We start from the raw sequence: 72,089 nt of genomic DNA, 5'->3' as shown, positions 1-72,089 counted from the left end.
TTTTTTTTTTGCGACCAGCGGAAATAACTTTGCAGAAAGCTACCACAACATTGTAAATCCTCATAAGTCATGCAGCGACAAAGGGACTATACAAAGCACAGAAACAGTGTTTATCGCGCTGTCCGTGGTGCTGAAGCTGCAACATAATCACCCACATTTCTAGTTTCTTACTTGAAAAGTTCTGTTACCGAAATACATCATTTGTTTAGGAAAAAACATTCCCTATTCCTTTAACCCTTGCTCTCTTTACGTAACACATGTATGCATCGCATGCACGTGACTTATAACATATCATAAATTGGTTAAAACAAACTCCAACACCACAACAGATGTGGCAGCATAATGGATGCAGAGAACATGACAAATAAACTGGAAAAAGGGGTATTGTTTACTGGACCAAGATAAGGCCAGCTGGGATGTATTTTCTGTTTGTCGAGATGAATACCAGTCTATTATTGTGGTGTTGAAGTGCCCGAAGTCGGTATGGTTTGTTCATTGGTTGTGTGGTGCATTGGCACAGAAACCTGTTGGTGAAAAATCCATTACATATACAGTATTTGATTTAATTATAAATATGGTATCAAAATGTAGAAAATATGATTTTCCCCCTAGCTGATCATTGATAGTGTAGTGTAATGAAACAGGCAGGAAGAGTGAGCTTGTCTGTGGTCGGCGAACCCTCAACCTTCTGCCCGTAGCCCTGTATGAGATTGACTGTGGTCGGCGAACCCTCAACCTTCTGGCCCGTAGCCCTGTATGAGATTGACTGTGGTCGGCGAACCCTCAACCTTCTGGCCCGTAGCCCTGTATGAAATTGACTGTGGTCGGCGAACCCTCAACCTTCTGGCCCGTAGCCCTGTATGAGATTGACTGTGGTCGGCGAACCCTCAACCTTCTGGCCCGTAGCCCTGTATGAGATTGACTGTGGTCGGCGAACCCTCAACCTTCTGGCCCGTAGCCCTGTATGAGATTGACTGTGCCACAAAAGCATGCTGAAGTGACAAAGTCCATATCAACATTTTATAAACACAGTCACTACAGTTATTGTTATTTTTGGTGGAAATGTTGGATATTAGGTTTTTAAATTATTGCATCTGAGCTCCTAGAGTGTACGGCTCTCCAAAACATTTTCAAGTATTTTTGGTGGTAAACATTATTCTGAGTTAATTCTGAGGGGGAGGGTGGTCAATTTATTTTACAATACAAGGGGAGGGTCATGTGGAAACATTTGTAATGTTGGGGAGGGAGGGATGGGGGGTGCATTTTTTTAATGACACCTTGAGTTGAACCAGCCCCTCTCCCCTAGTTCATTTAAATCTGTCCCTTAGGTTATGAAATCCTACGGTTTTAGTTTTTTTTGGAAATAATGTTAATGACATGTTAGAGAAAGATGCCACTGAACAATTCAGAACATTAAGAATTATATTGGTCTTGGTAAAAAAATGTATTTTATAACATAAGGAAGTTACATTTCATCACCAAAGCAGCCCGTCTTTTCACCCGCTCTGGGCAGAGTGGGTGGACACCCTAGTCTCAGTTTAACACAATGACCCATCTGGATGGGGGGAAAACGGTGCATATTTTATACAGGGTTGTTGGTAACGTAGCTTGTAGTCAGTTAGATGTAATATGATTACAGAAAAACAAAAACACTTTAATCAGTTACGTTACCAGCAAAAATACAGCTACTTTAATCGAAAGTAACTGAAAGTAATCACATCACATTACTGAGTTTGGGGAATCCAAAAGTAACTAAAAGTAATCACATTACTGAGTTTGGGGAATCCAAAAGTAACTAAGTAATCACATCATGTTACTGAGGGTAATCCAAAAGTAACTGAAAGTAATCACATCATGTTACTGAGTTTGGGTAATCCAAAAGTGACTTAACTGATTGTCCCTTCTCCAGGGTGTATTACACGTCTGACAGAGGATACGCCCTACCTAACTGTGGCTTTGACAAAGGTACTGTATTGTGTTGCGAGCGAACCATGGCCTCTTCATGTGGGTGTTGTTCATACTGTGTCACATAGTTATCTAATACCACAGATATGAGACAACATAAGGCAGGGTTTGAATTATGGTTGTCTCATCCCCAGCCATTCTAGCTTTCTCCAGAATGAGAATAAGGTGTAATGTCTGGCAGGGTTAATTTAAGCTGTATAGTCACATTATATACTGTATAGAGGTCGACCGATTAATCGGAATGGCCGATTAATTAGGGCTGATTTCAAGTTTTCATAACAATCGGACATCGGTATTTTTGGACACCGATTTGGCCGATTTTTTTTTTTAACACCTTTATTTAACTAGGCAAGTCAGTTAAGAACACATTCTTATTTTCAATGATGGCCTAGGAACGGTGGGTTAACTGCCTTGTTCAGGGGCAGAACGACAGATTTTTACCTTGTCAGCTCGGGGATTCAATCTTGCAACTTTACGGTTAACTAGTCCAACGCTCTAACCACCTGCCTTACATTGCACTCCACCAGGAGCCTGCCTGTTACGCGAATGCAGTAAGAAGCCAAGGTAAGTTGCTAGCTAGCATTAAACTTATCTTATAAAAAACAATCAATCAATCAATCATAATCACTAGTTAACTACACATGGTTGATGATATTACTAGTTTATCTAGCGTGTCCTGCGTTGCATATAATCGATGCGGTGCGCATTCGCGAAAAAGGACTGTCGTTGCTCCAACGTGTACCTAACCATAAACATCAATGCCTTTCTTAAAATCAATACACAAGTATATATTTTTAAACCTGCATATTTAGTTAATATTGCCTGCTAACATGAATTTCTTTTAACTAGGGAAAATGTGTCACTTCTCTTGCAACAGAGTCAGGGTATATGCAGCAGTTTGGGCCGCCTGGCTCGTTGCGAACTGTGAAGACTATTTCTTCCTAACAAAGACAGCCGACTTCGCCAAACGGGGGATGATTTAACAAAAGCGCATTTGCGAAAAAAGCACAATCGTTGCACAACTGTAACTAACCATAAACATCAATGCCTTTCTTAAAATCAATACACAGAAGTATATATTTTCAAACCTGCATATTTAGCTAAAGGAAATCCAGGTTAGCAGGCAATATTAACCAGGTGAAATTGTGTCACTTCTCTTGCGTTCATTGCATGCAGAGTCAGGGTATATGCAACAGTTTGGGCCGCCCGGCTCGTTGCGAACTAATTTGCCAGAATTTTACGTAATTATGACATAACATTGAAGGTTGTGCAATGTAACAGGAATATTTAGACTTATGGATGCCATCTGTTAGATAAAATACGGAACGGTTCCGTATTTCACTGAAAGAATAAACGTTTTGTTTTCGAGATGATAGTTTCCGGATTCGACCATATTAATGACCTAAGGCTCGTATTTCTGTGTGTTATTATGTTATAATTAAGTCTATGATTTGATAGAGCAGTCTGACTGAGCGATGGTAGGCACCAGCAGGCTCGTAAGCATTCATTCAAACAGCACTTTCGTGCGTTTTGCCAGCAGCTCTTCGCAATGCTTCAAGCATTGCGCTGTTTATGACTTCTGGCCTATCAACTCCCGAGATTAGGCTGGTGTAACCGATGTGAAATGGCTAGCTAGGTAGCGGGGTGCGCGCTAATAGCGTTTCAAACGTCACTCACTCTGAGACTTGGAGTAGTTGTTCCCCTTGCTCTGCATGGGTAACGCTGCTTCGAGGGTGGCTGTTGTCGATGTGTTCCTGGTTCGAGCCCAGGTAGGAGCGAGGAGAGGGACGGAAGCTATATTGTTACACTGGCAATACTAAAGTGACTATAAGAACATCCAATAGTCAAAGGTATATGAAATACAAATTGTATAGAGAGAAATAGTCCTATAATTCCTATAATAACTACAACCTAAAACTTCTTACCTGGGAATATTGAAGACTCATGTTAAAAGGAACCACCAGCTTTCATATGTTCTCATGTTCTGAGCAAGGAACATAAACGTTAGCTTTCTCACATGGCACATATTGCACTTTTACTTTCTTCTCCAACACTTTGTTTTTGCATTATTTAAACCAAATTGAACATGTTTCATTATTTATTTGAGGCTAAATTGATTTTATTGATGTATTATATTAAGTTAAAATAAGTGTTCATCCAGTATTGTTGTAATTGTCATTATTACAAATAAATAAAAATAAATAAAATCAGCCGATTAATCGGCACCGGGTTTTTTGGTCCTCCAATAATCGGTATCGGTATCGGCGTTGAAAAATCATAATCAGTCGACCTCTAATACTGTATACACAATATAGCACCAAATGGCACTGTTTCTTTCATAGCAGTGGTATTCAAAGTCGGGGTCGGGGGGGAACTGCAGTTCGGTTGCCAAAATTTAAAATAAAATAATAAATGAACATTTTAGGAACAGAAAATTCAGAGTACAAATTATTGTCTGGGAAAGATAATTTTGAAAAATATAATAATAATTAATAAAACTATTGAGTAAATGCATTTATTGGTTTATTTTCATATTGATAAGAGATTAAAATGTAATGAATTGAAGGTTATTTGTTGATGTAAAAATGTAGGGATTATAAGGTTGAGTCATTAAAATGTATGCACTTACTAATGTAAATCTCTCTGGATAAGAGCGTCTGCTAAATTACGTAAATGTAAATTCGATTTGGGGTGGGGTCGGGATCGCGGGAAGGTCATGGAGAAAATAACAGTAATTCTGGTGGAAAGAAATTTGACCCCCTGCTGAAAAGGTTTGAATATGGCTGTTTTATAGAGAGCCTAATCAAAAGTAATGCACACGTTGCCATTTTGTGATCCAGCCTGTAACTCTAGAATTTGAGCTTATCTCTACCTGGAAGTGAAAGATCCCAGCGTACTCTCCACGTCCAAAGCCTTGTCCTTCAGGAACGACCCGGGCCATCACATCTTCATTCAGGGTTAGAGAGGCAATGGCTGCCAGGAGCCAGCAGTCACCTGCAGAGAACAGAGAGGAGACACATGTTTGGTATGTGTGGGTGTGTGTGTGTGTGTGTGTGTGTCTAAAGATGAGTTATGCAAAATGAGTCAAATGATCAACACATCTCCCTCTGGGCGGGCCCCGTCCCTAACCTGGCTAAACATGGCTTAACTACCGTGTTTACGATAAGCGAGTGAGGCGTTCATTCTAGTTTAACTGGTTTAGTCGACTCCGGCCATTGCTCTCTCAAACTCTCACGCTATAGAATATGCTGTCTGAGAGACAGACCTGAGCACCGCTATTTACTGTCAACTAACACGACTGGTTAGAGCACAGTGTACTAGCTTACCCTGCTCTGGGTTAGAACAGTGTACTAGCTTACTCTGCTCTGGGTTAGAACAGTGTACTAGTTTACCCTGCTCTGGGTTAGAACAGTGTACTAGCTTACCCTGCTCTGGGTTAGAACAGTGTACTAGCTTACCCTGCTCTAGGTTAGAACAGTGTACTAGCTTACCCTGCTCTGGGTTAGAACAGTGTACTAGCTTACCCTGCTCTGGGTTAGAACAGTGTACTAGTTTACCCTGCTCTGGGTTAGAACAGTGTACTAGTTTACCCTGCTCTGGGTTAGAACAGTGTACTAGTTTACCCTGCTCTGGGTTAGAGCACAGTGTACTAGTTTACCCTGCTCTGGGTTAGAGCACAGTGTACTACTTTACCCTGCTCTGGGTTAGAGCACAGTGTACTACTTTACCCTGCTCTGGGTTAGAGCACAGTGTACTACTTGTGTACTAGTTTACCCTGCTCTGGGTTAGAACAGTGTACTAGTTTACCCTGCTCTGGGTTAGAGCAGTGTACTAGTTTACCCTGCTCTGGGTTAGAGCACAGTGTACTAGTTTACCCTGCTCTGGGTTAGAGCACAGTGTACTAGTTTACCCTGCTCTGGGTTAGAGCACAGTGTACTAGTTTACCCTGCTCTGGGTTAGAACAGTGTACTAGTTTACCCTGCTCTGGGTTAGAGCACAGTGTACTAGTTTACCCTGCTCTGGGTTAGAGCACAGTGTACTAGTTTACCCTGCTCTGGGTTAGAGCACAGTGTACTAGTTTACCCTGCTCTGGGTTAGAGCACAGTGTACTAGTTTACCCTGCTCTGGGTTAGAACAGTGTACTAGTTTACCCTGCTCTGGGTTAGAACAGTGTACTAGTTTACCCTGCTCTAGGCAACTGTTTGCTTGTACCACACACACACACACACACACACACACACACACACACACACACACACACACACACACACACACACCGAAGAGAAGAAGATGATTTAACGGTTGAGGTTGAGGCTTCACTACACTAGTGGTTAGAGTGTAGGGGCGGCAGGTAGTCTAGTGGTTAGAGTGTAGGGACGGCAGGTAGCCTAGTGGTTAGAGTGTAGGGACGGCAGGTAGCCTAGTGGTTAGAGTGTAGGGACGGCAGGTAGCCTAGTGGTTAGAGTGTAGGGACGGCAGGTAGACTAGTGGTTAGAGTGTGGGACGGCAGGTAGCCTAGTGGTTAGAGTGTAGGGACGGCAGGTAGCCTAGTGGTTAGAGTGTAGGGACGGCAGGTAGCCTAGTGGTTAGAGTGTAGGGACGGCAGGTAGCCTAGTGGTTAGAGTGTAGGGACGGCAGGTAGCCTAGTGGTTAGAGTGTAGGGACGGCAGGTAGCCTAGTGGTTAGAGTGTAGGGACGGCAGGTAGCCTAGTGGTTAGAGTGTAGGGACGGCAGGTAGCCTAGTGGTTAGAGTGTAGGGACGGCAGGTAGCCTAGTGGTTAGAGTGTAGGGGCGGCAGGTAGCCTAGTGGTTAGAGTGTAGGGACGGCAGGTAGCCTAGTGGTTAGAGTGGAGGGATGGCAGGTAGCCTAGTGGTTAGAGTGTAGGGGCGGCAGGTAGCCTAGTGGTTAGAGTGTAGGGACGGCAGGTAGCCTAGTGGTTAGAGTGTAGGGACGGCAGGTAGCCTAGTGGTTAGAGTGTAGGGACGGCAGGTAGCCTAGTGGTTAGAGCGTTGGACTAGTAACCGTAAAGGTTGCAAGATCGAATCCTCAAGCCAACAAGGTACAAATCTGTCGTACTGCCCCTGAACAAGGCAGTTAACCCACTGTTCCTAGGCTGTCATTGAAAATAAGAATTTGTTCTTAACTGACTTGCCCTAGTTAAATAAAAGGTTAAAATAAATAAACTTAACATGAAGACTAAATTGACATTTTCAAAGGAATAGATGAGCTTTCCAGTAAATGGTTTGATTAGGACTTCAGGTAACCCTTTACTTGGATAGTCATTAGAGCATCTACAGATGGACTATCTACAGATGGACTATCTACAGATGGACTATCTACAGATGGACTATCTACAGATGGACTATCAGTAACATTTTCAGTATCTACTAACTCTAACGCTAGCCCTTACTCTAAACTTAACCCTTATCCTAAGCCTAAACTTAACCCCTTAGCCCTTACCCTAACCTTAGCCCTAACCTTATCAAGCAGTTGGTTATCAACAGAGAGTTTGTTGATAGTATGACCATCTGTCGATCATCTATATGAGACTATCCACATAAAGAGTGACCGGACTTCCTCCCAGCATGCTTACTGGATTGGTTTCCATATAAATATATTCCTGTTGTAAATGTTTTATTTAACCTTTATTTAAACTAGGCAAGTCAGTTAAGAACAAATTCCTATTTACAATGACGGCCTACTCCGGCCAAACCCGGACGACGCTGGGACAATTGTGCGCCGGCCCTATGGGACTCCCAATCACGGATGTGATACAGCCTGGATTCGAACCAGGTACTATAGTGACACCTCTTGCACTGAGATGCAGTGCCTTAGACCGCTGAGTCCTTATTATACCTCGTGAGAGAGAATACAACCTGAGATGGAGGCTATTCATTGGTAGTCTAGGAAAACAAATCACCTTAAAGAAATAACTGTTTAAAGCAACAACTGGTTGTGCTATTACATCAATCACATTTACTTTGACTACAATACCATCTCTTCCTCAAAGATGAAAGCATGGACACTGTTGCAAACTGGCCCTGTGGTTTTGGTATGGTTCCTGTTTTGCTTCCGGAAATAAAGGAAAACTTACCCAGACCTCCTATTATAAAGGTAGACTTACCCAGACCTCCTATTATAAAGGTAGACTTACCCAGACCTCCTAATATAAAAGGCAGACTTACCCAGACCTCCTAATATAAAAGGCAGACTTACCCAGACCTCCTAATATAAAAGGAAGACTTACCTAGACCTCCTAATATAAAGGTAAACTTACCAAGACCTATTATAAAGGTAGATATACCCAGACCTCCTATTATAAAGGTAGACTTACCCAGACCTATTATAAAGGTAGACTTACCCAGACCTATTATAAAAGGTAGACTTACCCAGACCTCCTTGGCAGATGTCGGTTCTCGTGGCTCCACCAATGATGAATTCTGGGTTGGACACCAGTTCCTATTCAGGGAGGGATCAAAACACAAGTAAGACTGTGAAAGATATACTGAGAACTTCAATAAAAGTAACACACAAAATATGACAAATTTGAGGCCAATCTTTGCAGCCCTGTTTACAGTCATACACTATCTTTACTCAGGGAGATAATGTATGTACACATGAGTTAGCCTAGACATGGAGTTGATCTACTGTCAACACTACCACAGCCAAAACCTGTAGGATCAGATCAGATCTACCACAGCCAAAACCTGTAGGATCAGATCAGATCTACCACAGCCAAAACCTGTAGGATCAGATCTACCACAGCCAAAACCTGTAGGATCAGATCAGATCTACCGCAGCCAAAACCTGTAGGATCAGATCAGGTCTACCGCAGCCAAAACCTGTAGGATCAGATCAGGTCTACCGCAGCCAAAACCTGTAGGATCAGATCAGATCTACCGCAGCCAAAACCTGTAGGATCAGATCTACCGCAGTCAAAACCTGTAGGATCGATCAGATCAGATCTACCGCAGCCAAAACCTGTAGGATCAGATCAAATCTACCGCAGACAAAACCTGTAGGATCAGATCAGATCTACCGCAGCCAAAACCTGTAGGATCAGATCAGATCTACTGCAGCCAAAACCTGTAGGATCAGATCAGATCTACCGCAGCCAAAACCTGTAGGATCAGATCAGATCTACAACAGCCAAAACCTGTAGGATCAGATCTACCACAGCCAAAACCTGTAGGATCAGATCAGATCTACCACAGCCAAAACCTGTAGGATCAGATCAGATCTACCGCAGCCAAAACCTGTAGGATCAGATCAGATGTGTAACTCTAAAGATTCATACAAATAGCTGGATGAGTCATTCTGGCCGGTCATTGATTTAACCCAAGATATGAGTTGCTTTAGGTAGAAAATAATATTGCAATGTGAACGGATTTACACCGATTAGCCATAGGGTATCAAAAAGGACACGCATCCGGACTCGCCCATCTAAAAACGACTAACACTTGCTACAGCGATTGTTTTTCCAGTGATAGGAAAAACTTTTTAATAACACTTTGGTCTATTTGTATATATATATATATATTTTTTTTTTAAGTGCAGTGAACTTCTAGTCATAGAGCAGACACTTCAATCATGCGTAAATGCAGAGAGTATAAGAGGCGCAGTAACTTACCCCAGGTCGCTTCCATTGCACACCTCTGGTTTTGGAAGTATTCGGGCCAAGCTCTTTGAAACCGAGCGACTCTGGTGCAGCTGGAAAAGTGCAATCCGTAAATATTGAACCTTTTCTCAGACACTCGCTCCTTAGAGATTGGAAGTCTTGGTTTAGGTACTTTGACGCGTTGGCATTAGTGCCAAACCCAGCGGCCAATGCCCTCTTCTTGGCCAACGTAGATGCCACCCCAGCCATTGTGGAAGTCTGCGTTGACACAGTGAAGAGGAAAATAGTTGGGCTGGTGGAATAGTAAAAAAAATCTTCTCCTCCGCCCCTAGAGTTTCAGGCGTGGTCTGCAAGTCCGTGCAAGTTATTATTATTATTTTTTACAATGTTTACATAGATTTCTATGACCGGAACTAATCAGGAACTGTTCATTTCGTCAACGTTTACCAGTTCAAAAGTATTTATTGTGAAAATAAACACTGAAGATCAACCACTCCGGATGTACACTCATCTGGAATTGAAATAATCTTTTTGAACATCATATGGGTGGATTAATATAAAGACTGAGTCAATTCTCTAATTTATTCCATGCTATGAACATACAGGTAGACAGCCACAGGTGTGCGGTTGATGGCCGAAAGATGTCGCTCTACCCTACGACTTGTGGACGTTCATGCCACATCTGGCCAACCTGTTGCAGTAATAATGTCTACCAGCAGGGGGCATTAGCCATCAGCCGTTACTAGGCCTCAATGACAGCCAGGCGTTACAGTAGTGACCACCACCAAGTGACTTGCACTTCCGAACAGTAAAATATTGTCACAATAGCTAACTCGACAAATAGAACCACATGACCTGCCTGATAAAGAAAGGAACAACTTCCATAAATGAAAAGTTATGCTGCCCTTATAGAGTACCACAGTATGAGTCATAATACCCATAAAACCTAGCGGTCAAACACAGAAATAGTTCCAATCGTTTTTCCAGCATTACTTTTTCCTATAGGGGATTTAAGAAACACTTCAAATAAGGGCTGTGTTTCACGTAGGCTTACCCAGGTGTGACGTTTTGATAACCATGTAAATCTTTCTCAGACAAGGTGACTTTTATCAATATTAGCGTTTCAAAAATGCTATGTTAATTAGCTGCTAATGGGCCATGATGATTTGGATGAGACTGCTGAATCGAAGGACAAAGTTAAGAATCTCTGGATTAAACATCTGTTAGCTAAATTTAGTAAAGAATAAATTGGCATAATTTGTTTAAATGGACATCTGTGAACTGTCTTGGGAAAGTTTTTCATTTACAGAATAACTGTTATCTAGCTAGCTAGCTCATGGTTAGCTAGCTAAACTCAGCAAAAAAATAAATGTCCCTTTTTCAGGACCATGTCTTTCAAAGAACTTCACATATCTTCATTGTAAAGGGTTTGAACACTGTTTTCCATGCTTGTTCAATGAACCATAAACAATTAATGAACATGCACCTGTGGAACGGTCGTTAAGACACTAACAGCTTACAGACGGTAGGCAATTAAGGTCACAGTTATGAAAACTTAGGACACTAAAGAGACCTTTCTACTGACTCTGAAAAACACCAAAAGAAAGATGCCCAGGGTCCCTGCTCATCTGCGTGAACATGCTTTAGGCATGCTGCAAGGAGGCATGAGGACTGCAGATGTGGCCAGGGCAATAAATTGCAATGTCCGTACTGTGAGACGCCTAAGACAGCACTACAGGGAGACAGGACGGACAGCTGTTTGTCCTCGCAGTGGCAGACCACGTGTAACAACACCTGCACAGGATCGGTACATCCGAACATCACACCTGCGGGACAGGTACAGGATGGCAACAACAACTGCCCTAGGTACACCAGGAACGCACAATCCCTCCATCAGTGCTCAGACTGTCTGCAATAGGCTGAGAGAGGCTGGACTGAGGGCTTGTAGGCCTGTTGTAAGGCAGGTCCTCACCAGACATCACCGGCAACAGCGTCGCCTATGGGCACAAACCCACCGTCGCTGGACCAGACAGGACTGGCAAAAAGTGCTCTTCACTGACGAGTCGCAGTTTTGTCTCACCAAGGTTCATGGTCGGATTCGCGTTTATCGTCGAAGGAATGAGCGTTACACCGAGTCCTGTACTCTGGAGCGGGATCGATTTGGAGGTGGAGGGTCCGTCATGGTCTGGGGCGGTGTGTCACAGCACCATCGGACTGAGCTTGTTGTCATTGCAGGCAATCTCAACGCTCTGCGTTAAAGGGAAGACATCCTCCTCCCTCATGTGGTACCCTTCCTGCAGGCTCATCCTGACATGACCCCCCAGCATGACAATGCCACCAGCCATACTGCTCGTTCTGTGCTTGATTTCCTGCAAGACAGGAATGTCAGTGTTCTGCCATGGCCAGCAAAGAGCCCGGATCTCAATCCCATTGAGCACGTCTGGGACCTGTTGGATTAGAGGGTGAGGGCTAAGGCCATTCCCCCCAGATATGTCCGGAAACTTGCAAGTGCCTTGGTGGAAGAGTGAGGTAACATCTCACAGCAAGAACTGGCAAATCTGGTGCAGTCCATGAGGAGGAGATGCACTGCAGTACTTAATGCAGCTGGTGGCCACATCAGATACTGACTGTTACTTTTGATTTTGACCCCCCCCCCCCCTGTTCAGGGACACATTATTCAATTTCTGTTAGTCACATGTCTGTGGATCTTGTTCAGTTTATGTCTCAGTTGTTGAATCTTATGTTCATACAAATATTTACACATGTTATGTTTGCTGAAAATAAACGCAGTTCACAGTGAGAGGACGTTTTGTTGTTGTTGCTGAGTTTAGTTAGTTTAGTAGGCTGGCTAGATGAGCCGTCTATTTGTCTTTCCATTTAAATGCATGAGAAATTCATAGATGGACTGATTAGCATCTCTTGAGTCAAGAGTGTGCTTACTTTACTGCAGGAAGACGTTGGTCTGTTTGCTGTTACCCTTTAGACAGCAGATCATTAGTATAGCTAGCTACTAGGCAAGGTAATGTAACCATATTTAGTCCTACCTGCTGTGGTGAGTTTTAAATTAGTTGGTATTCAAACGTTTGTTTTTGAGGTAGAATTACTGTCACCTTATTGACGTCAAATTGCGAACCTTACTTGCAGCACCTTAATTGGGGAGGACGACTCATAATAATGGCTGGAACAGAGTGAATGGAATGGCACCAAACACATCACAAACTTATTTACCATGTATTTGATGCCACTCCATTCCAGACATTATTATGAGCCGTCCTCCCCTCACCAGCCTCCTGTGATTTGCATCTTGTCTATTCCAGATCCAATGGGTGTGCCTGAGTCTTATCACCTCTCAACTAGTTGTTTCAACCTGGTACACGATTCTCCTGCTTTGGTCTGGTTTAGTCATTGCAGGAGTGTGTGAAGGGTTTTGTCCCAGCCCTGCTCTAACACCTGATTTAAATCATCAACATAACGAATCACGGCGATAGGCTATGATTTGTAATCAGGTATGGGCTGGAACAAAAGCTTATACACACTCCTGCCATTCAGACCTAGAGATGTCCACCCTTTATAAATCTTTATTCTGTACTATGGGTACAGTTGGGGAGGGATTCATTTTGATGGTATTGATATATAACGCTCAAGTTGAACTTGAACTTCTAGACAGATGCCAAGTCAGCGGCTGCTAAGAAGGGAACATCAGCGGACCAGAAGACTGTCAGGTGAGTAGTATTGTTTGGTACTGTATGTACCTTTAGGTTCCATTCCATGTGTACACTATTGGACTGGCCTGTGTGGTACAGTCTTTCATATGTGCAGTAGTTTGTTGCATCGTATTGCTTAGTTTATAATTTGTGTTAACTCTGAATTCAGTCTAAGCCATAGATTGGTTACTTCCTCCATGTTGTCCTTTACCTTTTAGAGATGCAGACCCAAAGACATTCAAGCAGCACTTTGAGAGCAAGCATCCCAAGACTCAAATGGACCAACAGCAGTGGGGTAAGATTCTTCCATCATTCTCACACACAGTAGACATAGTGTAAACCACCATGTTGCCAACAAAATGCTGTCCTCATTGCTTAACTTGTATTGTGTGTATGGCTCAATCTGTGGAAATGCTGTGATCACTCATCGTCTTTAATGTTGTGATGCACAGACACACCATGACCACGGTTTGAATGCTGCAACCGAGACGGAACAACGTCGAGAGACACACGCTGAGACCCCGAGTATGACTGGACATGCAGTGGTGTAAAAATACTTTAAAGTACTACTTAAGTCGTTTTTTGGAGTATCTGTACTTTACTATTTATAGTTCAAGTCAGAAGTTTACATAAACTTAGGTTGGAGTCATTAAAACTAGTTGTTCAACCACAAATTTCTTGTTAACAAACTATAGTTTTGTCAAGTCAGTTAGGACATCTACTTTGTGCATGACACAAGTCATCTTTCCAACAATTGTTTACAGACAGATTATTTCACGTATAATTCACTGTATCACAAATCCAGTGGGTCAGAAGTTTACATACACTAAGTTGACTGTGCCTTTAAACAGCTTGGAAAATTCCAGAAAATAATGTCATGGCTTTAGAAGCTTCTGATAGGCTAATTGGCATCATTTGAGTCAATTGGAGGTGTACCTGTGAATGTATTTCAAGGCCTACCTTCAAACTCAGTGCCTGTTTGCTTGACATCTTGGGAAAATCCAAAGAAATCAGCCAAGACCTCAGAAAAACAATTGTAGACCTCCACAAGTCTGGTTCATCCTTGGGAGCAATTTCCAAACGCCTGGTGGTATGCTGGATGAAACAGGTACAAAAGTATCTACATCCACTGTAAAACGAGTCCTATATCGACATAACTGCTCAGCAAGGAAGAAGCCACTGCTCCAAAACCGCCATAAAAAAGCCAGACTACAGTTTTCAACTGCACATGAAGACAAATATTATACTTTTTGGAGAAATGTCATCTGGTCTGATGAATCAAAAATAGAACTGTTTGGCCATAATGACCATCGTTATGTTTAGAGGAAAAAGGGGGACGCTTGCAAGCCGAAGAACACCATCCCAACCGTGAATCACAGGGGTGGCAGCATCATGTTGTGGAGGTGCTTTGCTGCAGGAGGGACTGGTGCACTTCACAAAATAGATGGCATCATGAGGTAGGAAAATTATGTGGATATATTGAAGCAACATCTCAAGACATCAGTCAGGAAGTTAAAGCTTGGTCGCAAATGGGTCTTCCAAATAGACAATGACCCCCAAGCATACTTCCAAAGTTGTGGCAAAATGGCTTAAGGACAACAAAGTCAATGTATTGGAGTGGCCATCACAAAGCCCTGACCTCAATCCAATAGAAAATTTGTGGGCGACACTGCAAAAGCTTGTGCGAGCAAGGAGGCCTACAAAACTATTTGGCTAAGGTGTATGTAAACTTCCGACTTCAACTGTATATTTTGACTACTTTTACTTCACTACATTCCTACAGAAAATGATGTGCTTTTTACTCCGTACATTTTCCCTGACACCCAAAAGTACTCGTTACATTTTGACAGGAAAATGGTCTAATTCACACACTTATCAAGAGAACATCTCTGGTCATCCCTACTGTCTCTGATCTGGCGGACTCACTAAACACGCATGCTTTGTTTATTATGTCTGAGTGTTGGAATGTGTCCCTGGCTATCCAGGGTTGACCATGGAATAAACATGTTATGTTCATTCCATGGCCAACCATCCCTGTAGCAACCCCTTATTCCACACTATGCCTTTTATGCCCCGTGGTCCCTCAACTTCGGACATTTTGAAACTCTCAATCATATCTTTATTAACCCACCCTACCTACACCCATTCTCCCAAATACTGCTTCTTTCGCTTGTTCATCTCCTGATGTGATAGCATCTAGACTCAGTAACACGTTTTTAAAGGTGTTGTGGTGTACTCTTTTTGCTACCTTTTCTTCACCTGTGTAATGCTGTTCTGCTTATTCTGGGGTTCAGACTGAATACAGTGGTAATCATAGTTACTATGGTGATCTATGTCCCAGGTTTGTGGCATTGATGAATAATCGTTTAATATTTTCTTCAAGTCAGATGTTTAAGTTATGTATGTAAGGCATATCTATGCATTTTTTACTATTTTTATTTCTTTAAAACAATGTAATGGTTAGAGTTCAGGTGTTGGATGTGATTGATGGGTGACTTGGTGCATTCTTGTCAAATAAATCTGATGATATATTCATGATTATGGATACATTCTGCAATGAGTTAATCTGTCATTGAATCTGCAACAGAACATGTCAACAAGTTAGTTCTGAGTTGCTTAAATACAGCAGTGCATTCTGACACCATGAATTTAAATAGATTTCATCCACAGGAGGTTGGTGGCACCTTAATTGGGGAGGAATGGTAATGAATGGAACAGAATAAGTGGAATGGTATCAAAGATGCCATTCCATTGGTTCCGTTCCAGCCATTATTACGAGCCGGCCTCCCTTCAGCAGCCTCCTGTGATTTCACCTCGTTCATATAGTTAGCAGAAATGATAAGGGATTAAATACAGACATCCGTCGGCTGAAGGAGAAGAGGATCTGTAAAATAAGGGTATGTTGCTAATATCATCGATTTATTTCATTTTTTATTTAACCTTTATTTAACTAGCCATGTCAGTTATGAACAAATTCTTATTTACAATGACAGTCTACCAGGGAGCAGTGGGTTAACTGCCTAGTTCAGGGGCAGAAGAACAGATTTTTCTTCCCTTGTCACCTTTTGGTTACTGGTCCAACGCTCTAACCACTAGACTACCTGCTGCCCCAACTAGGATGTTGTTCTTTACAAGACAAGACCAATGCATAAATAAGACAACAAATATTAGTTAAAATATGGAACAGTAAATGAAAATGTTCAATATATCTTTCATTTTGGATCAAGGTCGCTAGTAGCCAGCTAGCTGACAGCAAAGGTGTCAGAGAGAAGATGTGCAGGAGCTTGCTGGGATTTGTAGTCTTGCATGAGGTCTACTTTGACGCTAATTAGCATCTTCTAATCTGAGAGTTAAAAGAGCTGAATATATTGATAAAAGTCACCTTGTCAAAGAGAGATTTACATTGTTATCAAAACGTCACGCCAGGGTACAGTGGCTTGTGAAATTATTCACCCTCCTTGGCATTTTTCCTATTTCCTTTCCTATAACTATTCCCCCCCCCCCCCCCCCCCCCCTCCCCTCCAAAGTCAATACTTTGTAGAGACACCTTTTGCAACAATTACAGCTGCAAGCCTCTTGGGGTATGTCTCTATAAGCTTGGCACATCTAGCTGCTGGGATTTTTGCCCATTCTTCCAGGCAAAACTGTTCCAGCTCCTTCAAGTTGGATGGGTTCCACTGGTGTACAGCAATCTTTAAGTCATACCACAGATTCTCAATTGGATTGAGGTCTGGGCTTTGACTAGGCCATTCCAAGACATTCAAATGTTTCCCCTTAAATCCCCTCTCAATCTCCAACACACGAATTCTAATACAATTACATATGTAAATAACTCCAAAGAAAATATCTTTAGATACAGCTCAATGCATAAACTGTAAACATTAACTTTGTAACCCATTAAAGTTACAACACATCATTTGATGTTGGGTGGAGATTTCAATTGTGTATTGCATCCAAGTCTAGACAGATCCAGACCAAAGCCCAACAATGTAATTTCAAAATCAGGCGCAGTAATCAACTCATTTCTAGAATCCTATAATTTGTCTGATCCATGGAGGAGAAGCTCCACTGCTAAACAGTACTCCTTTTTTTCTCCAGTCCACCGCTCATACTCTAGGATTGACTTTTTCCTGCTGGACAATAGAATTCTTCATTTTGTAACTAATAGCCAATATCACAGCATCTTTATCTCAGACCATAGCTAGATATCCGCTTTCCGGACCGTACTGTGTCACAACGCGTGTGGCGACTTGACCCACTACTACTATCCTGTAGTGCCTTTAAAAAAATACACATCAACTCACATTGATGTCTTTTTACAGATCAACTGCACCCCTGACGTGTCTCATTCTACTGTGTGGGAGTCGTTAAAAGCATATCTAAGGAAGCCAAAATATTTCATACACAGCGTATGACAACAAACAGCGCACCAAGTGCTTATTGGAGCCACCTCAACTCATTCTAGATGTGGACAACAGATATGCCTCTTCTCTGACTCCTGAACTATACAAAGAGAGACTGCTACACCAATCGAAATTTGACAATCTTTCCACCAAACAAACAGAGCAGCTTTTGATTAAGTCGAGGCAAAAATTCTATGAACACGGAGAGGAAGCTGGCAAATTGTAATCTCACCAGATTCGATAATCTGCTGCTAGCAGCACCATACCTGAAATATGTGTTGCAGCTGATTTAACTTCTACCAATCCCAAATAAATCAACAATCAATTTAAGCAATTCTATTCTGCTCTTTACTCGTCAGAGGCTCTTCCTGACACGTCTCGTATGCATGCATTTCTAGACAATCTGGACATCCCCTGTCTCAATTCAGATGAACAAATCAACATGGATGCCTCAATAAGTAATGAAGAAGCTACTCTGGCAATCCAGAGAGAGCGGTAAAGCCCCTGGGCCTGATGGCTTCCCTGTTGAATTTTATAAAGCATTCTCCTTTAAATTATCCCCTATCCTCAAATCAATGTACAATGAAATCCTTTCTAGTAGGAAACTGCCACAGACACTTACCCAGGTGACTATTTTTTTTTTCTTGAAAAATACAAGAATCCCTTAGACTGTGGCTCATACCGCCCTATAAGCCTTTTGTGTTTATAAAATTCTCACGTGCCGTTTAGAGACAGTGATGACTAATATAATTAACTCTGACCAAACCGGATTTATCTCTGGAAGGCAATCTTTCTGTAATATGCGACGGCAATTTAACGTTCTTTATTCTGGCCACTCAACTCTACAGCCAGAGGTTGTCATCTCTCTTGATGTTGAGAAGGCTTTTGACCGGGTTGAGGGGAAATATCTATTTACAGTACTAGAGAGATTTGGGTTTGGCCCGTCATTCCTTTCCTGGATTAAGATTTTGTACTCGTCCCAAGTGGCTTCTGTTCGCACCAACAATGTTACCTCCAGCTACTTCCCTCTCCACAGGGGGACCAGGCAGGGTTGCTGTTTATCCCCTTTCCTATTTGATATGACTATTGGACCTGTTGCTATTGCCCTGTAGGTGGAGGAGAGGATCAAGGGAAAATTAAGGGGCAACATAACTCACAAGGTGTCCTTATATGCTGACAATCTTATTTTATACATCTCTAACCCTGTGGAGTCTATACCCTATCTCTTGGACATGCTACAAGGTTTTGGGACATTCTCTGGTTATAAGTTAAACCTAACAAAAAGCATACTCCTCCCCATTAATTAGTTGGGTATGGAATTGGGTACGCCAATTTCCCATTTAAGGTGGAGCATCAGATCTTTACTTATTTGGGGATAAAGGTCACACACTCATTTAAGGCTCTGTTTAAACATAACTTCAAAACACTCCTGGAGCGCACTAAGCAGGATTTAATAAGGTGGTCGTCTCTTCCCATTTCATTAACAGGTTGCATTAATTCTATCAAGATAACTGTACTACCTAGGTTTTTGTACTTATTCCAAATGATTCCCATTTGTCTGCCAAAGTCGATATTCAAGCAACTGGACAGTTACATTTCCAACTTCATTTGGAATAAGTAAAGTCCATGAATGAGAAAGGTATATCTAGAGAGACCTTAGCCCACAGGTGTGTTAGGCCTTCCCAATTTTTTTGACACTACTACTGGTGAGCAAATATATCTAAATGTGTTTATTGGGTTTCTACACTTGAAAACAAGGATGGTCCAACTTGGGCCATCATTGAGTTACAGTCAATCCTTCCAACTTCTCCTGTCTCGCTCCTGTGCTCCCCAATGCCCATGAACCTTGGCACCCATGTTTTGAACCCCATTGTCAAGAACTCGCTTAAAATCTGATCCCAATTCTGAAGTCACTTTAGCCTTAAACAAGCAAGCGGCTTCTCTCCATTAACATCTAATCATCTCTTCTCAGTGTCGCAGATTGACAGTTCTGGCATACTAACGGTCTGGTTTTATGTATGACCTATTTGTTGATAATACATTCGTCTCATTCCATACTCTGAGGGTTGACAATAATATTCCCAATACCTACTTTTTTTAGATACCCGCAAACTCGTAGCTTTGCCAAAAAACATTTCCCTTCATTTCCACTCGAGCCCTCTAAGTGTCCAGTCGAGAGGTGCTTGGATCTTAACCCGTATCTGAAGGGTACAATCTCCAGATTATACGACATAATACAGAACATTAATCCGCCTTCCTTTGCAAATACAAAATCTGCACACTCAAATGACAGATTGGCAAAAATATACCCAAATGTTGACCCCAAGTCTTTGAGATGCCACCTAGAGTCCAGCGACTGTGGGACACATATTTTGGTCATGGGACCCCATTTTTGAGGCATTCTCACATATGTGTAATACAACTGTTAGCCCCAACCCAGTCATTGCTATTTTTGGGGTACTTCCCCTAAACCAGAATGCTATCACGCATCAGCTCGCCGCCTTGTCCACTTTCACTGGAAGTCTGCAAAGCCTCCCTCCTTTATGCAGTGGGTTAAGGAGGTGATGTCATCTCTGCCTCTGGAGAAGGTTAGGTACACTGTGCATGGGTCCCAACAAAGTTAGACTTAACCTAGTCCCCATTAATACAATACGTGGAGACCCTGTCTTTTTACTTAGTGTAACTTGCATAGTTTCGTAAGCAGTCATGTCTGTTCTAGTGGTCATTTGTGCTGATAAGGATTTTTATTGAACTTTTGTTTTCCATTGTTTTTGTTTCTATTACTGTTTGTTTCTGTTTTTCTTTCCTATTTAACTTACTTTTATAGATGCATTGGTGGGTGGGTGGGTGGGTGGTTTGGAGGGAGTGGAGGGTGGGAGTGGAGAAAGTGGAGGGAGGGAGGGGAGGGTGTGAGGGAGTGGGAGGGGAGGGTGCGAGGGAGGGAGGGAGGGAGTGGATGGAGGGTGTGAGGGAGGGAGCGGAGAGTGGGAAGGAGGGAGGGAGCGGAGGATGGGAGGAAGGGGTGGGAGGGAGGGGATGGATGGGAGAATAAGGGTTGTACTGTTTTTTTGTTGTTATATTTGAAAATATATAAATAAAGTAAAAAAAGAAAAAGCTCACGTAAAGTCAATATCAAAGCTCATTGTCTTTCAATGCAGAAAGCTACAGTACATATCAAGTAATATGTCAAGAGGTAGAGGCTTAGAGACATTCCTTATGACCTGAGGAAGAGAGGTAGAGACTTTCCTTACGACCTGAGGTAGAGAGGTAGAGATGTTCCTTATGACTGGGTTGGCGCCCCCCTTTGGGTTGTGCCGTGGCGGAGAACTTTGTGGGCTATACTCGGCCTTGTCTCAGGATGGTAAGTTGTTGGTTGAAGTTATCCCTCTAGTGGTGTGGGGGCTGTGCTTTGGCAAAGTGGGTGGGGTTATATCCTGCTTGTTTGGCCCTGTCTGGGGGTATCATCGGATGGGGTCTCCTGACCCCTCCTGTCTCAGCCTCCAATATTTATGCTGCAGTAGTTTATGTGTCGGGGGGTTAGGGTCAGTCTTATATCGGGAGTATTTCTCCTTCTTATCCGGTGTCCTGTGTGAATTTAAGTATGCTCTCTCTAATTCTCTCTTTCTTTCTTTCTTTCTTTCTTTCTTTCTTTCTTTCTTTCTTTCTTTCTTTCTTTCTTTCTTTCTTTCTTTCTTTCTTTCTTTCTTTCTTTCTTTCTTTCTTTCTTTCTTTCTTTCTCTCTCTCTCTCGGAGGACCTGAGCCCTAGGACCATGCCTCAGGACTACCTGGCATGATGACTCCTTGCTGTCCCCAGTCCACCTGGCCGTGCTGCTGCTCCAGTTTCAACTGTTCTGCCTGCGTCTATGGAACCCTGACCTGTTCACCGGACGTGCTACCTGTCCCAGACCTGCTGTTTTCAACTCTCTAGAGACAACAGGAGCGGTAGAGATACTCTCAATGAACGGCTATGAAAAGCCAACTGACATTTACTCCTGAGGTGCTGACTTGCTGCACCCTCGACAACTACTGTGATTATTATTATTTGACCATGCTGGTCATTTATGAAAATTTGAACATCTTGGCCATGTTCTGTTATAATCTCCACCCGGCACAGCCAGAAGAGGACTGGCCACCCCTCATAGCCTGGTTCCTCTCTAGGTTTCTTCCTAGGTTTTGGCCTTTCTAGGGAGTTTTTCCTAGCCACCGTGTTTCTTCACCTGCATTGCTTACTGTTTGGGGTTTTAGGCTGGATTTCTGTACATCACTTTGATATATTTGCTGATGTAAGAAGGGCTAAATAAATACATTTGATTTGATTTGATGACCTGGGAAAGAGAGGTAGAGACTTTCCTTATGACCTGAGGAAGAGAGGTAGAGACTTTCCTTATGACCTGAGGAAGAGAGGTAGAGACTTTCCTTTCAACCTGGGGAAGAGAGGTAGAGACTTTCCTTTCAACCTGGGGAAGAGAGGTAGAGACAGAAACTGAGCAAACTGTTCTGTGTTCACCGGGCATGGTCAAAACACAGAAGGAGGAGGGGCTAGGTGTCACAGCACAGAAGGAGGAGGGGCTAGGTGTCACAGCACAGAGGAGGAGGGGCTTGGTGTCACAGCACAGAAAGAGTGAAGGAGACCAAAAAGACATAGAACATAAAAAAATCTATATTCTTGATATACAGGCATTTGGATCATGGTGCTAAAACATGTACAGTTGAAGTCAGAAGTTTACATACACCTTAGCCAAATACATTTAAACTCAGTTTATTACAATTCCTGACATTTAATCCTAGTAAAAATAGCCTGTCTTAGGTCAATTGGATCACCACTTTATTTTAAGAATGTTAAATGTCAGAGTAATAGTAGAGAAAATGATTTATTTCAGCTTTTATTTATTTCATCACATTCCCAGTGGGTCAGGAGTTTACATACACTCAATTAGTATTTGGTAGCATTGCCTTTAAATTGTTGTTACAGGAATTAAGTTATCAATGTTCTTAAACCGAACTTCAATTAAACTACTCAGTCTGCCCCCCCAGAGTGTGTAAGATTCTGGTTGAATGAAACAGATGGAGAACCAGCCCACAATGGTCAAAACGTTATTTATGAGAGCTCTGAAATCCTTAACATGTACAAAGCCTTTTATATTGACACACACACACACACACACACACACACACACACACACACACACACCAATAGAGAACTCCACCCAGCTTTAGGCGGCTGTATTTTTCCACAATACCCAGACCACCTGTCTCCTTATCTTTTGCCAGCCTAACTGTTCCCAGGCCGTTGTTTCTCTCCCTAACTTAAGGAGGCCTCTTCTCCTGTTCCTTTCCCAAGGTCATCTTATCAACTCTGCCCTGCTCATTTTTTAAGTGGTTACAGTGTCTTACTCACACACAGTATTGGAATATAGTTTTTAACCCATTATTATAGCCTTATTTCGAATAAATTTCAACAGGTTATAAGGTTTCTGAGTGAAATCATTTAGTCAAACCTTTAATCATATAATTTCCATTACAATCCACCCGATTGACCAAATATTTCACATACACTATAACACATCTATTTTTATTAGATTCAGAAATGTCACACAAAATCTAACTAATTCGGTAATGTTACACAAAATCAAACTAATTCAGAAATGTCACACAAAATCTAACTAATTCAGAATATCAAAGAAAACAAATGCATATACTGTCACAAATTGAAAGTAATTCAGAATATCAAGGAAATCAAATACATATATTGTCAACACATACTTATCGATGACTGTTCTAAGCCTATCTCCAATCATAACACTTCGGATTAGGATTTTCGTCATGATCTTCATTTAAAGAAACAGTCTTACTAAGCCTTAAAGATAGTCTCATCTAACATGGGCTCCTCATAATTGAATGAATCCTCCACCAGTCTCGGCGGTAAGTTTTTGTCGTCCCACTGGTCTGAACTTGGAATCGGTCCGTATCTCACCATCTGCTCCGTTATTGATCTCTCCAGAACCCTGGAAATGAGACCTCTCGCACACGGGACCAAACAACAACCACACAACACAAACACCCTCATACAAGTGAAAGCTGCCCATAATACAGTTCTTACAACACTTTTCCATTTCCCAAACATGAGCTGTGTTATCAGGAATGTACGTGCAGCAATGAACCTAATCATTCTACCTACACCGCCCTCTTCTGCCAATAACATATCGTCTATTTTACCAGGTCATGAGGGAGGTGGCGGATAATTGGTCAGAGAACCTCTTTACTGCATCCCCGGTTTCCTTCATGAATCTCTGTTGATTATAAAAGATGTCATTAATCCCATCCACATTTTTTATTATTGTTAACCTCTCTGGGCTAGATGGGACGCTTGCCCCACCTACTCAACAGCCAGTGTAATCCCGTGGCGCGATATTCAAATACCTAAAAAAAATGCAAAAACTTCAATTTTTCAAACATATGACTATTTTAAACCATTTTAAAGACAAGACTCTCGTTAATCTAACCACACTGTCCGATTTCAAAAAGGCTTTACAACGAAAGCAAAACATTACATTATGTCAGCAGAGTACCCAGCCAGAAATAATCAGACACCCATTTTTCAAGCTAGCATATAATGTCACATAAACCCAAACCACAGCTAAATGCAGCACTAACCTTTGATGATCTTCATCAGATGACAACCCTAGGACATTATGTTATACAATACATGCATGTTTTGTTCAATCAAGTTCATATTTATATCAAAAACCAGCTTTTTACATTAGCATGTGACTAGCATGTGACTAGCATTCCCACCGAACACTGCCGGTGAATTTACTAAATTACTCACGATAAACGTTCACAAAAAGCATAACAATTATTTTAAGAATTATAGATACAGAACTCCTCTATGCACTCGATATGTCGGTGAAAGCACATTTTGCAATATTCTCAGTAGATAGCCCGGCACCGCTGTTTAAAATCAATTTTTATGCCATTTTTCTCATAAAAAAGCGATAATATTCCGACCGGGAATCTGCGTTTAGGTAAACAGACGAAAGAAAATAAAGCATTCGGTCGACTCGGGCACGCGCCTAAGCCCATAGTACTCTGATCGGCCACTTGCCAAAAGCGATAATGTGTTTCAGCCAGAGGCTGCCTCGATATCGTTCAGCTTTTTCCCGGGCTCTGAGAGCCTATGGGAGCCGTAGGAGTGTCACGTTAGAGCAAAGATCCTCAGTCTTCAATAAAAAGAGCCAAGATGAAACACAACTTGTCAGACAGGCCACTTCCTGCATGGAATCTTCTCAGGTTTTGGCCTGCCATTTGAGTTCTGTTATACTCACAGACACCATTCAAACAGTTTTATAAACTTTAGGGTGTTTTCTATCCAAAGCCAATAATTATATGCATATTCTAGTTACTGGGCAGGAGTAGTAACCAGATTAAATCGGGTACGTTTTTTATCCGGCCGTGTCAATACTGCCCCCTAGCCCTAACAGGTTAAGGAGGCCTCTTCTCCTGTTCCTTTCCCAAGGTCATCTTATCAACTCTGCCCTGCTCATTTTTTGAAGTGGTTACAGTGTCTTACTCACACACAGTATTGGAATATAGTTTTTAACCCATTATTATAGCCTTATTTCGAATACATTTCAACAGGTTATAAGGTTTCTGAGTGAAATCATTTAGTCAAACCTTTAATCATATAATTTCCATTACAATTGTTTAACTTGGGTCAAACGTTTCAGGTAGCCTACCACAAGCTTCCCACAATAATTTGGGTGAATTTTGGCCCATTCCTCCTGCCAGAGCTGGTGTAACTGAGTCAGTTTTGTAGGCCTCCTTGCACGCACACGCTTTTTCAGTTCTGCCCACACATTTTCTATTGGATTGAGGTCAGGTCTTTGTGATGGCAACTCCAATACCTTGGCTTTGTCCTTAAGCCATTTTGCCACAACTTTGGAAGTATGCTTGGCGTCATCGTCCATTTGGAAGATCAATTTGTGACCAAGCTTTAACTTCCTGACTGATGTCTTGAGATGTTGCTTCAATATATCCACATAATTTTCCTACCTCATGATGCCATCTATTTTGTGAAGTGCACCTGCAGCAAAGCACCCCCACAACATGATGCTGCCACCCCTGTGCTTCACGGTTGGGATGGTGCCCTTCGGCTTGCAAGCCTCCCTCTTTTTCCTCCAAACATAACGATGGTCATTATGGCCAAACAGTTCTATTTTTGTTTCATCAGACCAGAGGACATTTCTCCAAAATGTGCGATCTTTGTCCACATGTGCAGTTGCAAACCGTAGTCTGGCTTTTTTATTGCGGTTTTGGAGCAGTGGCTTCTTCCTTGCTGAGCGGCCTTTCAGGTTATGTCGATATAGGACTCTTTTCACTGTGGATATAGATACTTTTGCACCTGTTTCCTCCAGCATCTTCACAAGGTCCTTTGCTGTTGTTCTGGGATTGATTTGCACTTTTTGCACCAAAGTACGTTCATCTCTAGGAGACAGAACACGTCTGCTTCCTGAGCGGTATGATGGCTGCGTGGTCCCATGGTGTTTATACTTGTGTACTATTGTTTGTACAGATGAACGTGGTACCTTCAGGCATTTGGAAATTGCTCCCAAGGATGAACCGGACTTGTGGAGTTCTACAAATGTTTTTCTGAGGTCTTGGCTGATTTCTTTGGATTTTCCAATGATGTCAAGCAAAGAATCACTGAGTTTGAAGGTAGGCCTTGAAATACATCCATAGGTACACCTCCAATTGACTCAAATTATGTCAATTAGCCTATCAGAAGCTTCTAAAGCCATGACATTGTATTCTGGAATTTTCTAAGCTGTTTAAAGGAACAGTCAATTTAGTATATGTAAACTTCTGACCCACTGGAATTGTGATACAGTGAAATAATCTGTCTTTAAACAATTGTTGGAAAAATGACTTGTGTCATTCACAAAGTAGATGTCCTAACCGACTTGCCAAAACTACAGTTTGTTAACAAGAAATTGTGGAGCTTTGGCAATGTAAACATATCTTTCTAATGCCAATGAAGCCCCTTAAATTGAAATTGAAATTGATAGAGAAGAACAGAGGAACAAAGATATACAGTATAAAGCATGGGAGACAGAGAGAGGGGCGTTTCCTCATTTGAAGCCTCCTAAGGGTTTAAATCTCTTCTTTATGAGTGTTTACAGTATACCACCCATACAATATGAGGACTTGTGTTGGTGTGGAGTAGTATGCCGTTAAATTTCACAGGGCGGGTCCGATGAGGAAGTCTGGTTTTGCCTACAGGATATAGACTTCTGGTTAAATTGTAGCCTATCTTGTCCGTCAACCATCCTGTACCAGAAAGGCTGTCATTGGCCAGTCAGTCATTGCTCTAGTCTTCGTGTTAAGCACATGACAAACAAGGATATGCGTTGATAAACATCACGCCTTCCCTTATTTAGCTTATGATTCATGAATAGGGCCTGAAGACAAAACAGAACAACTGAAAATATAATTATGTTTATGTGCCAACAGACTACAAGGACAGACTGGCCAATGCCTGCTTGACAACTCAAATTGCATCCAATTCCCTACGGAGTGCACTACTTTTAACCAGAACCCTATGGGCAACAATTAAAAAAAGTAGTTTACTATGTAGGGAATAGTGTGCCATTTGTTACACACATCAGTAGTCAATTTCCCTGACTCACAACTCCTTAAGACAGAGTTAGACTTGAGGGATCCACTCCCCCCACCCACCCCCACCCACCCCCCCATCTCTGTCACAACTAGTGTCTCCAAAATCCTCATCACATCGAGAACTAAGACTCACCTGTCGAAATGTCTTTGCCCCTGTTATTGCTGTTTATTTCTTGCCACATACAGTTTTCTAATCACCTAGTCTTTGCCTTGCACAACTTCCAGCTGCAACTATATCAATTTACTCTAATCCCCTCCAGTCCATGACAAGGTCTCTTGCAGCCGAGATTGTTACTCATTGACTGCAGACTAACCTGGATGACTCATTGAATAATTCCTAAGAATTTTGTTACTTACCACCTTACGTTTTCCGTGACACTTGTGTTTGTGTGTGTTTGTTTATGTGTGTGTTTGCTATGTGTGTGAGTGTGTGTTTGTGTATATGTTGTGTGTTTGTGTTTGCTGTGTGTGTGTGTGTGTTTTTGTATATGTTGTGTGTTTGTGTTTGCTATGTGTGTGTGTTGGTGTATATGTTGTGTGTTTGTGTTTGCTATGTGTGTGTGTGTATGTTGTGTGTGTGTGTGTATATGTTGTGTGTTTGCTATATGTGTGTGTATGTTGTGTGTTTGCTATATGTGTGTGTGTGTTTGTGTATATGTTGTGTGTGTGTGTGTGTTTGCTATGTGTGTGTGTGTGTGTGTTTGTGTATATGTTGTGTGTTTGCTGTGTGTGTGTGTGTGTGTGTGTGTGTGTGTGTGTGTGTGTGTGTGTGTGTGTGTGTGTGTGTGTGTGTGTGTGTGTGTGTATGTTGTGTGTTTGTGTATATGTTGTGTGTTTGCTGTATGTGTGTGTGTGTGTGTGTGTGTGTGTGTGTGTGTGTGTGTGTGTGTGTGTGTGTGTGTGTGTGTGTGTGTGTGTGTGTGTGTGTGTGTGTGTGTGTGTGTGTGTATGCTGTGTGTGTGTATATGTTGTGTGTTTGTGTATATGTTGTGTGTTTGCTGTGTGAGGTGTGTGTGTGTGTGTGTTTGCGTGTGTTTGTGTGTGCTTGTGTGTGTTTGTGTGTAATAAGATCTCACAGTCTGACTGTAACATTCGGTGTTCAACCATAAATGTTGAGTTTTGATGGTTAAGTTTAGGCATTAATTCCGAATAGTTAAGGTTTGGGATTATGAATGGGTAAGGTAAGGGTTAAGGTTCGGGATAGGGTTATGAATGGTTACGGTAAGGGTTTAGGTTCGGTATAGGGTTATGAATGGGTAAGGTAAGGGTTAACCTCTATGGGCTAGGTGGGACGCTTGCACCTACTCAACAGCCAGTGTAATCCCGTGGCGCGTTATTCAAATTCCTCAAAAATGCAAAAACTTCAATTTTTCCAACATATGACTATTTTACACCATTTTAAAGACAAGACTCTCGTTAATCTAACCACACTGTCCGATTTCAAAAAGGCTTTACAACGAAAGCAAAACATTAGATTATGTCAGCAGAGTACCCAGCCAGAAATAATCAGACACCCATTTTTCAAGCTAGCATATAATGTCACATAAACCCAAACCACAGCTAAATGTAGCACTAACCTTTGATGATCTTCATCAGATGACAACCCTAGGACATTATGTTATACAATACATGCATGTTTTGTTCAATCAAGTTCATATTTATATCAAAAAACAGCTTTTTACTTTAGCATGTGACTAGCATGTGACTAGCATTCCCACCGAACACTGCCGTGAATTTACTAAATTACTCACGATAAACGTTCACAAAAAGCATAACAATTATTTTAAGAATTATAGATACTGAACTCCTCTATGCACTCGATATGTCCGATTTTAAAATAGCTTTTCGGTGAAAGCACATTTTGCAATATTCTCAGTAGATAGCCCGGCATCACAGGGCTAGCTATTTAGACACCCAACAAGTTTAGCCCTCACCAAAGTCAGATTTACTATAAGAAAAATGTTATTACCTTTGCTGTCTTCATCAGAATGCACTCCCAGGACTTCTACTTCAATAACAAATGTTGGTTTGGTTCAAAATAATCCATAGTTATATCCAAATAGCGGCGTTTTGTTCGTGCGTTCAAGACACTATCCGAAAGGGTAAATAAGGGTGACGAGCATGGCGCAATTCGTGACAAAAAAATTCTAAATATTCCATTACCGTACTTCGAAGCATGTCAACCGCTGTTTAAAATCAATTTTTATGCCATTTTTCTCATAAAAAAGCGATAATATTCCGACCGGGAATCTGCGTTTAGGTAAACAGACGTAAGAAAATAAAGCATGGGGTCGACTCGGGCACGCGCCTAAGCCCATAGTACTCTGATCGGCCACTTGCCAAACGCGATAAAGTGTTTCAGCCAGAGGCTGCCTCGATATCGTTCAGCTTTTTCCCGTGCTCTGAGAGCCTATGGGAGCCGTAGGAAGTATCACATTATAGCAAAGATCCTCAGTCTTCAATAAAAAGAGCCAAGATGAAACACAACTTGTCAGACAGGCCACTTCCTGCATGGAATCTTCTCAGGTTTTGGTCTGCCATATGAGTTCTGTTATACTCACAGACACCATTCAAACAGTTTTAGAAACTTTAGGGTGTTTTCTATCCAAAGCCAATAATTATATGCATATTCTAGTTACTGGGCAGGAGTAGTAACCAGATTAAATCGGGTACGTTTTTTATCCGGCCGTGTCAATACTGCCCCCTAGCCCTAACAGGTTAAGGTTCGGGATAGGGTTATGAATGGTTAAGGTAAGGGTTAAGGTTCAGGATAGGGTTATGAATGGTTAAGGTAAGGGTTAAGGTTTGGGATAGGGTTATGAATGGTTAAGGTAAGGGTTAAGGTTCGGGATAGGGTTATGAATGGTTAAGGTAAGGGTTAAGGTTCGGGATAGGGATATGAATGGTTAAGGTAAGGGTTAAGGTTCGAGATAGGGTTATGAATGGTTACGGTAAAGGTTTTAGTTAAAACTAAAAAGAACACAAATACCTAGCGCTGGGATTAAACCACGATCATTGGAACACCCATCTGCCATCCTCATCCACAACACCCTAGCAAGCTGCCAGCACACTTGATGGCCACAGTGTTAACCGTTGCTCCTATTGGCCTGTATTGAAGGCATCTCCCGACTTCGTGGGGGATCTGAACGAAGGTCAAATTCTGCATTGAATCTGGTAGTGACCTGGCTGGTGTATGTCCATCCACGGGGGAGGACATAAGATCAAAAGCATCCTAGTGCCAGTCATCCCATATTTCACTTGCAAAACAAGGTAACAGTAAACTAATTGTCCCTCCTAGGGCCAATTAGTGACAGCAACATGTACCCGTTATAGTGCCACCGTTTGGTCAGTATAAACGTTGAGTCCTAACAGTGTTTTGTTTCAGTACAAATATCCATGACAGATTTATATGCATGTATGTGCCAGACCACACCCATGTGAATGTTCATTGGTCAATAGTGGCCATATAATTTTAGGTACTAGTCTGGAAAAATATTGTGTTGAGAGACTTTTGTCCATGGATTCCTCATACCGTGATTTGGTGCAGATCGGTCATTTGGTAAAGATTGGTCTTTTGGTGCCAGAAGAATAGCATGTTAAGTATTTGTCACAAAATAAAAAATGGCGAAAAATCCGTCATGGCAGACCTTATGGGTCCCTGAGGTAAATTAGTTCTTTGTGAGGAGAAGGACCTATGTACCAAGTTCCATGACTATCGATCAAACAGGGTGAGGGGCGTGACCTTTCAAAGTTAGCATTTTCTATCGCTTGTCTTAGCGCCACCATCTGGCCAATCAGTGTCATTTTCTCAATGACGGATGTCTTTGGTAAGCCGTATCATTCAACCAAGTTTCGTCAAAATTGTGCCAGTGGTGTCTGAGATATCACGTGCGACGGACGTATGCACGGAGGCACGCACGAACGTACAGAGACAGATCCATAGTCCCCTCCCCAATTTCATTGTGGTGGACAACTAGCTCCAGGCCAGGTATACCTGCCCCATTGTCCTAAAATAGAGGTAACTCCCCCTTCTCAAACACACACACACACACACACACACACACACACACACACACACACACACACACACACACACACACACACACACACACACACACACACACACAAAATACCATCCGCCCATCCATTCTCGTGACATTAGACAGAGGAAGGTTCATGTTACCTGGGCTGCAGGTGTGTGCGTGCGTGTGTGCGTACATGTATTTTTGTTGAGGTTAGAGCCAGAGCCAGGTAGGTAGCAGCAGGTACACTATATATACAAAAATATGTGGACACCCCTTCAAGTTAGTGGATTTGGCTATTTCAGCCACACCCATTGCTGACAGGTGTAGAAAATCGAGCACACAGTCATGCAATCTCCATAGACAAACATTGGCAGTAGAATGGCCTTACTGAAGAGCTCAGTGACACGTGGCACAGTCATAGGATGTCACCTTTCCAACTAGTAAGTTCGTCAAATTTCTGCCCTGCTAGAGCTGCCCGGGTCAGCTGTAAGTGCTGTTATTGTGAAGTGGAAATGTCTAGGAGCAACAACGACTCAGCCGCGAAATGGTAGGCCACATTAGCTCACATAACGCAACCGTTGAGTGCTAATCGTCTGTCAACATTGCAACATTGCAACATTGCAAAACATTGCAACATTCACTACCAAGTTCCAAGCTGCATCTGGAAGCAACGTCAGCACAATAACTGTTCATCGGGAGCTTCATGAAATGGGTTTCCATGGTCGAGCAGCCGCACACAAGCCTAAGTCCACCATGCTAAATGCCAAGCATTGGCTGGAGTGATGTGAAGCTCGCGGCCATTGGACTCTGGAGCAGTGGAAACGCACTCTCTGTGGAGTGATGAATCACGCTTCACATCTGGCAGTCCGACGGACAAATCTGGGTTTGGCAGATGCCAGGAGAATGCTACCTGCCCCAATTCATAGTGCCAACTGTACATTGTGGTGGAGGACGAACAATGATCTGGGGCTGTTTTTCATTGTTCGGGCCCTTTAGTTCAAGTGAAGGGAAATCTTAATGCTACAGCATACAATGACATTCTAGACAATTCTGTGCTTCTAACTTTGTGCCAACAGTTTGGGAAAAGACCTTTCCTGTTTCAGCATGACAATGCCCCCCATGCACAAAGCGAGGTCCATACAGACATTTTTTGTGGAGATCAGTGTGGAAGAACTTGACTGGCCTGCACAGAGCCCTGACCTCAACCCCATCGAACACCTGTGGGATGAATTGGAACGCTGACTGCGAGCCATGCCTAATTGCCCAAAATCAGTGTTCAACATCAACAATGCTCTTGTGGCTGAATGGAAACTCCATACTAGCCTTAACAAGAAGCCACTGAAGGCTAGCACTGGAGTTCTATTAGCTGTATTTAACACTAACTGAAGTGTATTTAGTGCCGTGTCCGGGTAGCTGGAGAGTAGAGCATTGCAGTAGTCTAATCTACAAGTGACAAATCCACGGATTAGTTTTCCTGATCATTTTTTGGGTGAAAAAGTTGTAGATTCTTTTGCAATGGTACGAAGATGGAAAAAGGCTGCTCTTGAAACGTTTTTGATATGTTCGTCAAAAGAGAGATCGGGGTCCAGAGATCAGAGGTTGTTCACAGTTTTATTTGAGACGACTGTACAACCATCAAGATTAAATTCGGGTCGGCAGGTAGCCTAGTGGTTAGAGCGTTGGGTCAGTCACTGAAAGGTTGCTAGATCGAATCCCTGAGCTGATAAGGTAAAAATGTTTTGTTCTGCCCCTGAACAAGGCAGTTAACCCACTGTTTCTAGGCCGTCATTGTAAATAAGAATTTGTTCTTAACTGACTTGCCTGGTTAAAGATAAATAAATTGTCATTCAACAGCAGATTTCTTGGGACCTTGAACTACCATCTCTGTTTTGTTTGAGTTTAAAAGAAAAACATTTGCCATCATCCACTTCCTTATGTCTGAAACACAGGCTTCCAGGGTAGGCAATTTTGGGGCTTCACCATGTATCATCGAAATGTACAACTGTGTGTCGCCCGCATAGCAGTGAAAGTTGACATTGTGTCTCTACAGTCTACAGTTCCACTGACTGTTCCCAGGAGCACAACAACAACAACAACAACTACAACATCAACAGCAGCAACAGCAACAACAACAACAGCAAGAACAACTACAACAACTACAACAACTACATCTACAACGTCTACAACTACAACAAGTACAACAACAACAACAACAACAACTACAACAACAGCAAGAATAACTACAACTACAACAACTACAACTACAATAACAACTACAACAACAAGAACAACTACAACTACAACAACTACAACTACAACAACAAGAACAACTACAACAACAGCAATGACAACTACAACAACTACAACAACAAGAACAACTACAACAACAAGAACAACTACAACAACTACAACAACAAGAACAACTACAACAACAAGAACAACTACAACAAGTACAAGTGCAACTACAACTACAACAACTACAACTACAACAACAACTACAACTACAACAACAGCAAGAACAACTACAACAACAACTACAAGTACAACAACAACAACTACAACTACAAGTGCAACTACAACTACAACAAGTACAACAACAAGAACAACTACAACTACAACAACTACAACTACAACTACAACTACAACAAGTACAAGTACAAGTACAACTACAACTACAACTACAACAACTACAGCTCCAACTACAACAAGATCAACTACAACAAGAACAACTACAACAACTACAACAAGAACAACAAGTACAAGTACAACAAGTACAACTACAACTACAACAAGAACAACTACAACAATAGCAAGAACAACTACAACAACAGCAAGAACAACTACAACTACAACAACTACAACAACAGCAAGAACACTACAACTACAACAACTACAACTACAACAACAGCAAGAACAACTACAACTACAACAACAAGAACAACTACAACTACAATTACAACAACAACAACTACAACTACAACAACAGCAAGAACAACTACAACTACAACAACTACAACAACAAGAACAACTACAACTACAACAACTACAACAACTACAACTACAACAACAACTACAGCTACAACAACTACAACAACTACAACTACAACAACTACAACTACAACAACAACTACAGCTACAACAACTACAACTACAACTACAACAACAAGAACAACTACAACTACAACAACAGCAAGAAAAAGTACAACTACAAGAACTACAACTACAACTACAACAACTACAACAACAAGAACAACTACAACTACAATTACAACAACTACAACAACAACTACAACAACTACAACAACAACTACAACAACTACAACTACAACAACTACAACAACAAGAACAACTACAACAACTACAACTACAACAACAGCAAGAACAACTACAACAACTACAACTACAACAACAGCAAGAACAACTACAACTACAACAACAGCAAGAACAACTACAACTACAACTACAACAACTACAACAACAACTACAACAACAAGATCAACAAGTACAACTACAACTACAACAACTACAACAACAAGAACAACTACAACTACAACAACTACAACAACAAGAACAACAAGTACAACTACAACAACTACAACAGCAAGAACAACTACAACTACAACAACTACAACAACAAAAAACAACAACAACAGCAAGTACAACAACAACAACAACAACAACAAGAACAAGAACAGCAACAACAAGAACTAGGATTCTTGTTTGAGAAGTATATATTACATTTTTTACTGTAAACAGGGAAGTCCCATAGAGATCAAGGTGTGTGTGTGTGTGTGTGTGTATGTGTGTGTGTGTATGAGTGTGAGCGCGAGCGTGCGTGTCTGTGCGCGGGAGCGTATGAGTGTGTGGTGAGTGTGAGCATGTGGTGAGTGTGAGTGTGTGTCCATCCATGGGGAAAGAGGAAATAAGACCCAACCCATATCAGTCATATTTAACTTGCAAAACTAGACCACGTACACCACTGCCCCTTTGTCCAGGCATATAGGAACCTTCTCTCTCCTCACCACACACACACACGCACACGCGCACACACACACAAACACTCCCATCCCCCATCCATTCTCGTAACATTAGGTCATTAGACGGAGGAAGGTTCAGGTTTCTTGGGTTGTAGGTGTGGCTACTGTTTTGTTCTCTCTCTCTGTGTGTGTGTTCATGTTTGTGTGTGTGCGTGTGTGTATTTCTGCTGAGGTTAGGGCCAGAGTCAGGTAGGTAGCCGCCAAGTAGCTCTGTTGTTTGCTGTGGCCTGATGCTGTTGTCTTGTCTGCTTCATTTCCGTCAGCACACCTGTCCTCTTATCCATCAGGCTCCTCCCCTAGCTTGGGGCTTCTGCTTCCTGCCTTTTTGTTAGCTGGTTTACTATAAAGGAGAAGGACAGAGAACCAGTGGTATTTGTGTTTGTGTGTGAGATTGTAATCATTCCATAGGACACTAAAACTCCAGCATCACACAACGACTCCAGTCTACTGCATCCAGGGAGGGACCCCCCCCATTAATCACATCTTCAGTCTCTAGACGCTAGACTCTACAGTCTCTACAGCAAGACTGTCTGTCCTCTACAGTCTCTACAGCAACACTGTCTGTCCCCAGGAGCCTGGACACACAACAACAGCTATTACAGTAACTAGGATTGCATCCAGGGATTCAACACAGCAACCTAACCTCTAATTCAGTCCTTACAGCCCAGCTGACTGTTCCCAGGAGTCAAGAGTCAGGATAACATCCAAGGATCTCACCAGTCTCCACAGCAAACCGATTTCACCCAGTCCCACTGACTGTATTGGACCCAGCGTCACACAACAACAAATCCAGGTCTGTTTTCGTCCAGGCAGGGATAGCAACCTACAACCTCTAACTTAGTCTCTTTGGACTCACTGTTCTCCCACTCCTAGGCTCCAGGATGACGTCTATGGCAGGTCGGCTGGCCCGCCAGCAGGAGAGGGAAAACGGTGTGGGAACCAACCAGCAGGCGGTAAAGTTCCTCCAGCAGGACTATGAAACGCTGCTTCAGGGCTGTCTGGAGTCCGGGAAACTGTTCCAGGACCCCACCTTCCCAGCAGAGAGCAAGTCTCTAGGGTACAAAGATCTGGGGAAGTACTCCTCCAAGACCAGGGGGCTGATGTGGAAGAGACCCACGGTAAGAGAGTACATTTGAATTTCATATACAATCTAGGATCTAGATGTATAATGATAGGATGTCTGGCACTGACTACCAGGGTCTCTGTCTGGTTTAATTTGAAGCATGGGAAAAGGTATTATTATTGTGAGATGTATCAGTTTATCAGTGTGTAAATATATATATGTTTGTATATAATGTAAAGTATACCCAGTGTCAAGTTTACAATTCATTGGAGATTTAAGCTTGTCACTACAAAACGTGCTGGGTAGAACCATATATGGTTTGTCCCCATAGCGGAACCATTTTTGGTGCTAGAACTCTCTAAGTAGGGTTCTTCATAGAACCCCCTGTACCTAGAACCTTATATGAACGGTTTGACCAAGAACTCTTTAACTTTGAAGGGTTCTAACTAGAACACTTTATGACTGGTTCCACCATCCTAATTAGCCTTTAAAATGTAATTCTTTATAACAATACATTTTGGTCTAGTTATACCCAAACAAAGTGGTGTTAGGAAACTCCTGGTTTACACATCAGGCCTGTAAATCACATTATGCTGGCTTGAGAAGTATTATGTAGTTCCTATTGGAATCTAGCTAGATCAAGGATATCCAACAATTGGAACTTTTAATCACTTGCAACCTGCATTCAGAACGATGGCCAGGTTAGCGAAGATCGATGTGTGAAAAGGTATGCTATTTATCTTTTTGTAGCATAAGATTTATCAACCAATCAATGTACATGCAAAAACGTAAATATTGAAACAATTCTGAAAATCGATCTGCAATAGAGCATGCTGGGAAACATGATAATGATGGATGTGGTTTTGAGTGCTTGACTCAACACAGAGTAAAAATGACACAATCCGTCTCAACTCTGGTTACTAACAACAGCACAAAAAAAACAACACTAAGGTTATTTTACACCACTGAGTGTTAATTTAACTCTTTACAGTGTTAATTTAATTCCTGAATTAACACTAGAAATGTCACACTGAAAAACCAATGCTATGTAAAACTGGACAATTTGCTGTGTACCGTATACAATACACTGCTGGTTCATACTCCCTTCTATTCTCCTACACTCTTCTCAATAAAAGTTTTCTCACAAAAAATACTACTTTGAAAGACAGAAATCATGGCAAAAAATATAAACTGTCAGTACTGTATATGCCAAATGATTAAGGAAATACCAGACACATGTACTGTACAATTATCCCCAGATACTGTTTAAAATATTCTCACACCTATCTTTTTTTTTAAATTGATCAGATTCCTAAAACTCCCGATGTTAACGTTTAAATACTGAAGTAAACACTAACGGTCAGGCATTATTTAAAAGAAAGAAAAATAATACAATGAAAATGCTTTTTCAGAATCAAAAGGGTTCTATGTACAATCCTTCTTGCCTTCCAAACAATCACACAGAACCCTTTCTTTAAAAAATGTTTAATTAGGGGGAAAAGGTTTCTAGCTAGAACTCTTCGCCTTTATAAATAACTATTTCAGAACCATGTTTCCAAAAAAAGGGTTCTTCAGATGAAAACGGTTCCTGGTAGAACCATATTTTTTCGAAGAGTATGTAAAGAAGTACTGTCCCAGAGGAAAACGAGTGGTTATTGCTGTTATACAGTGCTGACATGTCAACCCAAAGAGCTTTGTCAGTTACATTAAACATGCACAGTCAACTTTTAAAAGGCACCTTGGTGCAGGAAATGAAATTTACACTGAATGCTGTCCTGGGGATATAACTGCCCAGGTGTAGAACAATGGAAACACTACACAACATATTATAATGGTAACCGGAGCTTTACAGACATGGGCGGTGGGCGGTGGTCCGTTTGTTGACACTTCTTCTACTTTCTGGTTGACTGATCTCATCTTGATTGTGTGTTAGGGTTAGGATTTCAAATGACACACACAAAGACCACAGCATAGCCTCTCCTCTGAGTCTAAAGATTATTATCATTGTAATTATTTTTTTATTTGTTTTACCTTTATTTAACTAGGGCAAGTCAGTTCAGAATAAATTTGTATTTACAATGACGTCCTACCAAAAGGCAAAAGGCCTCCTGCAGGGATGGTGGCTGGGATTAAAAATAAAATAAAAATATAGGACAAAACACACATCATGACAAGAGAGACTCCACAACACTACATAAAGAGAGACCTAAGACAACAACATAGCAAGGCAGCATCACATGACAACACAGCATGGTAGCAACACAACATGACAACAACATGGCAGCAGCAACACAACATGGCAGCAACACAACATGGCAGCAGGACAACATTGTAGCAGCACAAAACATGATACATTATTAGGCAGAGAGAACATCACAAAGGGCAAGAAGGTAGAGACAGCAATACATCACACAAAGCAGCCACAACTGTCAGTAAGAGTGTCCATGATTGAGTTCAGGGCAGAGAAAGCTTGTTGGTTCAGGGCAGAGAAAGCTTGTTGGACACTAAGAAAGACTTGTTGTATAGTGTTTAACACAAAATCCGGGGAGGGGCCAGCTGACTATAAGACTGTATAATTTGCATATAAATGGACGAGAGAGCTTCCTACTGCTTGAGCTATACTGTTAATGTAAATTGAGAAGAGCATGGGGACTAGGCCTAGGATCGAGCCTTGGGGTACTCACTTGGTGACAGGCAGTGGCTGAGACAGCAGATGTTTTGACTTTATACACTGCACTCTTTGAGAGAGGTAGTTAGCAAACCAGGCCAAAGACCCCTCAGAGACACCAATACTCATTAGCAGGCCCACAAGAATGGAATGGTCTACCGTATCAAATGCTTTGGCCAAGTCAATAAAAATAGCAGCACAACATTGCTTAGAATCAAGGGCAACGGTGACATCATTGAGGACCTTTATGGTTGCAGTGACACATCCATAGCCTGAGCGGGAAACCAGATTACATACCAGAGAGAATACTATAGACGTCAACAAAGCCGGTCAGTTGATTATTGACACGTTTTTCCAACACTTTTGATAAACAGGGTAAAATAGAATCTAATAGATTAGATCAAAAGGGGATTTTGTCAACTCGTTGTTTACTCAGCTGACTGGACCAGAGAGTATTATCTGTCTGCTGCACTCTAAAAAAAGCCAATTTAACCAATTTCTTAATCAGCATCATTCTGTGAGTTGAGTGGACTTCAAGAATTTGAGCTAATGTATTAAAGTTTGTTTAAAGCTTGTTGAGTCAATTTACAAATTCATGTTTGCCTTTGGAACGCATCACTGTATGATGGTTCAGCTATATGCCCAAATGTTGACTAAACTCCACATGGTTACCTTACAATTGTACGTTGAATCAATAAACTGAAATTTGAAGAAGCTTGTTGAGTAAAATTACAAATGTATATTTTCTCAAAAACAATCAAAACCATGCCCATTATTATCCTATTTCCCAGCATGCTCTATTGCAGGTTGATTTTCAGAATGATTTGTTTCAACACCATGTACATTTACATTTACATTTTAGTCATTTAGCAGACGCTCTTATCCAGAGCGACTTACAGTAGTGAATGCATACATTTCATACATTTTATTTCTCTCCATACTGTACATTGATTGGTTGATTAATCTTATGCTACACAAACATAAATAACAGCATTTCTTTCTTCAAAATTAATCAAATTTTTGCACCCATTCCTAAGATGACTGTTCCAGTTTATATGATTTAGGTAGACTAACTAATCACTCTTCCCCATGGCAGTCATTCTCAATGCATGTTGATTACAAGTTTCTTAAAAAGTACCTTGAAGAGTAAACTAAAAGAGATAAAAGTTCAAGTTGTCGGATATTCTAACTCTGGCTGGATTCTAATAAGAATTACACATCGCTTTGCAAGCCAGAATAATGTAACTTGTAGGCTTTATGTGGCCTGTAAACCAGGAGTTTCAGACCACTGTGTTAGGGTTAAACCAGGGTGTAACTAGGCCCTCAAAGAAAGACCTTTTGATGTATGTATTGTCTGTATAGAGAGGTCATTGTTGTGTTATTGCCCCCATGGCTGACCAGGCAATTTCGAAGCTTCAATGATTCAATCTGCCTTTTTCCGCCTCGCCTTTGTTGTGCTTAAATTAGTACTTAATCAAGGTAAAAACAAGTATATGTTATTTTATAAATCTCATAAAAATGTATCTTATGATTTATGCATACTTACATTGGATGGGGCCCTTATTGATCGTGTCCCTGATTTTATAATATCTGGGCATCTGGATCGATGATAGACTTTCCGTCAAAACCATGTTGATGAGTTAGTTAAGAAGTTAAGAATTAAAATGTGCTTATTTTATAGGAATAGGTCCTGCCTTTAGTTAAATAGTAGAAAAGAAATCATTCAGTCGACATTCATTCCGGTCTTCGACGATGGCGATATCATCTCTCTGAATGCGTCTGCCGCTGTATTGAAGTCTCTGGACACAGTTTATCACAGTGCGTTATCAATACACTCTGTATCAGTATTCCACACTTATAAAAGCCCTATTGCATAAACTACTGACCACATCTCACTTCTCTGTTAACCTTCAGAAATACAAGCTATCAGATATGATCTCAGGAATGACTAATTCTAGAGATCCTTTCTAGAGATCCTTTCTAGAGATCCCTTCTAGAGATCCCTTCGAGGTAAATCTGCCTTGAGCTATTTTGCACATGGCTTGTGGAATGGTCTATAGGGTTTTCTGAAATTGAGTGACTTGGTGCATCTGAAGCAGTCCAGACGGCTATGTGAGGACCTTCTTAAGAATTTGTTTATTTTTTATGATTCTATGATTGATCTTATGTTTTTTTTGTTTTTTTTTTGGGGGGGGGGGTTGTGTTTTTTCGCTTGCTTATATATTTGAATGTGAACTATATATTTGAACTAGACCCATGTCTTCCCAAATGTCATCTAACTTGCCCCAGATCGTTGCTGTAAATGAGAATGTATTCTCAGTCAACTCACCCTGGTTAAATAAAGAAAACGTAAAAAAATATATATTATTCATAAATAGTTTAATTTCACGCTGGGGAAATATGCAAATAAGGTAGAATAAATTCTCAAGTTGAATTGTTTGTTCACACTAAAATTCTAAATTGAGTGAACATACAGTTGAACTTAAAGACGCATGTTGGTTCAGCTACAGTATATGCCCAAATGTTAAGTAAACTCACATTCCTATTGCAGCTGGTTACAAATAGATTCCTCTGTCTGTTCTCTCTCATGTGATTGCTGTAGGATTTGACAAGCAACTTATCATACGACAATGCTTCTCAATCATGTACAGTGTTCACTTATATAAATTAATAAATGAATCAATTAATTACTGTGTAAACAAAGGTATTCTTCTGTCTCTCACGTGACCGCTGTAGGAGTTGTGCTCAAACCCGAAATTCATTGACGACGGAGCCACCAGGACTGATATCTGCCAAGGAGATCTGGGTAAGCATATTTCACAAAGAGAAGGGGTGTTGCTGTAAATACTGCTAATCCCAAGATCCTCCTTCCACTAATTCTGGCTTTGTGTCCACCAACAGACAGTGAAGGAGATTACATATGTATGTTTGTCTACAGATATATTGTAGAAGAGTATAATCTGTCTACAGATGTATTAAACGTAGGTTTAATGTATATTATTGTATTATTAGTATTTATTATTATTATTATTATTGTATATTTGTTCTGTGATGTATTACAGTTTTTATTTTCAATCGCTTTGGTGCCGTTTTCACAAGTATGTGGTGCAATTTTCACAATTAAATTTTCTTTGTACAAAACTCAACAGATCATCAAAAAAGCAAATTTTCAATTGACTAAGTGAAACACACAAATATCACACAGTCAATTTTACACAAAAATTAATCAGTGTTTCATCTAGAAACACATATTTCACATTGCAATACATATAAAGGAAGGAGATGGCTACCGTTTTACGGGCTCCTAACAATTGTGCTATTTTGTGTGTTTTTTTTTTTTCGTGTTGTTTGTAACTTATTTTGTACATAGTGTTTCTGCCACCGTCTCTTATGACCGAAAAAAGCTTCTGGATATCAGAGCAGCGATTACTCACCTCAAACTGGACAAAGATTTTTTCTTTAACGAGTCGGACGCGAAGGATTTACTCAAGATACCCGACCAGGCCCAAATCCCCGTCATTCGCATGAAGAGAAGACGCCGTTACAGAGGACACAGGTCAGGGTGCCTTGTGAGAATTCGTCGGAGAGTGGGTAACTCGCCTCGACCATCCGTCCTTTTGACCAATGTGCAATCATTTGAGAATAAATTGTATGAGTTCCGTTCAAGACTATCCTACCAACGGGACATTAAAAACTGTAATATCTTATGTTTCACCGAGTCATGGCTGAACAACAACATGGATAACCTACAGCTGGCTGGGTTTACGGGGGCGTCGGCGAGATTGAACAGCTGCCTCCGCTAAGACAAGGGGTGGAGGTCTGTGTCTATTTATCAATAACAGCTGGTGCACCAAATCTAATATTAAGGAAGTCTGGAGGTTTTTCTCGCCTGAGGTAGAGTCCCTCATGATAAGCTGTAGACCACATTATTTACCAAGAGAGTATTCATCGTTTTTTTCCCGTAGCTGTCTATTTACCACCACAAACCGATGCTGGCACTAAGACCACACTCAACGAGTTGTATAAAACTATAAGCAAACAAGAAAATACTCATCCAGAGGTGGCGCTCCTAGTAGCTGGGGACTTTAATGCAGGGAAACTTAAATATGTTTTACCTAATTTCTACCAACATGTTAAATGTGCAACAAGAGGAATAAAAACTCGAGACCACCTTTACTCCACACACAGAGATGTGTACAAAGATCTCCCTCGCCCTCCATTTGGCAAATCTGACCGTAATTCTATCCTCCTGATTCCTGCTTACAAGCTAAAACTAAAGCAGGAAGTACCAGTGACTCGTTCAATATGGAAGTGGTCAGATGACGCAGATGCTAAGCTACAGGACTGTTTTGCTAGCACAGACTGGAATATGTTCTGGGACTCATCTGATGGCATTGAGGAGTACACCACATCAGTCACTGGCTTCATCAGTAAGTGCATCGATGACGTCGCCACCACAGTGACCGTACGTACCCCAACCAGAAGCCATGGATTACAGGCAACATCTGCACTGAGCTAAAGGGTAGAGCTGCGGCTTTTAAGGAGCGGGACTCTAAGCCGGACGCTTATAGCAAATCTCGCTATGCCCTCAGACGAACCATCATATAGGCAAAGCGTAAATATAGGACTAAATTGGAATCCTACTACAACAGCTCCGACACTCGTCCGATGTGGCAGGAATTGCAAACTACAAAGGGAAGCCCAGCCGTGAGCTGCCCAGTATCCCAAGACTACCAGACAAGCTAAATAACTTCAATGTGCACTTTGAGGAAAGCAACATTGAAGCATGCATGTTCACGCTCGCCATAGCCGATGTGAGCAAGACCTTTAAACAGGTTAACATTCACAAAGCCGCCAGATGGATTACCAGGACGTGTACTCCGATCATGCGCTTACCAACTGGCAACTGTCTTCACTGACATTTTCAACCTGTCCCTGGCCGAGTCTGTAATACCTACATGTTTCAAGCAGACCACCATAGTCACCAAGGTAACCTGTCTAAATGACTACCGACACGTAGCACTCACGTCTGTAGCCATGAAATGCTTTGAAAGGCTGGTCATGGGTCACATCAACACCATTATCCCAGAAACCCTAGACACACTCTAATTTGCATACTGTCCCAACAGATCCACAGATGATGCAATCTCTATTGCACTCCAAACTGCCCTTTCCCACCTGGACAATAACAACACCTACATGAAAATGCTGTTCAATGACTACAGCTCAGCATTCAACACCATAGTGCCCTCAAAGTTCATCACTAAGCTAAGGACCCTGGGACTAAACATCTCCCACTGCAACTGGATCCTGGACTTCCTGATGGGCCACCACCAGGTGGTAAGGGTAGGCAACAACACACCCTGATCCTCAACACAGGGTCCCCTCAGGGGTGCATGCTTAGTCCCCTCCTGCACTCCCTGTTCACTCGTGACTGCACGGCCAGGCACGACTCCACCACCATCATTAAGTTTGCCGACGACACAACGGTGGCCTGATCACCGACAATGATGAGACAGCCTATAGGGAGAGAGTCAGAGACCTGACCGTGTGGTGCCAGGACAAAAACCTCTCCGCGACCAATTCAAAGGAGATTATTGTGGACTACAGGAAAAGGACGGCTAAGCACGCCTCCATTCTCATCGACGGGGCTGTAGTGGAGCCAGCTGAGAGCTTCAAGTTCCTTCTGGTCCACATCACCACCAAACACTCACGGTCCAAAAACACCAAGACAGTCTTGAAGAGGGCACGACAATGCCCATTCCTCCTTAGGAGAGGAGGCATGGGTCCTCAGATCCTCAAAAAGTTCTACAGCTGCACCATCGGGAGCATCCTGACTGGTTGCATCACTGCCTGGTATGGCAACTGTTCGGCCAAGGTGCTACAGAGAGTAGTGCGTACAGCCCAGTACATAACTGGGGCCAAGCTTCCTGCCATCCAGGACCTTTATACCAGGCGGTGTCAGAGGAAGGCTAGTCATAGACTGTTCTCTCTTCTACCGCACGGCAAGTGGTAACGCAGTGCCAAGTCTAGGTCCAAAAGGCTACTGAACAGCTTCTACCCCCAAGCCATAAGACTGCTGAAAATCTAATCAAATGGCTACCCGGACTATTTACATTGACCCCTCCGCCTCCCCCTTTTTGTTTTGCTGCTGCTACTCTCTGTTATTATCTATGCATAGTCACTTTATCCCCACCTGCATGTACGTATTATCACAATTACCTGGACTAACATGTACCCCTGCACATTGACTCGGTACCGGTACCCCCTGTATATAGCCTCATTAACTATTACATTAACTATTACAGTACCCCTATGTTGTAAATATATCTGAACAATGCATGCTTGTTTTCCATCAAGGATTGTGAAAGATGTCTTCAATGATCAACCCTTTGATCACATACTGTATGGGATAGAAAGTATGGACATTTGATGTGGACAGGCAATTTTAATGGTTAGTGTAAGTGTATTGCTTGATGTGAAAACAGTGTATTGCCTGATGTGAAAACAGGGTAATATATTGTAATTGACAGTACTGTAACATACTACATTCAAATGACAATTTATAAAGCTGTTTCTTGTATTTTCTGCTATTGGTTTAACTGGTTGTGTAACGGTTGTCCAAAGGAGTAGAACAAGGTGCAGCGTGGTAAGTGTTCATCTTGAATTTATTTTAAATCAGAACACTTAAACAAAATAATAAACAATGTTAAAACAACCGTCACGTCTTGCAGGCTTTACAAAGCAGTACAAAAATAAGATCCCACAACTCAAGGAGGGGAAAAGGGCTGCCTAAGTATGGTTCCCAATCAGAGACAACAATAGGCAGCTGCCTCTGATTGGAAACCATACCTGGCCAAAACGTAGAAATATAAACCATAGAATGCCCACCCCACACCCTGAGCTAACAACATAGAGAAATAAACTGTCTCTCTCAGGTCAGGGCGTGACAGGTTGTTAGAACAACTCAATTGAGAAGATATCATCATGTAGTGTTTTGGTGATTAAATCAATGTTCTCATGATATTTCACAGTAAACTTATATTTTGGATCAATGATTGTGTGGTGAAGAAAACACAATTAATTCACAATAAAATAGTCTTGAATATGAGACCTGCTGCGTTACAAGTGCCATCAGTTTCGAGTTGTGTACGTAGAGTGTTAAAACTTCACCACATACTTTATGAAAATAGCACCAAAGAGATAAAAAAACCTGTTGTATTTACTCTCCTGTGTGGGGTTCCCTCCCTGTTGTGTCAATATCGCTAAGATGTTTCCACTGTTACAGGTTTGTAACTGTGACAAAACAGGATGTTTGTTGTATGCGGTAATCTGGCAGAACCAGACGAGTGTGTCTCTGAATATTGCATACAGTATTACAAGTCTGGCACACGTATAATATATATATATGTGTGTGTGTGTGTGTGTGTGTGTGTGTGTGTGTGTGTGTGTGTGTGTGTGTGTGTGTGTGTGTGTGTGTGTGTGTGTGTGTGTGTGTGTGTGTGTGTGTGTATTACAGGTGACTGTTGGCTGCTGGCTGCTATTGCATCACTGACCCTGGATGAGAGCGTGCTGGCTAGGGTCGTTCCTCCTGAACAGAGCTTCACTGACCGCTACGCTGGCATCTTTCACTTCCAGGTCAGGGGTCAGGGCACAGGGGTCAGGGGTTAGGTGTCAGGGGTTAGGGGTCAAGGGTTTTAACATGTAGTTATTCCCAATCCTCAACACTCTCCATTCATTGACATTTACATATTGTTAATTTAGCAGACACTCGTATCCTGGGGCAACTTGCATTCAACTAAGGTAGATTAATCAGTCACATACAGTATGTCAGTCATTGCTAGTGTGAGAAAGACAAGTACAAGTCAGATGTTTTTCCAAGATCCTTAGTGACATTTTTCTTTATTTTTCTGTCATAGGGGGCTTGTTTTACGCCTACTTTACACCTGTGGAAGTTAAATTGTTTCTAGGATTAGAGACGGTTATAGTGTCTCGCATGTTTCCCCATGTTCTGCCATGTGATTCACTCTCTTTATGACATGTTGAGACATTCTATGGAATGTTGTCTGTTGTGGTCCTCTTCAGTTCTGGCAGTTTGGTGAGTGGGTGGACGTGGTGATTGATGACCGGCTGCCCACTAGAGATGGAAAGCTGCTGTTTGTTCACTCAGCCGAGGGCTCTGAGTTCTGGAGCGCCCTGCTGGAGAAGGCCTACGCCAAGTAAGATACAGCACCGTAATACATACATGGTTTATGTTAAGATACAGCACCGTAATACATACATGGTTTATGAATCGCCGTGTCCCCAGTCAGCCCAACCACTCACTTGCCCCATATGTTCACTTGGCTACGCATGCCTCTCTCTAATATCAATATGCCTCGTCCATTACTGTCCTGGTTAGTGATTACTGTCTTATTTCACTGTAGAGCCTGAAATCTCTATCGCTAACTATAACATTTTCTGCCAAGATAGAACTGCCAAAGGGGGCGGTGTTGCAATCTACTGCAAAGATAGCCTGCAGAGCTCTGTACTACTATCCAAGTCTGTACCCAAACAATTCGAGCTTCTACTTCTAAAAATTCACCTTTCCAGAAACAAGTGTCTCACTGTTGCCGCTTGCTATAGACCTCCCTCTGCCCCCAGCTGTGCCCTCGATACCATATGTGAATTGATTGCCCCCCATCTATCTTCTGAGCTCGTGCTACTAGGTGACCTAAACTGGGACATGCTTAACACCCCGGCCATCCTACAGTCTAAGCTTGATGCCCTCAATATCACACAAATTATCAATGAACATACCAGGTACAACTCCAAATCTGTAAACACGGGGACCCTCATAGATGTCATCCTAACTAACTCGCCCTCCAAATACACCTCATCCCGTCAGTAGATGATGCCTGGCTATTCTTTAAAAGTGCCTTCCTCACCATCTTAAATAAGCATGCCCCACTCAAAAAATGTAGAACTAGGAATAGATATAGTCCTTGGTTCACTCCAGACCTGTCTACCCTTGACCAGCACAAAAACATCCTGTGGCGTTCTGCATTAGCATCGAATAGCCCCCGTGATATGCAACTTTTCAGGGAAGTTAGGAACAAATATACACAGGCAGTTAAAAAAACTAAGGCTAGCTTTTTCAAACAGAAATGTGCATCCTGTAGTACTAACTCAAAAAAGTTCTGGGACACTGTAAAGTCCATGGAGAATAAGAGCACCTCCTCCCAGCTGCCCACTGCTCTGAGGCTAGGAAACACTGTTACCACCGATAAATCCACTATAATTGAGAATTTCAATAAGCATTTCTCTACGGCTGGCCATGCTTTCCACCTGGCTACCCCTACCCCGGTCAACTGCCCGGCACCCTCCACAGCAACCCGCCAATAACCCCACCATTTATCCTTCACCCAAAACCAGATAGCTGATGTTCTGATAGAGCTGCAAAATCTGGACGCTACAAATCAGCCGGGCTAGACAACCTGGACCCTCTCTTTCTAAAATGATCTTCCGAAATTGTTGCAACCCCTATTACTAGCCTGTTCAACCTCTCTTTCGTATTGTCTGAGATTCCCAAAGATTGGAAAGCTGCCGCGGTCATCCCCCTCTTCAAAGGGGGTGACACTCTAGACCCAAACTGCTACAGACCTATATCTATCCTACCCTGTCTTTCTAAAGTCTTCGAAAGCTAACAAACAGATTACCGACCATTTCGAATCCCACCGTACCTTCTCTGCTATGCAATCTGGTTTCAGAGCTGGTCATGGGTGCACCTCAGCCACGCTCAAGGTCCTAAACGACATCATAACCGCCATCGATAAGAGACATTACTGTGCAGCCATATTCATCGACCTGGCCAAGGCTTTCGACTCACCACATTCTTATTGGCAGACTCGACAGCCTTGGTTTCTCAAATGATTGCCTCGCCTGGTTTACCAACTACTTCTCTGATAGAGTTCAGTGTGTCAAATCGGAGGGCCTGTTGTCTGGACCTCTGGCAGTCTCTATGGCTGTGCCATAGGGTTCAATTCTCAGGCCGACTCTTTTCTCTGTATATATCAATGATGTTGCTCTTGCTGCTGGTAATTCTCTGATCCACCTCTATGCAGACGACGCCATTCTGTATACTTCTGGCCCCTCTTTGGACACTGTGTTAACTAACCTTCAGACGAGCTTCAATGCCATACAACTCTCCTTCCGTGGCCTCCAACTGCTCATAAATGCAAGTAAAACTAAATGCATGCTATTCAATCGATCACTGCCCGCACCTGCTCGCCCGTCCAGCATCACTACTCTGGACGGCTCTGACTTAGAATACGTGGACAAGTACAAATACCTGGGTGTCTGGTTAGACTGTAAACTCTCCTTCCAGACTCACATTAAGCATTTCCAATCCAAAATTAAATCTAGAATCGGCTTCCTATATCGCAACAAGGCATCCTTCACTCATGCTGCCAAACATACCCTCGTAAAACTGACCATCCTACCGATCCTTGACTTCGGTGATGTCATCTATAAAATAGCCTCCAACACTACTCAACAAACTGGATGCAGTCTATCACAGTGCTATCCGTTTTGTCACCAAAGCCCCATACACTACCCACCATTGCGACCTGTACGCTCTCGTTGTTTGGCCCTCGCTTCATACTCGTCGCCAAACCCACTGGCTACAGGTTATCTACAAGTCTCTGCTAGGTAAAGCCCCGCCTTATCTCAGCTCACTGGTCACCATAGCAGCACCCACTTGTATCACGCGCTCCAGCAGGTATATCTCACTGGTCACCCGCAAAGCCAATTCCTCCTTTGGTCGTCTTTCCTTCCAGTTCTCTGCTGCCAATGACTGGAACGAACTGCAAAAATCTCTGAAGCTGGAGACTCATATCCTGTTGGGGCTACAGGTTAGCAATGAACCCCGAGTCGGGATTGCTAACAAGGCTGGAAATTCAAAACATCAAAAATCTAATAATTTCAATTTCTCAAACCATCAACTATTTTACACAATTTAAAAGATAAACATCTCCTTAATCTAACCACATTGTTCGATTTTCAAAGAGGCTTTACGGCAAAAGCATAAAGTTAGATTATGTTAGGACAGTACATAGCCACAAAAGTACAAACATCCATTTTCAATTCAAGGTCAGGCGTCACCAAAAGCAGAAACCAGCTAGAATTATGCACTAACCTTTGTCAATCTCCATCAGATGACACTCCTAGGACATTATGTTATACAATACATGCATTTTTTGTTCCATCAAGTTCATATTTATATCCAAAAACAGCATTTTACAGTAGCGTGAAATTCAGATTTTTTTCTTCTCTGAAATGCTTCCGGTGAACATAACAAAATTACTATTCGACAACATTGGTAAATTATAATATTGTCATTCAAAGAATAATATATTATCATCTCGTAATTGCTACCGAATGGCCAGATCTCAAAATAACTTTACTGGGAAATCACATTTTGCAATAAACGGGGTGCTATGCTAAGAACAACAGGCTATGCTATACAGTTAGCATCATCTAAAATCGATAATAACATTGTAAATACCCCCTTACCTTTGATTATCTCCATCAGAAGGCAGGATCCCAGGTCCGGAAGGCATTCCAGGTCCGGAACAAATGTGGTTTCTTTTGACAAAGTTCATAATTTATGTCCAAATAACACCAAGTACTTAGCGTTCATTATGCTCCCACAAAACGTGGTTGGGGGGCTGGTAAAATCACGCCGAAAAGCTAAAAAAAACCTAGTAAATAATCTATTTATGTTCGTTCAAACATGTCAAATGTTGTTTAGCATTAATCTTTTGGTCCATTTTTAACGTTAAACATCAGTAATATTTTCACACAACCTATCCTATGTCTAGATAAAAAATGATGACAAACTCACGTTTCTCAGATTTATGCGCAGGCGCAAAAAAATGAAGTGATGACATGTCAACTTCCTTGGATTCTAATTTGCTCTCTGTTTATCATAGACGCTTCAAACAACTTTATAAAGATCGTTGACATCTAGTGGAAGCCGTAGGTGTTGCGAAATGAATCCTTTCTCACTATGGTATCTATAAAACAATGACACTAAATAGTACAGTCACAAAATTCAAATTTTTTTGGATCTATTTTTCACAGGTTTTTGCCTGCAATATGAGTTTTGTTATACTTACAGACACCATTCAAACTGTTTTAGAAAATTCAGAGTGTTTTCTATCCGAATGTGTTAATAATATGCATATCCTAGCTTCTGAGTTGGTGTAGGAGGCAGTTAAAAATGGGCACATATTTTTTTCAAAATGTCTCAATACTGCCCCCGAGCCCCAACAGGATATCTCCCTCACTAGCTTTAAGCACCAGCTGTCAGAGCAGCTCACAGATCACTGCACCTGTACATAGCCCATCTGTAAACAGCCCATCTATCAACCTACCTCATCCCCATACTGTATTTATTTATTTATCATGCTCCTTTGCACCCATCTCTACTTGCACATTCATCTTCTGCACATCTACCATTCCAGTGTTGAATTGCTATATTGTAATTACTTTGCCACCATGGCCTATTTATTGCCTTAACTTACCTAATTTACACTTACTGTATATAGTCTTTTTGTTTTCTTTTGTTCTACTATATTATTGACTGTATGTTTTCTTTATTCCATGTGTAACTATGTGTTGTTGTATGTGTCGAATTGCTATGCTTTATCTTGGCCAAGTCACAGTTGCAAATGAGAACTTGTTCTCAACTAGCCTACCTGGTTAAATAAAGGTGAAATAAAGAATGTACAAAATGTCATAGATAGATGACATAGATCTCAGTGAGGTCCCAAAAGTATTTTGACAATGACCCATTGTTTGTTGTTTTGGCTCTGTACTCCAGCTTTTTGGAATTGAACTTATACACTGACTAAAAGGTTAAAGTGCAGACTGTCAGCTTTATTTGAGGATATTTTCATCCATATCGGGTGTACCGTTTAGAAATTAAAGCACTTTTGATATTTGTGTCTCATCATTATTCACAATTCATTCAGGACTAGCCGTAATCATGGTAGAATCCAGATTAATGTAGAAGTGTTTAGAAACATCTTCTATTCTTATTTACGATAAAAGTGACTCCAAAATGACACAATACATTATTTACCATTAATATCAATTGGGCACAAAATAGTCTGAAACACAACCAAAACAAACAGCAAATGCCTCCAACAACTTTTGTAGAGTCACAAGCTTGATGTAATCATTGGATGCTAGGAATATGGGACCAGATACTAAACATTTTACTACTTTAATACGCGTAAGTACATTTGTCCAAATACTTTTGGTCCTCTTAAATGGGGGGACTATATACAAAAAGTGCTGTAATTTCTAAACAGTTCACCCGATATGGATGAAAATATCCTCAAATTAAAGCTGACAGTCTGCACTTTAACCTCATAGTCATTATATCATTTCCAATCCAAAATGCTGGAGCGCAGAGCCAAAACAACAACAAACTTGTCACTGTCCCAATACTTGTTGGACCTCACTGTATGTCACTGAATATATTGCATGCCATTTCTTTCTAATGGTCTGCCTGCCTATCTGCCTATCTGCCTATTTGCCTATCTGCCTGTCTGCCTATCTGCCTGTCTGCCTATCTGCCTGTCTGCCTGTCTGCCTGTCTGCCTGTCTGCCTGTCTGTCCATCTCTCTCTCTCTTCTCTCCCGTCCCTCTTTCTGTTTTTCTCTCTCTCTCTCTCTATCTCTCTCTTTCTGTCCCTCTTTCTGTTTTTCTCTCTCTCGCTGTCTATCTCTCTCTTCCTGTCCCTCTTTCTGTTTTTCTCTCTCTCGCTGTCTATCTCTCTCTTTCTGTCCCTCTTTCTGTTTTTCTCTCTCTCGCTGTCTATCTCTCTCTTTCTGTCCCTCTTTCTGTTTTTCTCTCTCTCGCTGTCTATCTCTCTCTTTCTGTCCCTCTTTCTGTTTTTCTCTCTCTCGCTGTCTATCTCTCTCTTTCTGTCCCTCTTTCTGTTTTTCTCTCTCTCGCTGTCTATCTCTCTCTTTCTGTCCCTCTTTCTGTTTTTCTCTCTCTCGCTGTCTATCTCTCTCTTTCTGTCCCTCTTTCTGTTTTTCTTTCTCTCGCTGTCTATCTCTCTCTCTCAGGCTGAATGGATGCTATGAGTCTCTGTCAGGTGGCTCCACCATTGAAGGTTTTGAGGACTTCACAGGAGGGATAGCAGAGATATACCAGTTGGACAAAGCTCCTCCTCACCTCTTCAAGATCATGGAGAAGGCTCTGGGGCTGGGCTCTCTACTGGGCTGTTCCATTGATGTAGGTTGAATTTAGATATTTACATTGGTTGATTGTTTGATTGATTGATTTAGATACGAACATCACAATTGTTTATTTTCAGATCACCAATTCCTATGAGACAGAGGCAGTGACAGCTCTTAAACTGGTGAAGGGACATGCATACTCTGTCACTGGTGCTGAAGAGGTAAAGTACCTACATATCATAGTGTCCGCACTGTACTAGCACCATTTACCCCAGGTTCATCTGTCTTTCTGATGGGCACTAACCTCAGGTTCTTAAGTCTTTCTGATGGGTACTAACCCCAGGTTCATCTGTCTTTCTGATGGGCACTAACCTCAGGTTCATCTGTCATTCTGATGGCCTCTAAACCCAGGTTCTTATGTCTTTCTGATCGGCACTAACCCCAGGTTCACCTGTCTTTCTGATGGGCACTAACCCCAGGTTCACCTGTCTTTCTGATGGGCACTAACCCCAGGTTCACCTGTCTTTCTGATGGGCACTAACCCCAGGTTCACCTGTCTTTCTGATGGGCACTAACCCCAGGTTCACCTGTCTTTCTGATGGGCACTAACCCCAGGTTCATCTGATTTCTGATGGGCATTAACCTCAGGTTCATCTGTCTTTCTGATGGGCACTTCTACCTTTTCTGTCTTCCCTTGACTGTCCTACCCTTTCAGTAAAACCACAAAAATATGGGGGAAAAACACAGTACTGAGAGTGTTAATAAGACCACAGGCGTAAGTGAGTCCTGTCGTCAATCCAGGTCCATCTCCATGGAGACCCGGTCCAGCTGATTCGCATCAGGAACCCCTGGGGACAGGTGGAGTGGACTGGGCCCTGGAGTGATGGGTGAGGGAATGATGGTGACTTCCAAACAGCACTCTGAAATAGACTACTGACAAACTCTACAGCCTGGTCGTAGATCTGTTTGTGCTGTCTTGTCAACTTCTATGCTCATTGTCACCAAAGGAGTTGTCAAGACAGCACAAACAGGTCTGGGACCAGGCTATGATATGCCCACTGTGTCCACACGGTAGACCTACACCAAACAATATTGAGAGTGGAAAACTGCCCTCCGAAGCAAAAAGGCAGTAACTGCTAAATTGGTCCAAAATGAGTTAATGTCATTTTTTGCTACATTAAATACATGCTTAATCATGTGGACAAGTATCCTGCCTCTATTGTATTGTGTTTTGGAGATCATGGAGGTTATGTTAGCAGTAACTGCATAAAGTTACTGTGAAACCAAAGTAAATAAAATACATTTTTCTCAGTTCCACGCTATGAGCAGCTCCTGCCTTTTTGCTTGGTAGGGTAGAATAGCTCTCTGCATACAGCATAGACTATGATCACCTGTACAAAAAAAACACTATTTACACTGACTGGTGTATCCCTTTTATCAGTTCCAGTGAATGGAAATATGTCCGTCCCGACGAGAAACTGAAGCTGGATCATGTTGCTGAGGATGGGGAGTTCTGGTAAGTCGGTCACTGCCCTTTGGGGATGTCACTGTGTCATTAAGAGTTTTCCTTCTCATAAGTGATGACACATTTATGAAGCTTAATAACAGGTTAAAAAAGACGTTTGGCATGAAGGCGTTATGAGTTGGGGGTTTCAAAAAAGTCTTAGCAGATATGTATTTATTTTTTATCTGTGACCCCCTGGTCTGTCTTTGTGCCAATATATTTATTTAATTTGTATACAAGGGTCTGACACCCTGTTCTACCTACGGCCAACTTATGGGCAAGTTGCACAATAGCATTATGTATTCAGTACATATCATTAAGTCCAGTTGATGTCTACAGATGTATAATAGAGCATTTGTTCTGTTCTGTTCTATTAACTCTCCTGTGTTCCCTCCCAGTTATGTTCTATTAACTCCTCTATGTTCCCTCCCAGTTCTGTTCTGTAATTTTAATTCTTCTGTGTTCCCTCCCAGTTCTGTTCTGTAATTTTAATTCTTCTGTGTGGGGTTCCCTCCAAGTCCTGTCAATTCTACTGAGATATTTGAAGAAAAATAAGTAGCAGGATCCCTTCAGAATTGTTCTCATCTATTTGTATCTCTCTGGCAGACAAACACGCACCCTTTAAAAGCCTTTGAGTAAAAAAGAGAACAAATCCTTGGTTCTCTATAGAACTTTCAGATCTTTTTATGATGAGAAATCAGGCCTGGGCCAAGAATAGAAATACTTACTCTTTAGCTGATTGACAGCTTTTCAGGCAATTGAGAAGTACATGTTCATCCTCAATCAACAAAACAAAATCTAGCTACTTTCTATGTTCTATCTCAGACTCTGCTGAGGATCCGTCTAAATTTTGTGCAACATTTAATGCACTGAAGCGTAGAAAGTCCTCTCCTTCCCTGCATAAGAAAGTTGTGTCAGACTCTGGCATGATTACTGAGAAATGTAAGATAAGTGATGCTCTTGATCAGCGTTTGATCTCGGAAAGCTTTTTATTTAAATGAAATGGTGGTTTAATAAATCGAGTGCCTGCCCCTCTCCTAGACTCTTATAGTTGTTTCGATGGAAGTTCAACTTCTAGTAAATCTTTGTTTTCATTTCAACAACGTTCTACTTGTTATGTTCTAAAAGAATACACTGAGGCTGATTTGCTTGATCCTTTCTTGCTGCAGCTTTCTGCTCCTGTGATTGCAGAATCTTTAACACAAATGTTTTACATTACAATGGTTTCTGGAACCATCATCAGAGTCTGGAAGGCAGCCCATACACTCCTCCTTCACAAAGGTGGTGACCCCTGTGACCTAAATAATTGTGTAAATACTAAACTTAGATCCTTTTTTAACTTAAATGTATACTAAGTAGTGCACTACTTTAGACCAGGGTCTATAGGGTAGTAGTGCACTACTTTAGACCAGGGACTGTAGGGTAGTAGTGCACTACTTTAGACCAGGGTCTATAAGGTAGTAGTGTACTACTTTAGACCTAAATCTACACCAGTCAGGTTTCAGAGTAGGTCATAGCACCATTTCTGTTACTTCTTTGGTTTTAAATTATGTTTGTAATTGATTGGATAAGAGGAAGCACTGTGGGCCACTTTTTATTGACCTGTCTAAAGCCTTCGCACTGTGGACCACTCAATACTTATTCAGAGGCTTTTATAAATTGGTCAGGCTGTGGGTAGCTGGTGTAAAAAATGATTTAAAGGACAGAACACACTGTATATTTCCTAATGGTGTTCAATTATGTTTTTATGCTTTAATCAACCTTTATTGCTCTGCAGAAAGCATTTGTTGAACTGAAATTGGTAATGTTATTTTCCAAAATCTCGTAAAAAAAATGTATCTGATGATTTATGCATACGTAGTTTGGATGGTGCCCTCGTTGATCGTGTCCCCGCTTAACAATATCTGGGTATCAGGATTGATGAAAAGCAATCTTTCAATAAGCCTGTTAATGAGTTGGATAACAAATTAAGAATTAAAAATAACAGAAAACAAATCATTCAGTCAACATACGGTTACTGACTATGGGGATATCGTCTATATGACGATGGTGATGATATGTCTATATGACTATTGCGATATGTCTCCATGAATGCAGCTGCCACTTTATTGAAGCCATTGGATGCAGTTTATCATAGCGCATTGCGCTTTATTACAGGTGATAGGTTCAGTACAAAACACTGTATTTTGTATCAGAAAGTAGGCTGGCCCTCTTTGAAGTTGCATAGATCGATGCATTGCGCTCTTTTCGTGTATAAAGAGCCTCTTGCATTAACTTCCACCATACCTTACCTCATTGTTAACCTTCAGAGGTATAAGTTACCAGACCAGGACACAGGGATGGCTAACCCTGGAGATCCATTCAATCACCACCCAGTTACCAGACCAGGACTCAGGGATGGCTAACCCTGGAGATCCCTTCAATCACCACCCAGTTACCAGACCAGGACTCAGGGATGGCTAACCCTGGAGATCCCTTCAATCACCACCCAGTTACCAGACCAGGACTCAGGGATGGCTAACCCTGGAGATCCCTTCAATCACCACCCAGTTACCAGACCAGGACTCAGGGATGGCTAACCCTGGAGATCCCTTCAATCACCACCCAGTTACCAGACCTGGACTCGGGGATGGCTAACCCTGGAGATCCATTCAATCACCACCCAGTTAGATGAATCTGCTTTTAGTTGTTTTGCGCATCTCCTGTGGAATGATCTCCAAAACTCCTTGAAGTTGCTGGAGTTGGTATTTGTTTCATATGACTGTGTTTTGCTTTTCATGTATTGTGTAATTGGTGTGTATAGAGATAGGCTAGGTATTGTCTAATTGATGTGTAGATGATATGTATAGTGTAATTGATGTGTATAGTGTAATTGATGTGTATATAGATAGTGAATTGATGTGTATATAGATAGGCAGATAGCTATATATAGTGTAATTGATGTGTATATAGATAGGCTATATATAGTGTAATTGATGCGTATATAGATATGTTCATGCAGGGCTCCTCTGCAAAAGAGACCCGGGGTCTCAGCTTGACTTCCTGCTTAAATGTACATTTACATTTTAGTCATTTAGCAGACGCTTCTATCCAGAGAGACTTACAGAAGTGAGTGAATACATTTTCCGCATTGGTCTCCCGTAGGAATTGAACCCACAACCCTGGTGCTGCAAGTGCCACGCTCTACCAACTGAGCCACATAAAACATTTAAACATTCAAGACAACCACAGGTGCTGTTTCAGAGGAATACTACTACTGACGTAGGATCTTAATTTGAGCCAGCCTGCTAACAGCAGGAAAATAATCCTACGGCAACAGGAAATGTGAATTATAATAACAATGGTGTAGGGCTTGATATATTTTTAGTTAGGGCAAATCAACTTTGACATTTTAAAGCGGAAATTACAAACTCTAGAAGCCTTTTTAAACCTAGAAAATACTACACGTTTGCATTTCCTGCCTGATCAACAGGATGATCAAATTAAGATACAGCATCTGTAGAAAAACAAAAGGAAAAATTATAACCACAATTGGTTGCTAAGTGGCATTAAAATCAGGCACTTGTGTGGGTTTGAAAGTTAAAAAGCCTCTATTGTGTGAACTAAATCATTATGGAAATACACCAACGCGTATCGGCTTACGCCTTGCTGAAGTGTTTCCACTAGAATCTCCAGGATTTTCCACTCAGACATTGTGAGGCAGTTCTTAGCTTGGCATCCCCAATTATTTCACTGTTGTTTTGAAGTGAAACCATGGTCTGTACAGTGTTAAGTCTAGTTCATCCAGGCTATGTTCTGTCTCTCTGTCTCCAGGATGTCCTATTCAGACTTTACGCGTCAGTTCTCCAAGCTGGAGATCTGTAACCTGACTCCGGACACACTGACCAGTGATGAGGTGGGCCACTGGAACCACTACCAGTACAAAGGCATGTGGAGGACAGGGTCTACCGCTGGAGGCTGCAGGAACCATCCAGGTACATCCAACAAGTCTGAATAGTTTAAAGGAGAAGTTGTTGACCGTCTGTAGATGTACAGTACAGTAAAAGCCATGTTATAAAAGCATCTGGAGACTTTTGTTTTGCGATTTTGCTTGACTTGACTTCCTCATGCTCGTTCTGCATTATGGGGGCTCGAAATAAACACAAACAAAATCTCCAAAAACACCCAAATATACTGGAACAAAAATATAAACGCAGCATGCAACAATTTAATCGATTTAACTGAGTTACATTTCATATAAGGAAATCAGTCATTTAAAATTAATTCATTAGGCCCTAATCTATGGATGACATGACTGGGAGTACAGATACGAATCTGTTGGTCACAGATACCTAGAAACTAGTCAGTATCTGGTGAACCACCATTTTGCCTCATGCAGCGTGATACATCTCCTTTGCATAGAGTTGCTCATGCTGTTGATTGTCACCTGTGGAATGTTCTCCCACTCTTCTTCAATGGCGGTGTGAAGTTGCTGGATATTGGTGGGAGAATAGCACAGCTGGTCCGGGGAAACCGGTTGAATCATACAAAATGACTGATTTCCTTATACGATCTGTAACTCAATAAAATCTATTAAATTGTTGCATTCTGCGTTTATATTTTTGTTCCAGTATATTTGAGTGTTTTTGGAGATTTTGTTCATGTTTATTTCAAGCCCCCATACTACAGAATGAGTATGAAAGAGTCTTTCACTGGTTGGGTTAAATTCCGATGTATCCTAGATGCCATTTCCTCTCGTTTTGCCCTTGAGCAAGGCACTTAACCCCTAAACTGCTTCAGGGGCACTGATTTCCCTCTGTGTGGTTTCCTTCCAGCCACGTTCTGCTCCAACCCCCAGTTTCTGGTGTGTCTGGAGGATGTAGACGATGACCCTCTGGATGGTGAGGATGGCTGCACTTTCCTGGTGGGCCTGATGCAGAAAGATGGACGGCGCAACCGCCAGATGGGAGAAGACCTCAGTGCCATCGGGTTCGCCATTTATGCGGTATGTATTACACCAATATTTATTAATTAGGCCCCTCGCTCCAAATGAAGCATAGATCATCAATCAACTATTCTGCTCCATCATACTCTGTTCTGTTAATATCAAATCAAATCCAATCAAATCAAATTGTATTTGTCACATGCGCCCGAATACAACAAGTGTCGACCTTACAGTAGGGCGGCAGGTAGCCTAGTGGTTAGAGTGTTGGACTAGTAACCGAAAGGTTGCAAGATCAAATCCCCGAGCTGACAAGGTAAAAATCTGTCGTTCTGCCCCTGAACAAGGCAGTTAACCCATTGTTCCTAGGCTGTGGGTTAAGAATTTGTTCATAACTGACTTGCCTAGTTATATAAAGGTAAAATAAAAAAAACGTGAAATGCAAGCCCTTAACCCCTTAAGGGGTTTTAAGAAAAATAACTGTAAAGTAAAAAATGGAAAATAAAAGGTACAAGTAATTAAAGAGCAGCAGTAAAATAACAGTAGCGAGACTATATACAGGGGGTACCGGTATGGAGGCTATATACAGGGGGTACCGGTACTGAGTCAATGTGGAGGCTATATACAGGGTGTTACGGTACAGAGTCTATGTGGAGGCTATATACAGGGTGTTACGGTACAGAGTCTATGTGGAGGCTATATACAGGAGGTACTGGTACAGAGTCAATGTGGAGGCTATATACAGGAGGTACCAGTACAGAGTCAATGTGCGGGGACACAGATTAGTCGAGGTAATTGAGGTAATATGTACATGTAGGTAATATAATGTCAATATAATTCAACAGGATTCATCTATGATGATTTACAACTCTTGTTCCTGCTTTTCTCTTACAGGTTCCTAATGAGGTTTGTGTTCATCAATCAATTCAAGCAAATAAATGAATCCAATTCAGTCTGTAATGAGGCTGCCTGCTCTGTGCATTATACGATATCCTACAATATCTTATTTCTGTATCACTCGTGGTTGGTAAACCATGGTTGATTTCTCTGTCTATCTCTTTATCTGAATTGTCTATCAGTTTTCTATTGATATATTTTCACATGAATTGCCCCCATGATGAATGTTTGTCTGAGGACACAGGTAGCGATCTCTCTCCCCTTCCCTCCACTTCCTCAGTATAAGGGTCAATCTAACATCCACCTGGGACCAGACGTGCTGCTGAGACAAAAACACGTGGCCATGAGCAGCACCTTCATTAACACCAGAGAGGTAGGTCGGTCGCTTGTAAAGTGGGTTACAATTTTAATTACACCTTCAAGAGAAAATGTTTTGAGTTGAAGGAGCTTGCTTCCGAAACACGTCAAGAATAAATATCATAGAACGGAACTAGGCTGTTATCCTGAAACCTTACTTCATCATTGAAGGGAACAAGGATGTTATCCTAAAACCTTACTTCATCATTGAAGGGAACTAGGATGTTATCCTAAAACCTTAATCTACAATTTAACTTTAATTCAAGTTTGATTTGTTTTTCTGTAGGTGTGTGACCGTTTCTGCCTTCCCCCCGGTGCGTATGTTATCATCCCCTCTACCTTCCAGCCTCACAAGAACGGCAGCTTCATCCTCAGAGTGTTCTCGGAGAAACATGCTGCCACCAGGTACGTCCGTGCACCTCTAACCACACACTATGGTCCTGTCTAGAAACAACTCCCCGTCCTTAACCTCCTAGACACTATGGTCCTGTCTAGAAACAACTCTTAGTCCTTAACCTCCTAGACACTATGGCCTGTCTAGAAACAACTCCTAGTCCTTAACCCCTACACACGATGGTCCTGTCTAGAAACAACTCTTAGTCCTTAATACGGTACTGTCTGGAAACAACTCTTAGTCCTTAATATGGTCCTGTCTAGAAACAACTCATAGTTCTTGACCTCCTAGACACTATGGTCCTGTCTAGAAACAACTCTTAGTCCTTAACCTCCTCCACACTATGGTCCTGTCTAGAAAAAACTCTTAGTCCTTAATATGGTCCTGTCTAGAAACAACTCCTAGACCTTGACCTCCTAGACACTATGGTCCTGTCTAGAAACAACTCTTAGTCCTTAACCCCTACACACTATGATCCTGTCTAGAAACAACTCCTAGTCCTTCACCTCCTACAGACTATGGTCCTGTCTAGAAACAACTCCTAGACCTTGACCTCCTAGACACTATGGTCCTGTCTAGAAACAACTCTTAGTCCTTAACCCCTACACAGTATGATCCTGTCTAGAAACAACTCCTAGTCCTTAACCACCCAGACACTATGGTCCTGTCTAGAAACAACTCTTAGTCCTTAATATGATCCTGTCTAGAAACAACTCTTAGACCTTAATATGGTCCTCTCTAGAAACAACTATTAGTCCTTAATATGATCCTGTCTAGAAACAACTCTTAGTCCTTAACCTCATAGTCACTATGGTCCTGTCTAGAAACAACTCTTAGTCCTTAATATGACACTGTCAAGAAACAACTCCTAATCCTTAACCTCCTAGACACTATGATCCTGTCTAGAAACAACTCTTAGTCCTTAATATGATCCTGTCTAGAAACAACTCTTAGTCCTTAATATGGTCCTGTCTAGAAACAACTCTTAGTCGTTAATATGATCCTGTCTAGAAACAACTCCTAGTCTTTAACCTCCTAGACACTATGATCATGTCTAGAAACAACTCTTAGTCCTTAATATGATCCTGTCTAGAAACAACTCCTAGTCCTTAGCCTCCTAGACACTATGATCCTGTCTAGAAACAACTCATAGTCTTTAATATGATCCTGTCTAGAAACAACTCTTAGTCCTTAATATGGTCCTGTCTAGAAACAACTCTTAGTCCTTAATATGATCCTGTCTAGAAACAACTCCTAGTCTTTAACCTCCTAGACACTATGATCCTGTCTAGAAACAACTCTTAGTCCTTCATATGGTCCTGTCTAGAAACAACTGTTAGTCCTTAATATGATCCTGTCTAGAAACAACTGCTAGTCTTTAACCTCCTAGACACTATGATCCTGTCTAGAAACAACTCTTAGTCCTTAATATGATCCTGTCTAGAAACAACTCCTAGTCCTTAACCTCCTAGACACTATGATCCTTTCTAGAAACAACTCTTAGTCCTTAACCTCCTAGACACTGTGATCATGTCTGGAAACAACTCTTAGTCCTTAATATGATCCTGTCTAGAAACAACTCCTAGTCCTTAGCCTCCTAGACACTATGATCCTGTCTAGAAACAACTCATAGTCTTTAATATGATCCTGTCTAGAAACAACTCTTAGTCCTTAATATGGTCCTGTCTATAAACAACTCTTAGTCCTTAATATGATCCTGTCTAGAAACAACTCCTAGTCTTTAACCTCCTAGACACTATGATCCTGTCTAGAAACAACTCTTATTCCTTAATATGATCCTGTCTAGAAACAACTCTTAGTCCTTAACCCCTACACACTATGGTCCTGTCTAGAAACAACTCCTAGTCCTTAACCCCTACACACTATGGACCTGTCTAGAAACAACTCTTAGTCCTTAATACGGTACTGTCTAGAAACAACTCCTAGTCCTTAACCCCTAACCCCTACACACTATGGTCCTGTCTAGAAACAACTCCTAGTCCTTAACCTCCTAGACACTATGATCTTGTCTAGAAACAGCTCCTAGGCCTTAACCCCTACACACTTCTGAAAGGATGAGGTAACCAATATAGCTAGATGTTCACCTACGGAAGGCCAATGAAATGCCTAGGGAAAGGAAGTAGCTAGGAATTGGCAATGAAGTACCTAGGGGAAGGGGCTAAGGGGTTGTTCCATGAGGTGCCTAGGGGAATGGGATAAGGGGTTATTTAATGAAGTGCCTAGGAGGAGGGGCTAAGGGGAAGGGGCTACAGGTTGTTTCTGGCCAGGGCCAATATGTGGAGGATGTTGGTCATTACAATTTTTAACAGCTTGCAATGGATTCTGATAGCACTGTTCATCTACAAGCTGATACCGCCACCTAGTGGATAAAAAGTGCAACTGAAACTATCTGTTTCTCTACTAGCTGATACCGCCACCTAGTGGATACAAAGTGTAACTAAAACGATCTGTTTCTCTACTAGCTGATACCGCCACCTAGTGGATACAGAGTGTAACTAAAACAATCTGTTTCTTTACTAGCTGATACCCCCACCTAGTGGATACAGAGTGTAACTAAAACAATCTGTTTCTCTACTAGCTGATACCGCCACCTAGTGGATACAGAGTGTAGCTAAAACTATCTGTTTCTCTACTAGCTGATACCCCCACCTAGTGGATACAGAGTGTAACTAAAACAATCTGTTTCTCTACTAGCTGATACCCCCACCTAGTGGATACAGAGTGTAACTAAAACGATCTGTTTCTTTACTAGCTGATACCCCCACCTAGTGGATACAGAGTGTAACTAAAACGATCTGTTTCTTTACTAGCTGATACCGCCGCCTAGTGGATAAAGTGTGTAACTAAAACTAAATGTGTCATTCCAGTGAAATGGGATCGGTGGCTGCTAAAGTGGTGAAGGAGGTAAGCTGTTGACCTACTCCTTAGTTGTTCCCTTATTTATTCCAAAGTCTATTGTTAATCTATTCAGAACGACTGTTTTCCTGCCTGTCTTTTTGAGATAATATATGCAAAATATGTTCATTGATCAACATCTATTCTCCAGATTAAAGTGGCAGAGAAAGATGTGGATCCCAATTTCAAGCAAATGTTCAAGCAGATCGCCGGCAATGTAAGTTCCCTCTGGTTTTACATACAATCATGACCTGAGCTGACCACTTTACATACAATCATGACCTGAGCTGACCACTTTACATACAATCATGACCTGAGCTGACCACTTTACATACAATCATGACCTGAGCTGACCACTTTACATACAATCATGACCTGAGCTGACCACTTTACATACAATCATGACCTGAGCTGACCACTTTACATACAATCATGACCTGAGCTGACCACTTTACATACAATAATGACCTGAGCTGACCACTTTACATACAATCATGACCTGAGCTGACCACTTTACATACAATCATGACCTGAGCTGACCACTTTACATACAATAATGACCTGAGCTGACAACTTTACATACAATAATGACCTGAGCTGACCACTTTACATACAATAATGACCTGAGCTGACCACTTTACATACAATCATGACCTGAGCTGACTGATTTACATACAATAATGACCTGAGCTGACTGCTTTACATACAATAATGAACTGAATTGACTGCTTTACATACAATAATGAACTGAGTTGACTGATTTGTGTGACAAAATGTCTATGTTCTATTTCCTGAACAGGACGGAGAGGTGACTGTCTTCCAACTTGTTGAAATTCTGAACAAAGTTTTCGCTAAAAGTAAAGACATTTTAAATAACATTCTAAAATAATTATACAAGTATGTAACGAGCCTTAGAATGAATGTTATTCAACTTAATTATATTATCCTAATTGTTTCCAGGGGCCGATATCAAGACAGAAGGTTTTAGTCTTGAAACTGGACGTCACATTGTCAGTCTTCTAGATGTATCCTTTACAGTTACAAAAGCTATTTCCTTTATATCTTGATTTGACACCTTCACAAATATCTGTACTGCTCCATGCAGTTTTCTAACCTGGTCCCAGATCTGTTTGTACTGTTTTGCCAACTCCTATGGTCATTGGGGTCAATAAGACTAGCCTGGTCCTAGATCTGTTCGTGCTGTTTTGCCAACTCCTATGGTCATTGGGTTCAATAAGACTACTGAAGCAATACAAACATTGGCACAGACACGCACGCATACGCACATATATGCACACACACACACACACACACACACACACACACACACGGACACACACACACACACACACACACACACACACACACACACACACACACACACACACACACACACACACACACACACACACACACACACACACACACACACACACACACACACACACACACACACACACAATAACATATGCACTATACGTACACATGGATTTAGTAATGTAGATATGTGGTAGTGGTGGAGTAGGGGCCTGAGGGCACACAGTGTGTTGTGAAATCTGTGAATGTATTGTAATTTTTTTTAAATTGTATAAACTGGCTTAATTTTGCTGGACCCCAGGAAGAGTAGCTGCTGCTTTGGCAAATACAAATATAAATACAAAATAAAGTAACCTTTCGAGAGCTCCCGAGTGGCGCAGCGGTCTAATGCACTGCACCTCAGTGCTAGAGGTGTAACTACAGACCCTGGTTTGATTCCAGGCTGTATCACAACTGGCCATGATTGGGAGTCCCATAGGGCGGTGCACAATTGGCCCAGCATTGTTAGGGTTTGGCTGGGGTAGGCTGTCATTGTAAATAATTGCCTAGTTAAATAAAGGTTCAATTTAAAAAATGCTCCCGTTTCTGCTGTCTTGCCAACTCCTATGGTATAGACAGCAGAAACAGATCTGGGACCAGACTAAACATTTTCTACATTTTGTACAAGAGGGAGTAAATTGTTCATATGATGCCTGATGTATATTTGAACCAATCAATATATACATGAGTCATACCACACATAGTGACATCTGTTTGAGAACTTCCTGTACCTTTAGGTTACAAACCTTGACATCTGTCTGTCTCCAGAAAAATGGAAATTCCAAGTTGGGACTGGTTGAATTCCACATGCTTTGGATGAAGATCCAGAAATACTTGGTATGAATGCTGAAGGTGTTTTTTTGTGTACAGGTCTCACTAGATTATGTATGATTGAGTTTACTAAAATATTCTGTGATGAGTCTACTACCTACCCTTGGGTGAATCCTAATTTCCATTGACATCAGTGCATGACTAAGGGAAAATGTGACTAAATAGAAGTTCATATTTAGGATTTCCCCCCAGTATGTATTAACTGTGTAATATATGTTTCTCTGTTCTGATTCGACATCATGCTGTGGTTGGTATCTTAAGGAAATTTTCAAGAGTTACGACTCAGACCGCTCTGGAACTATGAGTTCACATGAGATGAGAGGTGCTCTGACAGAAGCAGGTAACATACACGTTTTTGGGGGGATCGGTGGCTGCGGGGGTTGTGGGGGGTGTGGGGGCTGTGGGGGTTTCGGGGTTGTGGGGGCTGCAGGAGCTGTGAGTCCTACACCACTGCCCTCATGTGCAACTGATCATTATTTTCTTAAATCTTTCCAGGAACCCCCTGTAGATAGGTCAGGAACCCCCTGTAGATGGGCCAGGAACCCCCTGTAGATAGGTCAGGTACCCCCTGTAGATGGGCCAGGTACCCCCTGTAGATAGGTCAGGTACCCCCCTGTAGATAGGTCAGGAACCCCCTGTAGATGGGCCAGGTACCCCCTGTAGATGGGCCAGGTACCCCCTGTAGATGGGCCAGGAACCCCCTGTAGATAGGTCAGGTACCCCCAGTAGACGGGCCAGGGACCCCCTGTAGATAGGTCAGGTACCCCCTGTAGACGGGTCAGGTACCCCCTGTAGATAGGCCAGGTACCCCCTGTAGATGGGCCAGGTACCCCCTGTAGATGGGCCAGGTACCCCCTGTAGATGGGCCAGGAACCCCCTGTAGATAGGCCAGGAACCCCCTGTAGATAGGTCAGGTACCCCCTGTAGACGGGTCAGGTACCCCCTGTAGACGGGTCAGGTACCCCCTGTAGATAGGCCAGGTACCCCCTGTAGATAGGCCAGGAACCCACTGTAGATAGGTCAATAACCCCTGTCGACGGGCCAGGTACCCCCTGTAGATAGGCCAGGAACCCCCTGTAGATAGGTCAGGTACTCCCTGTAGACGGGCCAGGATCCCCCTGTAGATAGACCAGGAACCCCCTGTAGATGGGCCAGGTACTCCCCTGTAGATAGGTCATTATAGGTTGAGAACCAATGCTCTAGATGGTTACTGGGATGGTTACTGTATGTGGAATGTTATGTCCATATTAATATAATCTATTCATTGTATTTCTATGATTGTGTCATTTTCCTCAGGCTTCCACATCAACAGTGCAGTGCTACAGGTCATAGTGAATCGTTATGCCAGCGCCCACTTTGCCATCGACTTTCACTGTTTCGTGGACTGTCTCATCAGAGTTGAAATGCTCTTCAGTAAGTCAATTCAATAATAACGCAACTCTTCCATCAACATTGGGATGCAAATAGAGAATATAAGATTATGAATTTATTATCCCCGTATGGAAATTTTGGTTGCAAAAGTTTGGCATCCTGGAACATCCTGCAAAAGTTTGGCATCCTGGAACATCCTACAAATGTTTGATATCCTGGAACATCCTGCAAATGTTTGGTATCCTGGAACATCCTGCAAATGTTTGGCATCCTGGAACATCCTGAAAATGTTTAGCATCCTGGAACATCCTGAAAATGTTTAGCATCCTGGAACATCCTCCAAAAGTTTTGGCATCCTGGAAAATCCTGAAAATGTTTGGCATCCTGGAACATCCTTCAAATGTTTTGCATCCTTGAACATCCTGCAAATGTTTGGTATCCTGGAACATCCTGCAAATGTTTGGTATCCTGGAACATCCTGCAAAAGTTTGGCATTCTGGAACATCCTGCAAATGTTTGGTATCCTGGAACATCATACAAATGTTTGGCATCCTGGAACATCCTACAAACGTTTGATATCCTGGAACATCCTGCACATTTTTGGCATCCTGGAACATCCTGCAAATGTTTGGTATCCTGGAACATCCTGCAAATGTTTGGCATCCTGGAACATCCTGCAAATGTTTAGCATCCTGGAACATCCTCCAAGAGTTTTGGCATCCTGGAACATCCTGCAAATGTTTGGTATGCTGGAACATCCTGCAAAGGTTTGGCATCCTGGAACATCCTACAAATGTTTGGTATCCTGGAACATCCTACAAATGTTTGGCATCCTGGAACGTCCTACAAATGTTTGGTATCCTGGGACATCCTGCAAACATTTGGCATCCTGGAACATCCTCCAAACCATATAGATGATATAGATCTTTGAACAGTATGTCTCAGCAGCTCAATAATTTGAATTTGACTGATTAGTGAATTGGTTTGATAATTGATCAATTCATTGAATATTGCATTGGATTAATAACCTCTTTCTGTTTTGAATCCCAACCAGAGATGTTTAAAACTCTGGATACCAACGCCTCTGGGAAGATTGAGCTGGATGTGTCCCAAGTATGTAGTTCTGTTTGTCTATTTCATTATGTAGTACTGTGGTTTCATTAACTCAATATGTTGGTCACCATTGTTCATAGAATGAGGAATTGGCGTGCTAAACTTGAACGTTTACAGTAACAGATAGGATTTGGGTGCTGGGTTCAAAACGCATATACTGGAAAAAAGGAACAACCTGTACTCACTGCCATATTGTTAAAGGAACAACCTGTACTCACTGCCATATTGTTAAAGGAACAACCTGTACTCACTGCCATATTGTTAAAGGAACAACCTGTACTCACTGCCATATTGTTAAAGGAACAACCTGTACTCACTGCCATATTGTTAAAGGAACAACCTGTACTCACTGCCATATTGTTAAAGGAACAACCTGTACTCACTGCCATATTGTTAAAGGAACAACCTGTACTCACTGCCATATTGTTAAAGGAACAACCTGTACTCACTGCCATATTGTTAAAGGAACAACCTGTACTCACTGCCATATTGTTAAAGGAACAACCTGTACTCACTGCCATATTGTTAAAGGAACAACCTGTACTCACTGCCATATTGTTAAAGGAACAACCTGTACTCACTGCCATATTGTTAAAGGAACAACCTGTACTCACTGCCATATTGTTAAAGGAACAACCTGTAAGGTTTGAATGTCTTCTGAAGAACCAGACGTCAAAGAAGAGATGTGTTTTAGCAACAGTCTTCGTCAGCGTTTTCTCTACTGTTCACCCAGCTTGTGGAGTATGTTGTACAGTGTGTCTGTTTGTTTGTTTGTCTGTCTGACTGGATTTGTTTTCTTTTTCCAGTGGCTGTGCCTGGCAATCAACTAGACTCCCCAACGCCAGGATGGAATCAACTAGACTCCCCAACGCCAGGAGGGAATCAACTAGACTCCCCAACGCCAGTAGTGAATCAACTAGACTCCCCAACGCCAGGATGGAATCAACTAGACTCCCCAACGCCAGGATGGAATCAACTAGACTCCCCAACGCCAGGAGGGAATCAACTAGACTCCCCAACGCCAGGATGGAATCAACTAGACTCCCCAACGCCAGGATGGAATCAACTAGACTCCCCAACGCCAGTAGTGAATCAACTAGACTCCCCAACGCCAGTAGTGAATCAACTAGACTCTCCCAGTAGTGACCGTGACAGCTGAATGCTATAAAATAGATCATGGTTTTGAGATTAAAGATTTCGTTTTATAATTACATTTCAAGTAGTAACATTTCAAGTTCTAGTTTTGCACTATTTGAATATGGTTACTCATAAATACTTGCTCATTCTGTATGGGACTTTAATGAACTATTAAAAAAATGTGATCGCTGTACGGGTGTTTGTTTTTCTATTTAAAAAGGACTGATTATCTGTTCCCACACTAGAAAACTGATCATCCACACAAAATAAGGTGCACAATTCTTGGTAACAATTTATAACCATTTATAAGGGCATTTACAAACAGTTAGCTCACCATTTATAAATGATTACTACCACATTTGTAAATGTTACAAAGGTAGTTATGCACACATTTATAGAAAATGTTCCATATATTTCCTTAAACATCCTGTGCTTATTATTTTATCATTGATAGGTAATTGTATTTTACCATTGATTGGTCATTGTATTTTACCATTGATAGGTCATTGTATTTTACCATTGATAGGTCATTGTATTTTACCATTGATAGGTCATTGTATTTTACCATTGATAGGTCATAGTATGACCTTAAGAGGCATCAGGCTGAACCTTACATGTACCTATGCTAGCTAGGGGTGGAAACATCTCTTCCCTCAACCCCTCCCATCTATTCAGGGTTGGAGAGTAACTGATTAGATTTAATTTGATTGCAAAAATGTAAAAAAAAAATGTAGTCAGTTACATTACCAGCAAAAAATATTGTAATCGGATTACAGACACTTTAGAAAAACGGGATGATTACCTATTGGATTATTTTGAAATTCAGAAAGGATGTTCCCGGGAAAAAATACAGTACGAAACCTTTCTGTTTTCTCAATGACATTCAAATCAGCATAAAAAAAAGGTACAAGTTAAAGTTTGTTCTGCCCAGGGGCATCACCAGAGTTTCATAACATTAGGGGCTCAGCCCTGCTCTGTACATTCCTGTCCAAACTGTAGGCCTATATTTACCTACTCATCTGTTCCTTCTCTACCTGTCCTGTAATGTCTCTATATTTACCTGTTCCTACTCTACCTGTTCTGTAATGTCTCTATATTTACCTGATTCCTACTCTACCTGTCCTGTAATGTCTCTATATTTACCTGTTCCTTCTCTACCTGTCCTGTAATGTCTCTATATTTACCTGTTCCTTCTCTACCTGTCCTGTAATGTCTCTATATTTACCTGTTCCTTCTTTACCTGTCCTGTAAAGTCTCTATATTTACCTGTTCCTTCTCTACCTGTCCTGTAATGTCTCTATATTTACCTGTTCCTTCTCTACCTGTCCTGTAATGTCTCTATATTAACCTGTTCATTCTCTACCTGTCCTGTAATGTCTCTATATTTACCTGTTCCTTCTCTACCTGTCCTGTAATGTCTCTATATTTACCTGTTCCTTCTCTACCTGTCCTGTAATGTCTCTATATTTACCTGTTCCTTCTCTACCTGTCCTGTAATGTCTCTATATTTACCTGTTCCTTCTCTACCTGTCCTGTAAAGTCTCTATATTTACCTGTTCCTTCTCTACCTGTCCTGTAATGTCTCTATATTAACCTGTTCCTTCTCTACCTGTCCTGTAATGTCTCTATATTTACCTGTTCCTTCTCTACCTGTCCTGTAAAGTCTCTATATTTACCTGTTCCTTCTCTACCTGTCCTGTAATGTCTCTATATTTACCTGTTCTTTCTCTACCTGTTCTGTTATGTCTCTAAATTCACCTGTTCCTTCTTTACCTGTCCTGAGGATGAGAAAAACATCACAAACATACCTTTAATGTCTCTCTTGTCTCTTGTCTGAGAAAGAATCAAAGTTAATTGATATTAGATTTGCTTCAGTGCAACATTAATCTCTTGAG

At 41.7% G+C, this 72,089-nt stretch overlaps 2 protein-coding genes and 1 long non-coding RNA gene across 3 annotated transcripts in view; 2 read left to right on the top strand and 1 right to left on the bottom strand.

The window, feature by feature from the left end:
- Positions 1-9,889, bottom strand: part of LOC106578800 (calpain-2 catalytic subunit) — a 34,862-nt gene extending 24,973 nt beyond the window's left edge. Inside the window, exons 1-3 of the mRNA XM_045702300.2 lie at positions 9,597-9,889; positions 8,356-8,425; positions 4,838-4,959 (exon numbers count right to left, since the gene is read on the bottom strand). Coding sequence (XP_045558256.1) covers positions 4,838-4,959; positions 8,356-8,425; positions 9,597-9,833 — 429 coding nt within the window. The 5' untranslated portion in view covers positions 9,834-9,889. The remainder of the gene's footprint in view (positions 1-4,837; positions 4,960-8,355; positions 8,426-9,596) is intronic.
- Positions 9,890-12,626: 2,737 nt separating this feature from the next.
- On the top strand, positions 12,627-15,807 carry LOC123728949 (uncharacterized). The gene is made up of 3 exons (XR_006760634.2): positions 12,627-13,306; positions 13,507-13,583; positions 13,741-15,807. It is a non-coding gene; the product is annotated as an uncharacterized LOC123728949 (long non-coding RNA).
- Positions 15,808-35,580: 19,773 nt separating this feature from the next.
- Positions 35,581-70,385, top strand: LOC106578801 (calpain-2 catalytic subunit). Its single transcript, XM_045702295.2, has 22 exons — positions 35,581-36,222; positions 36,303-36,547; positions 41,897-41,966; positions 46,680-46,798; positions 47,246-47,379; positions 53,284-53,452; positions 53,535-53,618; positions 54,199-54,284; positions 54,839-54,913; positions 58,715-58,875; positions 59,716-59,885; positions 61,000-61,092; positions 61,363-61,481; positions 64,359-64,395; positions 64,538-64,603; positions 65,186-65,243; positions 65,347-65,411; positions 66,511-66,579; positions 66,835-66,913; positions 67,870-67,986; positions 68,999-69,057; positions 69,864-70,385. The coding sequence occupies exons 2-22, from the start codon at positions 36,311-36,313 to the stop codon at positions 69,885-69,887; spliced, it is 2,091 nt and encodes a 696-aa protein (XP_045558251.1). The 5' UTR covers positions 35,581-36,222; positions 36,303-36,310; the 3' UTR covers positions 69,888-70,385.
- The last annotated feature ends 1,704 nt before the right edge of the window (positions 70,386-72,089 follow it).

This window comes from Salmo salar, chromosome 19 (genome assembly GCF_965601325.2).
Source record: "Salmo salar chromosome 19, fSalSal1, whole genome shotgun sequence".
In the NCBI taxonomy this organism is placed as follows: Eukaryota; Metazoa; Chordata; class Actinopteri; order Salmoniformes; family Salmonidae; genus Salmo; species Salmo salar.
The sequence above is the reverse complement of the archived record's forward strand: the minus strand, read 5'-3'. Positions and strand labels throughout refer to the sequence as shown.

Bases quoted from the DNA above. Each gene is read 5' to 3' on its own strand.
- LOC106578801 (XM_045702295.2), top strand. From the start codon at position 36,311: ATGACGTCTATGGCAGGTCGGCTGGCCCGCCAGCAGGAGAGGGAAAAC. The intron at 54,285-54,838 runs GTGAGGGAATGA...CCCTTTTATCAG, and splicing joins ACTGGGCCCTGGAGTGATGG to TTCCAGTGAATGGAAATATG. The intron at 61,482-64,358 runs GTACGTCCGTGC...GTGTCATTCCAG, and splicing joins GAGAAACATGCTGCCACCAG to TGAAATGGGATCGGTGGCTG.